The sequence below is a fragment of the Equus caballus genome, chromosome 14 (assembly GCF_041296265.1).
Source record: "Equus caballus isolate H_3958 breed thoroughbred chromosome 14, TB-T2T, whole genome shotgun sequence".
NCBI lineage: Eukaryota > Metazoa > Chordata > Mammalia > Perissodactyla > Equidae > Equus > Equus caballus.
The window spans coordinates 43,538,379-43,591,036 of record NC_091697.1 but is presented as its reverse complement, the minus strand read 5'-3'; the positions used below and the strand labels follow the sequence as shown (position 1 = coordinate 43,591,036).

Here is a 52,658-nt window from a genome sequence, read left to right as displayed (position 1 = left end):
GATATCCTTTGTCCGTTTTTCTATTTGGTTTGGTCTTTTATTGATTTGTTGGGACTATTTATATCCTGTATTATGCTGTTAACCCTATTATCATATATGTTGAAAATGTTTTCCACCCAGCCGACCACTTCTCTTTTCACTTTCTGTTTTGATGTCTTTATTTACACATAGTTTTAGTTTGTATGTAGTCAGATTTGTTGGTCTTTTCATTTCTGGCTTCTGGGTTTCATGTCTTGCTCAGGGAGGATGAGCCGTTACTGTTTACAAGGCACTTTCATTTCCATTTTCTCATACTGGCCTGGACCACAGGGATTCTGTGAAGTACATATTATCTCTACTGTATAGATAAGAAAAGGGAAGGTCGGAGAGGGTAAGTCACTTATCTCAGGTCACACAGCTGCTTTGGGGAAGGCTCAGAGCCAAAAGTGGGATTTCTCAGGGTCTCAGACCCAGGTCACCACTCACTGCTACCCAGGTCATCAGGCCAATATCATTCCCACACCTCTCTAGCATTCCTGGCAGGTCACCTACATGCCTCACGACATTGGAAAGTTGTAGCCTGTGCTTCCCTCCTCTGGGACAGACCTGTCTCCCTGGGGCACCCACTGTTGCTCCTGGTGCTGCATTCTGGACCCCCGTGCAACTTTGTTCCCTGTCCCTCGACAGGCCTCCAGTCTGTGGCGGCAGCCTCGGGCTCCCTAGAGGCACGGCTTCTCCAGGTTGAGCACTCTGGTCCCTTAGTGGTCCTCCTGGGACCTGGTCTCCATCTTCACCCTCATCAGATCTTCATCAACATGCGGGGTCATCAACGTGACACTAACTTTTTCAAGTCCAAAACATCTGGAGGAAGCCCCTTCATCTGGGGACAGGGGCACAATCAGCTGCCTTGGGGAACAGAAGATGGGGAGCCTGCAAGGGCTTCCAGAGCAGTGGCTTTCGAGCTGGGCCTTGGAGGAATCCTCCAGGTGGAAAGGAAATTCAGGAGAGGGACCAGCGTGGGGGTAGAGAGGGTGAAAAAGCAGGGCCCCTGGGGCCAGCCAGAGGAATGGGGTGGAGGTGGAAGTTGGAAGGGGTGAGGTCCAGGTGCAAAGGGTCCCTGACCACTCGGCCTGGAGCTTGGACTATCCGTAGGCCGGGGGTTCTTACTGGGAGCCTCTGGAGAGGGCACCTCCAAGCACAGCCCGGGGGCCCAGCCTCAGAATCCCAGTGGTGCCTGTCAAAACGCAGATTCCAGGGCCATCCTGGGCCTGCGGAATCAGGGGTGGGAGATGGGAGCCTGCACAGGAGACGGTCTCTAGGGGACTCTCATGTTTGCTCATGGCTGAGGTCGCTGCCCTCGAATGCCCACGGATGGCCTCGAGGGAACCGGAGGACCCCTAACATGCAGGCAAAGTTTGCGTCTGGCGTCGGCATAGGACTACTTTCATGCAATTGTCACACAGTCCCTGACCCGGCTGGCAGGGGTCCGTCTCTGATGGAGGGTGTTGAAGTGGAGAAGGGATGTGGCTGGAAAGGGGTTAGAGGCCACAATGGCCCTGAGGGGTGGCCTAGGCCACCTCTGTCCCCGAGATCAGAGGAAGCTGCTCGTCCTGTTATTTCTGTCCACCCAGCTAACGCCTATGGCCCCTCAGACTCCTTACCTCCAGGAGGCCTTCCCATCACTGCCAGACAGGCAGGGGTCCTTCCTATGCATCCTGGGGCTCCTGGGCTCGCCTCCATTCTGGTACTTTCCTCACTCAGCAGGCCTCAAAGGTTTATCAGGTGCTCACTATGTGTCAGGCAGCCTGCCAAGCACTCTTGGGAGTTTTCTCATTGAATCCTCCACCCTAGAGGTAGGTGTGGTTATTATCCCAAAGCTCAGAGAAGTTAAGTCACTTTCTCAAGATCACACAGCTGGCGAGGGATTTCTGCCTCCTGAGCCCGTGGTATACATGACCGTTCTGATCCACTGACTTTACACATTTGAAGAATGAATGAGTCAATGTCTGAATAAATGCTGTGTCCCAAAGCTCTGCAAGAAGGATAGTGTCTGCCCTCCTGGGAACATGGCATCTGGAGGCCTAACGTTTTCTGCGTGCTGTTTACGGGCTGGGCACAATGCCAAGCTCTTTGCATATTTATCTCATTTAACCCTCTTAACCCTGAGGCTGGTTCTATTCATCATCCCCATTTTGCAGATGAGGAAACGAAGGCTCAGAGAGGTTAGGCCACTTGCCCAGGGTCCCAGAGCCAACAGACGGCAGAGGCGGGATTGGAACAGGCAGCTTGGCTGCAGAGCCTGTGCTGATGGCCACCTGGCTGCACAGGGTGGTCCTGGGTCTTCTCTGGCAGCGACCATACTGACTGCCAGTGGACGTGGGGTGAAGTGCCCTGGGGCTCGGGGGGTGGCCCCCAGCTGAGGAAGCTGTAGCTGTGCCGCCAGGAGGGTGACCACCAGGGATCCTGGATTGACATCACTCCTTCCTGTGGCAGAGGAACTTGGAGAAGGGTTTGCATGTCAGTCCAAGGATTAGGAAATCCTGAAGCGACTGTGCAGGCCGCGCCGCTCTTCTGCACATACTGAGGGCCTGATCCTCATCTCCCTGCCTGTTCCTGGCTCCTGGCACCTCCAGATGCCACGGCAGGGGCAGCTTAGCCCCCACCCTCCTGACCACTCAACCCCCACCCCAGCCTATGCCCTGGGATCCAGGCGGTTTTCCCTAGGGAGTGGAGAGGTGCAAGCAGGAGCCAAGGACCCGGCATCAGGACACTTGGCTACTGGTCCTTCTTCGACCCAAGGCCAGAGAAGTTCCACCACACCGACCTCTAGGGTTGAAGACTCAGTGAGTTCTAGCATCTGGTTTAGGCTGCTCTGGGGTGTTAGTTCCCCTCGACGGTTCCAGCCCAGGAGAACAGGTCAAGCCCACAGGGCTTACAGGACTTTGCCACCTGTGCGCATCTCTGCTCCTCCGTCTCCACCCCTCCCTGCTGTGCCGAACACTGTGCTCTCAGCTCCTGATCTCACCCCGCTCTTTCTCACTGTTCCCTGCTCCTGCCTCTGTCTGGACCGTGCCTGCCTCTCCTCTGTTCGCCTGTCTTCTCCTCTTTCTGGCCCCGCGTTCACAGCACTTCTCGCTGTCAGCACAAGCACCATTACGAGGGAGGTGTCGACGTAACGGCATCCTGACCGTCCCCCACCGCCCCCGACACAAGCTGCCTGGCAGGGCCTGCACCTCTCCCTGTCCTCTTTACACCCTGCGCTTGCCACGCCTGGCAGATGGCGGGAGCTCAGTCCGTGCTGGGCCCGTGAACAGATGAGTAAACGGGTAGACGAATGAAGGGAGCGTAGGAGTCCTCCCCTCGCAGAAACCATTTCTTTAGGGGACAGCTTGGTGTGTGGGGCCCTGATCTGGGCCCAGGAGGGAGAGGGCTGAGGGCTCTTCCCTGCCTGCGAGGCCCTCCCATCCTGGTGGGAGGTAAGACACACTCTTAAGTGGTGGTACTGCAATGCAGGTGATAACACTGACATTGATTTATGACCCAAATGGGGACCATTGAGACCAAGGGGGCTGCTGTTCATAACTGTACTAACACAGGGGCAGAGAGGGACCGTTTGGAGTCACCCTGTCCACCGGGCACTCTCTTTGTGTCAGTTTCTAGACTAAACTCTGCACAGATCATCTCATTTGATCCTCACAACCCACGTCAGGGGATGGCTATAATTATCTCATGTTATAGATGAGGAAGGACAGGCTCAGAGACGGTAAGCAACCTGCCAGGGATCACACAGCTCGTAAGCAGCACTGGCATTTGAACCCAGGAACTCAGCCCCAGAGCCCATATGTGTGACCACCTGCCTTTAGCAATGGCTGGGCTCTCAGAAAACTCAAGGGTAGAAGCGAATGACCGAGTCTCTGGAACAAGACAGACCACAATTCACATTCCCCACTCCTAGCTGTGGGATCACAGTCAGGAGCCTAGCCTCTCTAGGCCTCAGTTTCTTCATCTGTAAAATGGGGGAGGGGTTATTGCCTCGGATCCAGTGAGACAACAACACGGGCAAAGTGCACTCAACAAATGCTTACGGAGTGTTTCCTCTGGGCTTGGCCCCAGCAACACAGTGGTGAGTGTGGCAGGCACGGTTGCTCCCTCTGGAGCTCACAGCCTAGTGGCAGAGCCAGGAGAAGAAGCAGGACATCCTGGGAGCACTGCAGAGAGGAGTCCAGGAAGAGTCTGCCTAGGCTGAGGAGGAGCCCGTGCAGGGAGGAGTAGGGGATATTCCAGGAAGGAGAGACAGCACTGTAAAGGCCTGGAGGTGAGAGATCCATAGGACACCCGGACACTGAGGGTGTCGAACAAACATGAGGGCCCATCAGAGGCACAAAGGACGAGGAAGAGAGAGTGCTTCCAGCTGAGTGGTCAGGAAGGCTTCTTGGAGGAGGTGGCTTTGTGCCGGGCTGGAAGTTAGCACCAGACTTTGCCCTTCAGGCTTAGAGGGCTGGGCATTCTAGGTGTGAGGACAGCACCAACAAAGGGGCCAACTTCAGGCTTCTGCACGGCAAAAGAAACAGGCAACACGGTGAAAAGGCAATGTATGGAATGGGGGAAAATATTTGCAAATCATCTATCTGATAAAGAGTTAACATCCAAAATATATAAGGAACTCATACAACTCAATAGCAAAAAACCAAACATTTCAATTAGAAAACCGACAGAGGAACTGAATAGATATTTTTCCAAAGAAGACACATGAACGGCCAGTAGGTACCTGAAATGACGTTCAACATCACTAATCATCAGAGAAATGCAAATCAAACCACAATGAGACACCACCTCACAGCTGTTAGAATGGCCATCATCAAAAAGATAAGAGATATCACGTGTTGGCAGGGACGTGGAGGAAAGGGAGCCGTGGTGCACTGTTGGAAGGTCGGGAAGCTTGTGGCCCACACAGGGCTAGAAGGGCCTCGAAGGGCAGATGTGGAAGATTCCCCAGCCGAGGTCGGAAGCAGGTCAAGGAGGGCCTCGAAGACCACGCTAGGGTGTCTGGACTCTGTTGGGCCATGGGGAGCCATCGAAGGTGCTTGAGCAAAGGAGAGTCAAGATCATGGTATGCTTCCGGAAAGTCAGTAATAAAGAAGAGAAGCTTTTAGGGGTGGAAGTTTCCATCTTGTTCCTTCAGAAGGGGAACAAGCGCCCTGAGAATTCTGTGATTTTCCAGAAGCTTTGTTACTTCCCTGTGTTTGTGACTTTTCTAGTTCCTCGCAGTGATTACCCATGAAACCCCAAACCAGAAAGAGACTGTGGAACTGCCCCAGGCCTGTTTGGAGGAGAGGAGCCCATAGGGAGCTGTTGGAGAGCAGGTGTGGGCACCAAAGGGGGCCCAGAGAGAAGGGCAGGGGGCTAAGCCAGTGGGAGGGGGGTCACAGGGAGACAGCGTGGCTTCCGTGGTGTCCCTGAGTCCCTGCTGGGTCCTGAGGAGAGCTGACCCCCTACCCTAGGCCAGGGCCCCCTCATCAAGCCGCTAAGGCAGCCGTGGCAGATTTTATTCTGAGCTGTGGGAATCTGTCACAGCCCAGAGAAGCCCCAAGACCCCCGTCCAAGGAGCAGCCCACACAGGGAATTCCGGGAGCCATGCCCTGACCCCAGGGCCCTGCCTGCTGCCCCCTCTGAGTCCAGGAACAGGACCTAGAGACTCGCTGAGGAAGGCGGTAGCAAGGACCGCAGACTGGCAGGCAGGAGGCCTCCCTGTGTGTGACCTTGGGCCGGCGCTTAATGCCTCTGAACCTCACCTTCCCCCTCTCATAGGTTTATTGTGAGCATCACATGGGACTGCCGATAGGAGCACACTTTCTACACGATGAGAGACCGGAGCAGAGCCAGGGTAGCGAGGGGATGCTGGGTTTCCCCACAGGTGGGGTGCCCTCTGGATGGGGGACTGGGAGCTGAATGACATCGCAGGCCAGCTCCTGCTCGGCCCTTCTGGCGACTCCGGAGAGAAGGCTCGCCTGGTGCACTGTGCCTGTCACTCTTTCCACCACTTGTCTGTGGTTCCCTTCAACAAACAGAAGAGGCTCCAGACTTCTTCCAGGAGGCCAGGCACCCAGCTGGAATCAAATAAGGTTGATTTCATCATTTTTATGTCTGATTTTCTTAGTCTCCCAGAAACTCTGTAATTTTGTGTATTTTAAAGGGTACTTTTAGACTCCAGTAATGTTTTAAATGTTTATTCTCTTTCCTCAGCAACTGTGTCTAGGAACTTATTCTATGGAAATAGACACTAACAGAAATGTACAAATATAAACATCCTTTACCAACAATGGTCATCCCAGCATGATTTATAACTCTGAAACACCAACGTCCATCTGTAGGGGATTGGTTAAATAATTTATGACTCAGGCATGCTTTTAAATTATGTGCAACTCTAAAAATGAGTGAATTAATAGCTGTCTGTACCACTGACCCGCAAGTGTGCCCATGAAGCATTGTTAAGTGAAAACAAAAAGTTGCAAAATGATGATGGTAGTTTCATTTAAAATTATAATTATATATTTATATAGATAGGTACAGAGACAAAATACAAATACTAGTACAGAAGTAAGGGAAAAAATTCTAGAAGAACATAACTAAAGTATTAACGGTGATAGGCAGAATTTCCCTGGGATAAATTCCTACACACAGAGCCGCTGAAGAAAGAAGATAAGCATTTAAAATGTTACTTGAGTCTAAAACACAAAATACACAAAGAGAAGACTTTCTCTTTCTATATTATATATCATGGTAATGGATTTTTTTAATACAGGCATATGTTACCCAAATACTTTTATAAAAGTAATGTTTAATTATTATGAAGCTGAACTATAAACTGAAGTAAGAGAGGCCTTGTAGAGACAGTGCCCGAGTCACAGAAGGGACACTGATGGGGAGTTGTGAGGCACCTCGTCAGCTGGAGGCTGGGCCCCAGGAGCAATAGGTCCTTCCAGTCTTGCCCTGTTTTTCCAGGAACAAGGACCCTGGCTATGAACAGGGTGACGGAAGAATTGTGTATTCCCAGTGGCTCATCTGTCTGGGAGGAAAATTCCAGCTCACTCATTCCCCTGGGCTGGCCTGAGTGGCGAGTCTGGGAGTCAGGAGCCCGCAGAGGCCGACCTACGGTTCTCCCTTCCCGGGCTCCGCACCCCCTCTGCACAGGGTCCTCTGCACCAAACTCTTTGTTATTATTTTTATCTAGCCCTCAGATTTGCTTAGCTCTTCCCTCTCACCCAGCACTTTCCTGTCCTTTCTGTTGGGGATACACAGCACCAGAAAAGCCCGGAGTCAGGAGACAAGAGTTGGGACCCAAGCTCCCCTTCTCCCCAGCTCTGCAACCCTGGCTGGGTGGTCAAGTTCCCTGAGCACTGACTTGGGAGCCAGCCAGGCCCAGCCTCCTACCCCATTCCTGCCATACCGACCAGATAACTTTGAAACCTCCCTGAACTGGTTTCACCTTTGCAATCCGGGGACAGGAGTAGTGCCTGGTTGATAGGGTTGATGTGAGGGTAAAATGAGACAATGTGTGTGAAGCAACAGCTCCGCCCTGGCACGTAGTTGCTGTTCAAGAAGTGGTCGCCAGTGTTTACCATCCGTTACCTCTTTGTGGCATCATTAGCTCCATCTACCGCTGGGGAAATTGAGGGCTGATGTGGTGTCATCCACCCAAGGTCCCATAGGGAGCAGGCCTGAGGGAGGGAGCTGAGGTCTCCTGACGTCCTAACGGGGGCTTTTCACATGAGCAAGGATAATCCCCATCTGGAATGTGGGTTGTTTGTTCTCTTTACAGGGCAGATCCGACTATTGCTTATTTGTGTTCTACCATAGCCAGGACAGAAGGGTTCCTGGGCTCTGGGCGTGCTCTGAAGCCGGGACCCCCGGGGAGGGTGGGCTGTGCGGCCAGGCCCTGCAGCGGGCGGAGTTCCCCCTGGCGTGGCTCAGCTGCCCCTGAGCTGGCGGCTGGCCTGTGAGTCAGAGCTGCCCCATGTCTCCGTTCCTCCAACTGGTGGCCACAGCCCCAGACTGCTGTAGTTGTTCCAGCATGGCCTGGGGCTCCAAAAGAAGGTGCCCGTCCCCCAGAAACAGACTGAGATGCCCTTCCCCAGATGAGAGAGAGTGAGGGAAGGCCAAGTCACACAGTCAGGTATGAGAGATCGCAGGCTGAAACCTGGTTCTTCCTCAGGTGACCCTCCCAAAGGGCCCAGGTGGGAGGGCAGGAAGCCCCCACCTGGGTCCAGGACCCTTGCACTCCGCCCCTGCCCCTGGCAGCTCTATCGCCCCTGGCTCCATGCTGCTGCCAGGGTCTCCCAGACCTGGGCTGGGCAGTGGAGCCTATGTTCAGGAACGAGCTGGCCAGCAGGCACCAGGATGCCCGGTTCATGCCAGCCTCACACCACAGAGCTGCTGCAGCCGTGAGGGGCCTGGGGCCTGCCGGGTCTGCACCCCTCCACACAGACTCTGCCCTCAGAGCCACAGCTGGCCCCCACTGCCTCCCCTGGCCTCACCCTTGCCTCACTCCCCCCCACCATCCTCCATTCCTCTTCCTCTATCTCTTCACTTCTTCCTGCTCTCCAGCCCCGATGGGTGCTCTGTCTGTCCTGCCCCTACCTGGGACCCAACTCCTACTCACCAGGACCTGGAACCTGGGCTCTAGAAGATGCCTCTCACCGGCCACACCAGCCTCAACCTGGGCCCGCGGGTGGAATGGAGGGCAGAGCCGGGGCGGGGCGGGGAGGTGGTGGAGGGGGGCAGTGTCCCAGCTTAATAGCCAAAGCCAAAGCACATGGTGGGGCTGGGTGGGGGCCGCAGGAAGGGCTCAGGCCAGCCCAACCCAGGGCCAGGCACCGCAGAGCCAGAACAACCTTCTCATTTCACAACTTAGAAAACTGAAGCCCATGGTCCAGGTCACCAAGCTCCTAGCAAGGGGTTGGGGGGAGTGTGAAAATCCTCATTTTACAGATGGAAACAAGGCTCAGAGCTGAAGGGACCTGTGTGGGGACCCCGAGGCTGGGCCGAGCCCTGTCTGCCCCACTCCACTCCTGTCACCTCCCAGGAACAGGGACCCAAGCCCGCAAAAGACCACAAAGTCTATGAGTGAGAAGCACCAGGTTTAATATTAAAATCTTTCCCTTAAAAAAAAGTACACAGATAGGAAAATTTGTTGGCATACAAAATAGCACTTCTGTTGTATAAATGTGAGTTAATGTGAGTCCTAAAAATACTTGTAAACCTAGGTGATTACATCTTTGGTACCGTAGTGAGAACCCACTCCCTCTGCTCCACCAGGGGCCCCGGGGCATGGAGGTGCCAACCAGCATAGATGGCTGGTGCCCAGAGGGCTGCTCTTCCCTCACTCCCATCCCCTCCCTCTGCTGGTGGCCTTGGCCACAGCCCTCACTCCTCTGGCACCTCCAGTGCCCACTGGGCTGGGGTGTGGCTGGCAGAGACAGTGAGGTGAGCAGGCCTGGGCAGTGACAAAGCCATATCCCGTGGGTACTGCCTCCACAGGGCAGCCGGCAGGAGAGAAGGCAGCCCCTAAAGTACCCACCTCTTTCATCTGTTTCTCAGGTTCCCTATCCAAGGCTTCTTGTCCTTCCCGGGGCCCCCGGGGGCCCTCACTGTCTCTTATGTCTGTGGCACAGACCTGGACAGCAGGTGCTGGAGTGGGGGGCTGCCTGAGGTGCTCTGATTCGCCCTCTCTGCCCCCTTTGCTCAGGATAGCTCCAGAGGTCATCGTGGGTGCTGAGAGGGGTTCCGTGATCTTCCCACGTCCCTGGGGCAGCTGCTGGGGGCTTCCCAGACACTGGCTGTCACTCCGAGTCAAGGCCTGGGCAGCTGGCCTTTCGGGACTTGCCAGGGGCCTGGGGAAGGGTCATGGTCTCTGAACGCCTGCAGTGTGATGTGTGGTCTGGAATCCCCCCAGACCCCAGCTGACCCCCAGGATGGAGGTTTGGGGTGTCTGGCTTTGCTTCATCTGGGCAAGTGCGCAACCCCCGGAAATATTCTAAGAATGTTACTGTTGGCAAGGCACCAGAAGTCAGCGAGTCCAACCTGCTCATTTTCCAACGGGAAAACAGGCCCAGAGAGGGCGAGGGATTCCTCCAAAGTCTCATGGCAGGTCCAATACACATATCGGTCCACATATTGGTCCACACGTGTGGATACTTCTCGCAGGCACATCAACACCCTCATCACAGATGTGGGGCCCGTCGGGCCCAGGAGACTCTGATGGGTGGAGTAAGACTGAGGGTGATGAGGAAAAATGACCCCAGGACTTATGGGCCAGGAAGACATGGACACCGGCACTTTTTATGGCAAGGTGTGCCCCAAGTGCCTGGGGCAGGAGCTACAGGCCAGGGTGTCCCGTACTCGGCTCAGCCCCCAGCACCGATTAAGCATGGAAGGCCCCAGACCAGCTCGGGCCTGGGAAAGTGGAAACTGGCATGGAGGGGAGGTGGCTTCTGGATGAGGCAGCCCTGTCCAAGGCCAGGCCCCTGCTCAGCCAGAGGGCAGGGAGGCCAGGGGCCCTTCCCCGGCTCTTGGGTGGCTCAAAGTGTAAGGAGAGAGCTGCAGCCCCTTGAGGGGTAGCTGGCTGCATAGAAAAAGGTTAATTTACCACCTCCTGAACCTCGAGACTCTCCCCTGGGGTTCCACTCTCCCCAACTGTCAGCCAGGGAGAGAGTCCCAGATTGTGGGTCACCAAGCCCAACTTTCCCATCTTACAGATGGGGAAACTGAGTCCCCTGGGAGAACCCTGGCTCAGAGTCACATGGGCTCCCCAGAGGCAGAGGGCTGCTCATGGCCTCTGCAGTTCTCTTGCCTCCTAAGCCAGCGCCAGGGGTTGGCGTGCGACATGCCAGAAGCAAAAGCTTTCCAGAAGGGGACAGCTGATAGGAGCAGCCCGGCTGGTAGGAGGCCAGGCCAGGCCAGGAGGCGCTGGGTGCTGGGAGGTAGAGGGGGAGCTTCAGGCAGGGCAGGGTGGGGGCCAGCCCCCTACAGGAAGCTGTCCTCCGCCTCGGCCCGAGGCCCGGGGCAGCTTGAATCCAGCGGCCACTCTGGCTCCAGCTCCGGCTGCACCTGGGGCTCGGGCTGGGCCTCTGGCTCTGGTTCCTCTTGTGGTTCCAGGGGGCTGTCACAGGAGATGGTAGAGGAGGTGTTGACTTCATTCAGGGTGGAGCTAGAAGGAGAGGGCAAGTGAGTGAGGGGCTGGGAGGGAACCACAGTCAAATAGTAACAGCATTAGTCAAGAGCTTTCTGTGCCCAGCCTTGTACCAGGCACCTCACACACTTTAGTTTATTTAATCTTTGTAAAGACTATGCAGGGCAGGCACCGTGAGGAAACTGCAGCTCAGAGAGGTTGTGGCCCCGCCCTGCATCACACAGTAGGTAAGTATAGGAACCGGGATTTTAGAGCAGATCCAGTTGACTCCAAAGATCATTGCTCACCCATCAGTGTCTCCATCTCCTGCACTCCTGAAGATATACATTATTTCATTTAATCCCCACAATAATGTCCAAATAGAAGTCCTCATATTGTCTTCATTTTATAGAATAGGAAACTGACGTTCAGAGAGGGGAAGCAGCTTGTCTGAGAGCACAGAACAGGGTCAGTATGCACACCCCAAGCTGTTTGAACTCTGGATTTAACTGCTCTGCACACCAGCTATCTGGAGCCTTGGAATACCTTCTCAAGCAGGGTCGGGGGAGGCCCACGTCCTGCACGTGCTCCTCGTGCACATGGAGCTGAGGCTCGCAGGGAAGGTGTCTGCCTGCGTCTCACAGCAGCCAGTGGTGGAGCTGGAACTGGAACCCCAGCCTGGGGCTCCTGCCACTTCACCATGGGGTGAGTCTTGTTTTGGGGGTGGGTCTGGCATCATGGGGAACCTTCACTCCAGCTGAGGGGAGATCCTGTCTGAACATCAAGTCCAGGTGACAGCTGGCCTTCCTCCAAAGCCCTCCCCACACTGTGATGTCACCCCATCCCAAGGCAAAGGAGAAGCACCAATCTCCTTCCCAGTCTGAAGTCTGGCCGGACCTCCTGTAGGCTCCTCTGCCTCCTACAACCATCCCAGGCCCCCTGGGCCCTCAGAGCACGGTGCCGGAGGACAGACCACAGGCCTAGGGCTGGTGATGACTCCAGAGCAATACGCTGGGGGCTGGGGATGCTAACAGGTTTTCTTAGGGCTAGGACAGGCCTACACAGGGGAGAGAGTAGATGGCCTATGGGGCTCCTTTAAAGGAAACAGCTGCCTTGCAAATAAGTCCCAGCCCATTCTTTCTCTTAACAGCCTGCCCTTTCCACCTAAGGTCATCCAAGGTCACATGAGTTCACTTCTCTCTTCTATTTACTGGCAGGAATAAAGTATACACCCTAGGTAACTTACTTCTAAGGAAAGCCTGATGGGATGAAGACACAGACAGACACACACACACACACACACACACACACACACACACACACTATTCACACCATTGCCTTGGGCCCTGGGACCAGAGTGGCTACCTGGCAAGGCTGGGGGAACCCTCCACTGGGCCCTCATCAGCAACCTCGGGTTTGGGGTCGGGCAGGGGGATGATATAGTCGTTGTCACCCTCATTGGGCTGCACAGCAGTGTAGAGGACGGAGCTGGCGTCCAGGGGTGATCGGAGACCATGGAAGCCGGGCAAGCGGGCTTGGGACCGAAGGATGGCTGGGTGGTCGCTCCTCAGAAACTCCTCATCCACCTGCTGGTACTTCTGCTCCCGGACACAGAGAGGACCAAGAAACAGGGGTGGTCAGACCAGAAAGGGATTAGGGACCATCCAACAGTAAGATTCTGACCCAGGTCCTCCCACCTCGTGTGAATAAGGCAACTGGCACTCAAAGAGGAAGGAGAATTGCCCAAAGCCAGACAGCTGAGCTGCCCGCCCAATTGCATATCACCAGACAAAGTGAGCTCAGGAACGCCCAGGGAGGAGCAGTTAGCAGAGCAGCACCCGGGACCCTAAGACTTCCCCACTTCAGCCTAGAGGGGTGCGGTCTCTCCTCCTGCCTTGGCCTCCTTCAGTGGGGCTTCAGTTTCCGTTGCCACTGAGTGGTGCCAACTCCACTCCATCTCACTGGTCCCAGAGCACAGGGTGGCAGTGGGGTGGACCTCAGGAAAGGGCCATGTCTGTGCCACCTGAGACGTGCGCCCCTCACTCTAGCTCCTGCTGTTGGACAGGGAGGGCTTTAAGGCCTGCCGGCTCCATCTGCCTTGTGTGAGCCCGTGGCCAGGCCCTTAGCAGCCATCCAGCCTGGGGGCATTCAGACTTCTGAAGGAGACCCAAGATGTGGCATGGGTGCAAAGGCAGGAGGAAGGCTGCAGCAGGAAGGTGGCTATAGGCTCCCTTTAAGTCAATCAGTTTCTTTGTGCTGCTAAAATAAATTAGACTCATAGCTCCAGCCCATCCCTTACTAGTACTTGCAGGGAAACTGAGACCCAGAGCCGGTAAAGGGTGGTCCCCCAAATACCAGCATGTCACATACAGCCTTGTACCTAGTGTCAGACTTCTGGAGCAGAATGCTCTGTTCCCCACCCCCTCCCTGCCTCAACATACCTTTTTGTAACCCTCACCCAGCAGTCTCTCGAGAAGCAGCACCAGCTGGGAGAAGGGAGGCCGAATCTCAAACTTCTCTTCCCAGCACTTCTGCATGATCTCGTAGCTGGGGAGAGGGGCAGGGGGGTCAGGGTCTCCGGCTGAGGGTCTGCCGCCTCCCAGAACAAGGTGAGCAATGAAAGGAGTAGGGAAAGGTAGGTGGACAGGTGTTGTCTTCCCATCATTGCACCTCCATGTCCCCTTGGGAAGCCCTCCCTCCACCAGTGGTCCCATGGGTTGGCCACGCCTTGGTGAGGACATGACCCAGGTCTGGCGGGTAAGAGTTTTCATCCCCTCAGCTCAGGGGCTGGTTCTGGATGGCCATGGGACCCCCGCTGAGCCCTCAACAGTCAGCTCTGGGCCTTTCGCTGGAATGATGGTGAAAGCAGCCAGGATATAGCCATTTGGCTAGTGCCAGCCTGAAAATGAGGGCAGCCCAGAGGAAAGCAGGGCCCCAGGGGAGAGCAAGAGATTTCTGATGACATCATCTGAACCCCTAGCTCCAGCTGTTCCTAGATTTGTCTAGGTCTCTGAGTAATAAATCTATCTTTGGCTTAAGCCGGTAAAGTTGGATATCTATCATTTGTACCCAAAAAACCCTCCCAAATGCAGAGTGCTCCACTTACATCTCGTCGGAGGCGTGGGCAGGCTGGGCCATGCGGTAGCCCCGCTTGATGGCATTGTAGAACTGCTCGTTCATGGGCAGCTCTGGGTAAGGGGTGCCACCTGTCGGGGGCAGAGACAGTAGATACGCAGGCTCAGGGATGGTGGAAAAGTGGCAGGTATCTTTTTCTATGGGACGGGGAGAGGCACACCAGCCTGGTGTGGGTGAGGGTGCAGTGGCCTCAGCAGTGGGAAATGTGGGCTTTTTCATGGGCTCTGGACGGAGACTGCAAGCCTCTCCAGAATCAGAGAACCAGAGAGCACGAGAGCCAAGCAGGCTTTTTGATGTCACTGTCTAAACCCCCTAATACTCAGATGGGGAGGTAAAGAGACAGAGAGGGCAAGGGACTTGCGACGGAAACACAGCAGCAAGAAAGCAGCAGAGCTGGGACTTGAACCAGAGCCCTGGACTCCTGTCCTGGAGCCTGTCCCACAGCCCTACCAGTTGGGCAGCGTGAGTGGTCAGGGTGGAGGCTGTGCCATGCTGCTGAGGGCTGGGGGAAGAAGGGAGCATACCCAGGGTGAAGATCTCCCAGAGTAAGATCCCGAAGGACCACACGTCGCTCAGGGTGGTGTAGAGGCTGTTGAAGATGCTCTCGGGGGCCATCCACTTCAAAGGCAGGAAGGTCTGTGGGAGGGCAGGACAGCCTGAGTGCAAGAAGGGGCTAGCCCCACTCAGTACCTGGGAGGGGAGGAGGCCTGGTGGTTCCCACTCCCAACTCCTCACTCCTGGTCCCTGATGCCCACCCACCCCAGTGCTGGCCAGAAGATCAGGAGGCTGAGTTCCTTTTCCATGTGCTGGGGACCTGGCAGCCCCTGTCCCTGGGCGAGAGCCCCAGGGTCTGAGGCTCCTCACAGGAGAGGCCCCCCCCAGCCCCCAAGACTCCAGTAGAGGCCCTTGACCAGGTTGGTAGAGTGGACGGGGAGCCAGGGACATGCCAAGGTGCCACCAGCTCTCACCCTAGCTGCCTTAGATCTCTGGGGCCCAGCATCACCTCGGGGTTCACTGTCCCCACGTGGAAAGAAGGGACATGAGTGGGAGGCAAGATAGTCAGCTTTGAACCAAATACTGTCTGTCACCTCCCCGTCTCCCTTAGCCTTGTGCCAGGGCATCTTCCTTTGCCAGCACCACTGCTGGTGGAACACATTTTGCCTGCTTCCCCTCCACCCTCCCCTGGATCCATTACAGCTGGTCCCTTGCCCCTTGCTGTCAAGTCTGAGCCCCGAAAAGCCTCAGCGTCTCTGCCCCCTCCGCCCCATGCACAGATGGCGGCTCCCATTCCTGTCCCTGCACACATGGCTAGGCAGGCTGAGCCTGTTGCCACTGGGCAGGTTGGGCTGCGAGGAGCCCCGTCCTGACCTCCTATGAGCCACAGCCACGTTAGTCGGGAAAGGTGCTCACACTGCCTTTGGAGATGTAGTTCGAGTCCCGCATGATGTCACGAGCCAAGCCAAAGTCACAGATCTTGACCAGCTTGCCCTCACAGATGAGCACGTTCCTGGCTGCCAGGTCTCGGTGGACGCACTGGGTAAGGGGAGACGGGAGCTGAGGCCATGGGGGCAATTGCGGGGAAAGACCCTCCGTGTCAAGGGCTTTGGGAAAAATGCCTTACTGCCCAGGTATGGGGGGCCACACGGGGAGACGGCATTCGCTGTCTGCACCCACCACAGGGAGCTGCCCTATGGGCTGTGTACTTGGGGGACCCCGGCTGGCTGGGTGACCCACCTCCCCATGACCCACTCTGCCCACTGTGACCACACGTACATTCTTGGAGGCCAGGAACTCCATGCCATTGGCCACCTGATAGCTGAAGCCCACAAGGTCGGTGTAGCTGAGCACTGGGGAGTCGTTGATCAAAGTCGCCCGGCAGGTCCTCTCGGGGGCTAGGGGAGAGCAGAAGGTCACCCACCGTCTTGTGTCTCCCCACGGCTCTTAGCACCCCTGCCCTTTGGCTCATGGAGCCTGAATGCCCAAGATAGGTGGCTACTGACGGTCTGTGGAATACTGACCGTGATGTGTAATAGGTCGGTCGCGTGTGGAAGCACGTAGAAGGTTGAGTAGTGCTATGATGGCTATTGATGTGGGTAGGAGTCTCCCCCAAAATGAAAATGATTTCCAAATATCTAACTAAACCTCTCTTACTTTCTCAGTGTCCTCATTCGACAGAAAATCATTCAAACAGAAAATTGTTTGGCATTAGCCCTGGGCCAGTTTTGCTCAGCCTGGCCTGCCTGCTTCTCAGGGACCCTGGATCAACCTGGGGCCTACTCTGTGCAGACCACTCTTCCCCAAGGCCCCAGGAGGCCAGGTACCACCCCGCCGACCTTCTTTCCTCCCCTCCCTGTGGGCTGTGTGCACACCACTGGACCCAGAAACAGGGGTTCACATTGGAGCTCCACCACACAGCAGCTTTAGGCAGGCGGCTAGCCTCAGTTTCTGCATCTATGAAATGGACACGAGGCCGCCTTCCTCGCAGGGTTGCTGCCAGGCTGGGCATGTGAAAGGCTTTGAGAAGAATACATCACTGCACAGGTGTAAGAGCCGCACAGGGGTGAGGACACCGTGCGCACCCACCAGAGGGGACGTAGTTATCGTAAGGGGCCATGTAGTTGGAGGACTCGATGTCTGCATATTTGACGTCTCCTTTCATGTCCAGCATGGGCACGTAGTCCACCGACTCGTCCTTGCTCATGTCCATGTAGCCACCGTCACTCTCCCCAGGCAGGGACATGTGGCTGGGGGTGAGAGAGCATCACAGGAGACGCCAAGCCTTTCCCTTCTCTTCCCCCTCCTGCCCCTCTACTTGCCCTGGGGCGTGCAAGGCCCTGTCACTCATGTATTCCTGCTATCACTCACTCACTCACCCTCCTCCAGTCTGCCACGGTGTGGATGACCACACAGTGAGCCCATTCAACCAGGCTTTCAACCTGAGCTGGGTGCTGGGGCTGCCAAGATGACATAAGACCCAGTGTGTGTCCTCAGAGAGCTCATGCCCAGGGGCACCTGTGGCAGCCCAGGACAAGGGTCACAAGAAGGACCAGTACCAAGGCACCTTTCTGTGGCCTCTGCAGCACCGTCCAGCCATGATGCCCCATGAGTGCCCAGTCACAACCCAGAGTGGGCAATGAATTGCCTTCGTGCGCTACCCACAGCATCAGCTCCCAGAGAGCTGTGGGTCAACATACACATGTGTCTCCAGGAGGAGAAAAAAGACTGGAAGGAAATCGATCAACATATTGGGGAGACAGGAGTGAGTTTTAATGGCTTTCAATGCTTTTCTGAAGTTACTCTTGCCTCTGCAGTAAACCTGTATTGCATTTGTAATCAGCAAAAGAACCAAGAAATGTTATTTTTGGAAAAGAAGAAGAGAGGGCCTGCCTTGCCCACAGGACACCAGAGAGACTGGTGTGCAGAGGGAGTAGGGAAGCCGCAGCGAGGAGCTGAGCCTGGAGTGCAGCTGTGGGAGGGGGGCCTGGGACAGGAGAGCCCGGTGCTCACTGAGGAAGGCCTCAGACACAGGAACAGAGTGAGGGCTCAGAGGCCACATCTGCAGGGCGCTCAGCAAAAGGGCTGGCATGCTGCGGATAGTCGGTAGGCAGCAGGCGAGCCCACCATCACCACCACATTATTGTTATGCCTCGTGACCCGTGAAACAGCCCAGTGACTTGTGAGGCCAGGAGTGACCCTGTCCTGGACAGGGTGGGAGTGAGCAGGCTCCTGGGGCTCCCCCAGGATGCAGGCCCTGGCCTCCCTCCCCGGGCAGTACCTGAGCAGGGGGAGGCCGACGGGCAGGGCATTGCTGTAGAGCTCGGTGCTGGGCGGCCGGCGCTTCTCGGAGCAGTGCTGCAGGAACGTGTGCTTGTTGCGGTGCAGGTAGTCCACCAGGTCGCCGTAGCGGCAGTATTCGGTGATGATGTAGATGGGTCCTGCGGAGGGACAGGCTCAGGGACAGTTCCCTGCGAGGCCTCGGGGTTCCCACCAGGGCCAGGAGGCTAGTGACGGGCTACACGTTGGGGAGGCAGTTGGGTAAGACCATGAAGGGGCTGTAGCAACAGACAAACTTGGCTTCTTTTCCTGTCTCTGTGACTGCAAGCGAGATTCTTAGTCTCCCTGAGCTTTAGTTTTCCTATCTGTTAAATGGGGCCAATCAGACGCCCCAGGGGCTGTCACAGGTGTCATGAGATGCTACCCTTGTCGGCTCAGCTCTGTGCTGGGCCCACAGCAAGCACACAGTGTTAGCTACTACTGAAAGCCTTTCAAACTAAAGATTATTTTGGAGCCCAGTACATAAAGTAAATAAAGACACTGTTTATTATCAAGTTACTGTTTAAATTGAAATACATCTACTGAAAGTCAATCAGTGGGAGATTGAAGATATTGATGAAAACAAACATTTTGAAACGGGCGATCATCGCAGACACAAACTGGCCTCTGTACGCAACGTACTTCTGTATTTTGTTTTGGTTGCACAATCCTGAGGAAAAATCCGAAATCTCCCAATAAGCAGCTGCAAATGGTGATAATATTTTTTTGCGGCCTAACGTGCAATCAGAGCTTCAAATAAATACACTTGGCTAGAGAGACTCTCTCCTATGATCTGAAGGAAAGCGGCTCCCAGCGAGCACGCTGGTGGTCTCCCATGGTGGGCATATAACTCATCTCAGTGTCGCAGGAGCTGTTATGTATTACAGTTTCTAAAACGCATTTTGAAAATTAAAAAATCTCATGGGACACCTTGATTTGGAAACCACTGGGACTGGAACCTGAAAGAGTCCTTTGGCCTTGACAGTGCTGTGATTTTGTGGATTTGTAAACCCCACACCCATCCGGGTCTGTGAAGGGAGGGCAATGAGCAGGATGGGTGCAGACCCTCCAGCTGGAGTGTCCTGCTGTCCGTGGAGTGAGGAGGGGGTGGGAAGGGGCCAGGCCTCGGCTGCTGGCATTTCCAGAGTCCTCTGGGAGAGTAAGTACGGTACCTCCTTTGGTGCAGGCCCCCAGCAGGTTGACCACATTCAGATGGGGCCCGAGGTGACTCATGATCTTCAGCTCCGACATGAGGGCTTGCTTCTCACTGCTGCGGGCTGTGGCTGAGGGAGAGGGGGCCTCAGGCCTGGCCCAGCCACTGAGGCCCCATGGAGGCCCCACGGGAGCCTATTCTGGCTCTTCCGCCCCACCCTGTGCTGGAGGACCCAGGTGGCCTAGGATAGTATGGACCCACACGCAGGGTGAGGGGAAAGAGGATGGAAGGAAGGTGGGGGAAAGAGGATGGAAGGAAGGGAGGGGAGGGGAGGAGGCCCCTGGAGGAGGGGGAGGGGGAGAAAGGCTCTCCCAAAGCAGAATCAGGAGTGGTGCTGGCTGGGGTGTGACTGCACGCCTGAATGTGTGGGGAGGGGGCAGGGAGAGGTGGGGTCCCAAATGTGAGGGAGTGGCAGGCTCCCAGGACTCACATTTCAGCATCTTGACGGCCACTTTCATCGTGGCTTGTGAATGGCTCAGGCCATGAGCCGTGGCCTCCACCACCTGCCCAAAGGCCCCGGAGCCAAGCGTGCGTCCTAGGGTAGAGATGACCCCTCAGCTCCCGGCCCACCAGGAAGCTGCATCCCCCACCTGCTCTGAGACCAACCCCTCAAGCCACCCCGGACTTAAGGTCTTCCCCCAAGGAGGTTCCTAAAAACATAGTGTTTCAAGGTCCTTGCTCGCGTCTCATCTAAGTCCTGCATGCTTTCTGGCCCATCTTTGGTCCCTGGAAGACTTCCTCCCTCCCCAGAGGGGAGCACAGCTCCTCTGCACCCCTCAGCCGCCCCAGCTAGACTAAACACAGGTCTGGCGTTCAGCCTGTCCTTGACTAATACTTCCCCTCGTGCCGCGAAGGGGCCCTTTCTCACAGTCACAGGACCATAGGATGCCAATGGAAGGGGGGGCACTGAGGGCCAGAGACAGCAAAACATCAGCCCTAGGTCTCAAAGCTGGTCCTGACAAGGCCTTCCCACCCGCCTCAAGTCCTCAGCCTGCCACAGGAGGCCTCCCTGGACTGACCAAGCACAAGCTGGTCCCGAGGCAGCTCCCAGGTGGAGTCGTAGGGCAGCTGCATCGGGTCCACGTAGATGTACTCATGGCCATCAGAGCTCACAGATTCAATCACCTTCCATCGGATCTCATAACGTGGCTTCTGTAGGACCGAGACCAAACGGGTCATCAAAGGGAGTCTGAGCCTCGAGGCCTCTTATGGAACAGATGGGGCAGGAGACTCTGAGACTCAGAGAGGGGCAGAGGCATATCTGAAGTCACACAGCAAGTTATTGATGGAGCCAAGGTCTTCATGGGCTCAGTGGGAACAGCTGCCAAGGGGCCCCAGCTCAGGGGTGGCTGAAGGGAAGCTGACAGGCAAGGGTCCAGCTCATCAGAACCTCCCTATCAGCTTCTCCCAGAGCTTCAGCTGCTCCTCAGATGGGAGTAGAGGAGCAGGCAGCCCCTGAAAGTGATGCGAGGCCGGAGCACTCGGCCGGATGTGGACAGCCCCTCCCTGTGCTGGGTCTCAGAAAGATGTAACCCTAGAATGTTGGAATCACAGGATGTTGGAATCACAGGACTGGAATCTTAGAATGACAGAGTGATGGGTTGCTGCAATCCTAACTCAGGAATCTTAAAATGTTGGAATCACAGAATGGTGAACTCTCAGAACTGAACACTGACATCACAGATTAATAGGCTTAGAATGCATGTTGGTAGAATCCTGGGAGTCTCTGTGGGTGAGAGTTGGAAGAACCCTGGAGCCCACAGAGTCCACCCCGCAGGTCCGTGCCCTATGGCTAGGCTAGCAGGGTGATGTCTGAGCAGGCTCCGGGGGGCAGAGCAGAGGCAGGGAACCCCGGATGGTCTGGATCAGGCCCAGGTCGGCCCAGGTGCTGGGGGTGGAGGCAGCTCAGACACTCAGTGTCACTCTGTATCATTTTACACCTGAGCTCCGTGCTGGCCTAGGCACGGCCAGATCCTGCAGGATTCAAGGACAGCGGGGGCTGGGGGAGGGGGGGGTGGTCCATGCAAAAAAAATGGTGTGCCAGTCTGCACCCATTAGGTGAGGGTGGGGGGCTTACCTTCTGCCAGAGCATGATGAGGATGATGAGGGAGATGATCGTGAGGACCACCAAGGCCAGGATGGCCGAGATCACCACCACCTTGAAGGGCAGAGCTGGAGGCAGACAAAAGCCAGCCATAAGCAAACAGGGCGCTTGGCAGCTGTCCTCCCCTCACCCCATCTTTGGCACCACAAATCCCTCTTTGCCCATCCTGCCCAGAAGAGAAGCCCTCCTCCACCAACCGTGGCCTGTGATGTCTGATTCTCAGCCTGTCCCTCTAGGCCACACCTTCAGCCTCTCCCATAAACACCCCGTGCCCCTCAGTAACCACCCACAGCTCAGATCACTACCGGCCCCCACATCCCTTTAGCCTGGGGGGTCAGTCTGGCCTGTCTGCTGTAGCTCCAGATTGGGGGCAAGCTCCTGACGGCTGGGCTGCGGCTCACCTCTCCTCTGAATCTCTGCCCTCGTCAGGGCTGTCACAGCTCAGACAGAGCCTGACCGAGTGGCCAGCCAGTGGACTGAATGATGGAGCCCCCACAGCCTGATGAACCCAGACTGCAGAGAGGAGCCTGTTTCCTCTTGTGTTTCACCCCAAGTGTCCAGCGGGGTTGGAGTAGTGAGGGTGGTTACAAAGTGCGTCCCCCAGGGAATGCGAGTAACCAAGTAGGGCCCCCCCCAAGTCCTGAGTCTCTTCCATCCCCAAGGCCTCAGCCTCTTTGCCGCACAGCTTCCCATTCCTTCCTACTCCCTCCACATTGGCCCTGGCCAGACCCTCGTCTCCCCTGCCCTGCCCCACTGGCCACCCATGGGGTCCCTGGGGAACTCCTTCCCTCCTCCTTGGCCCCCCACCTGCCCCTATCTGCTCCCCAGGGGGTCCTGTCCCTCCTCCTCAGGGTTCCAGACCGACATGACTCCTCTCCTCCCTCTCCCCACCAGGTCACACATTCAGCTCTGGGAAGGAGATCCGAATCTTCTAAGGAGCCATCAGAGTAAGCAGAGGAGGCTTCATCCAGCCACGGCAGTTCTCCGTGGGCTGGGGCATGGCTTCCCCCTCAGGGGGCACCCAAAAGCTTTACTTCTGCCTTGCTCAAAGCTGGTCTGCAGGTGCCCACTTGCTCGGGGATAAGTATGCACGTGTGGGAGTGTGGGTGAGATAAGGTATTAAAACCCCCACCCATCCCACCACAGGGTAGGAAGCAGGAGGCAGGAGGCAGGTCTGTGTAGAGAGACATGTACGTGTGCAAGCCCATGGACCTGCCTGAGCCTCAGTGTGCAAAAGGCCTCCCACAGCCTTCTCAGTCTTGCATCACTGGCTTCTGCCTCCCCCTGCAACCCCTCGCTTATACTCCCCTCCCCTTTGTCTCCTCCCGTCAGCTCCTAAATACACATAGACTCTGTGCTCCAGCTGCATTGAATTCATTTAATTCCTCTGAACTCTTTTTGCCTCTGGGCTTCTGCACAGGCCATTCCCTCTGACTGGAACACCATTCCTCACCAGGATAACTCCCAGTTACCTTTCAGGTTTTGACCTAGAGCTTCCCTTTTGCAGGACACTTTCCTGAATTCCACAGCTGAGCGTGGAGCCCCTCCTCCCTCTAGGCTTTCCCCCGCAGACTGCTGACCCCCGCGGTGGGACTGCCTAGTTCCCCGTCTGCCTCCTCTCTGGAGTGCGGACACCTGAAGGGCAGGCAGGACTGGGCCTTCTCCGGTGAGAAGTTGGGACCTCGTCACTATTTACCGAATGAAGAAACAAGTACACATGTGAAGTACAAGCAGACAGGTACACGTATGCACAGGGCCTGTAGAGACTGTCCACATGGATGAGAATCAGCACGTATGGGTACCTGCTAACAGACATGCATTGGACAGCAGGCACACATGTGGCGATTGTCCTTGCACACTTTCACAGAAAGGTGTGCTGCAGCTCCATGCTCACAGCCATTCACTATGCCAGTTTGCACACATGCACAGGAACTGTACATGCATGGTTTGCACTCTCATCTGGGGGCTGTGCACCGCATGGACATGCATACAGACATACATTCGTGGGTTTATATACACATCTGGGGATTGGGCACGCTCATGTCCATGATTTACAAACACTCAGGGGGTTTATGCACAGAGACAGGCATCATGCGTGCTTGTGTACATGCTCACAGACATACACTCTAGCTTCATGCATGGATCTGGGGATGGGGCCTTCTTCATTACATGGTTTACAAAGCTACATTTGGAGGGTTTGCACGCGTGTCCAAGGATCAGGCATGCTCACAGTGTACATACACTAGCATAACGAGAGAGTGCTATTCATAGGCACGGCTTATAGACCTGTATTCTTGGAATGTACACATGTGCCAATATCGTGTTGTCGTGTAACTGCAGAGAAACATACTCTGGCAGGTTTCACAATGCTCCTGAGCGCCCAAGGACACGCTGACTCTGGCCCGCTGTGGGCGCACAAGCGCAATCCCAAGTACGGCAGGGTTAAGGTGGGGGTGAGGGGTCATCAAGGGCCGCCGAGGCTGGAAGACTCACAATGTGGCACCACAGTGACCTCTTGCACATCATGGCCCAGCAAGTTGCGCAGCGTGCAGCGCACCGACAGTGGCCGATCCACGCGGCGCAGGCGCAGCGTGCTCACCACCTCGAACTCCTGCTCCTCCGCCCAATACGTCACGTTGGTCTCCAGCTGGCTCTCCTCCTCAGAACTGTTCCCCAGCGGCGTGGGCGGCAGCTCGCGCGGACACCTGCCAGGAGAGCCAGCCGAGTATGCTTGCAGTCCCTTCCCTCCGCAGGCGGAGAAACTGAGACCAACAGGCAGCGACAGGGGACGGTGGTGGAAAGAGACCAGGCGCATCCATTCCGTGCTGCTTCCCGCTGCCTGGTCCTGAGCTCGTTCCTCCTGTGGTCCGTAGACGGACCAGCAGGGGGCGCTCCTACCCCAGAACTGAGAACCCTGGATTGCAAAATCCACTCCCTTCACTTGACCCTCAGAAGAAAGGTAAAGAAAGGCACAATTTAGCTCATGGAGAGCATCTCCAAGAAGCCATACCTTCTAGGATGTGGCCTTAGCCTGGAACAGTGTGCCTAGAGGAAGGGGCTGAACGAGGTGACCTTCACTAGGTCCTTCCAGCCAGCTGTGAGTACTCCGGAAGACTGAGGCCCCGGGGTCCGCTCACCTTTTGAGGTCGCTGCAAGTGGACCAGGTGAGGTGCGGCTGTGGCATGCCCCGGCCGCGACAGCGGACTGTCTGCTCCCCGCTGGCGGGATGGCTCTCGCTCAGCTCCAGCACGCGGACAGGGACTGCACGGAGAGGGCACGGGGCGGGAAGGGGGGAGGTCAGAAGAAGCAGTCTGTGGGAAAGGCCCTCAGGGAGGACCTGGCCCCCAGCCTCCCCTGGGGTGGGGGGGAGCTCAGGCGGCAGGTGGACATTAAGTAGCAGGAATCCCCGTGTGAAAGCTGACAGAGTCCCCTTCTGGGTACTTCAAAGGGAAAGCCTCCGTAGGGTGCTAGTCTGTCTTTAACACTTCTCTGAGACTTGCTAATCGTCGGTTTTAACAAAGAGAGAGCAGGCCGAGGATCAGAGAGTCCTGGGAAGGCCAGAGCACGGAGCTAGAATTTAATAGCACTGTTTTGTTTTCTCAGAGTTTATTTTAGCGGTTGCTTTATATTTATGACATGTGATGCTGATTTTCCATCTGCGATTGAGAGGTTAAATTCTCTTTCAAAATACATTTATTTTTAGAAAGTTAATTGACAGAACATTGTCATCCCTCTGTTCAAAACCCTGCACTGGCTCTTCATTTCAGTCATAGTGAGAGCCAGGGTCCAGACAAGGGCCCACGAGGCCCTACATGATCTGACCTGCCCCACCCCACAGCTACCCCGTCTCAGCTCTGACCTCATCTCCCCCTACTGCCCCGACTCTGTTCCAGCCACCGGGTCTTTCTGCTGTTGCTCCTCCCTTTGCGGGCCTGGTGTGTCCTTTCCCAAATAGCCACTTGGCTCATGCCTTCAACTTCTTGAAGTCTTCATGCAAATGTCATCTCAATGAGGCCAACCCTGATCACGCTGTTTCGAACTGCAGCCCTCCCCGCCCTACCCCCAGAACTCTCCATCCTCCCTACCCAGCTTTTCTTCTTCCACAGCGCTTGTTACCTTTTAACTTTCTATGTAATTTGCTGGGGGTTTTCCCCACTGTCGAATGTTTGTCTCCCTCTGCTAGGATGCAAGCTGCACAAAGACAGGGCCTCAAGCACCTGGAATGGACCGGCACGTTGTAGTTGCTCCATAACTCGCTATCTAATTGGTAGTATAGTATCAGTGATATGTGAGAAGGAAGAATCATGGCATTGGTACATGAATGCCTGAAATGCCAGTTCTAGCCCAATGGCCTCCTTGGATAGGGAAACTGAGCCGCAGAGAGGGGATATGGCAAGTTCACAGGGCAGTGAGCCCGTGTCAGAGCTCAGCCTAGCACCCAGCCTCCCGAGTCCCCAGCTCCCTCTCCTGCCCCTCCTATGGGTGGGTGGGCAGTGTAGGGAAGGAGACGGAATGGGGTGGGAGGGGCAGGAGAAGGAAGGCAGAGTGGAGGGCTCCTCACCGTTGACCTGCAGCTGGAAGGAGAGCTGGGCCTCAGCGTCCTCATGGAAGGCCCGCATGGTGTAGTGGCCAGCCTCAGCCACCTTCACCCGCACCAGTGTCAGTTCTGACACGTACCTGGGGAGCAGGACAGGCCCAGCCGTCAGAGCTGGAAGATTACAGCCCTCCCCACCCTCCTTGGACAGACAGAAAAACAAGACCCAGGGAGGGGAAGGGGCTTGCAGGGTCATATAGGCGTCAGTCGAAGAGCCAGGACTCACACCCAGTCTCCTGAATCCCCACCCATAGGCAGCTCCACCGAGCCAAGGCGGGGGTTGGGAAGGATGGGGTGGGGGGAGCATCATTTCCCTCCCCCTCATCTTATCCCCCTCAGAAAGGCCTGAGGCTGCTTTTCTTAACATGCTGCACCTCCTGTCAGCCTGTTAATCTCCAGCCTCAGGGCTGCCTTCCATGCATAGGTGGTCTGCCTGGCACCCACTCTCCCAATCATCTGGCTTTTTTCTCCTTGGCTGCCCGCTCCTGTCTCCACCCATCACAAGGACAACACCATCTGGGTGATCATCTGACCAGTGTCTGCTTTCCCCACTAGACAGGAAACCCTAGAGGGATGGAATTGTCCTGATCTCTGCAGCAGCCCCAGTGCCTGGCACATAGTAGGCTTTCAGGAAAGATGGGCCTAGGTTTGTCCAGTGGCTGAAGGCTGTGGGCTGCCTGGCGGCGGCAGAGAATAATAACTTCAAGCATGCAGCGGGCCGGTGGCTGCTCACCGGGTCTCGGACACATTGCGCGTGGACAGGGCGATCTCGCCGGCGCTGGAGTCGCCCAGCGTGCGGTTGTCCTTGAACCACACGACAGTGGGTGGCGGGTAGGCCTCGAACACCACCTGCAGTGTCCGGCTGCGGTGCAGCTCCGCGAATTGTACAGGGTCCAGCTCTCCCAGCAGCCGCAGGTAGCCGCTCTCTGCAAATGGTGGCCGTCAGGGCGGGGCCATAGGGGCGGGGTTATGCCCGGCCACCAATGGGGCAGCGCCTCACGGGGGCGGGGCTCCTGGAGGCGGGGCATCAACTGAATGTCAAAGGTGCCCATCTTCTGGGGGCGGGGCTTCAGGCTTTACCCTAGCTGGGGTTGACCTTGGGACTGGGACTGGAGCAGGAGCTGAACTGGGGGTTGATATTGGTTGGGGGGCCGGGTTTGAGGTTGGCACTCGAGTTGTAGTTCTCACCGGGCTGGGAATTGTGACTGAGGTGAGTTGCAGCGTGGTTGAATTTGGAATGGGCAGCCTGGGCCTGGAATGGCAGTTGGGTTTAGAAAGAGAGTTGGGGCTGGAGTTCTGGCTAGGTGGAAAGTCTAGGTTGGGATTAGGGGTGGATTTGGGGCAGACACTGCACTTTGGTTTGGGTTTATCCTGGAAATAGGGCTTTGGGCAGCACTGAGGCTAGAGCTGGACTGGACCCCAGGGCTGTGACAAGGTCTGGGTCCAGCTCAGAATGAGGGTTGGGGATCAGCCCAAGGCACACACCAACCACAGTGACATTGATGGCTTTTTCATCACGATGGTCATTCACACTCTCTGATACATTGCAGATATAGGTCCCTGAGTCACCCAGCTCGGCACTGGGGATGTGCAGGATGGAGCGTATGTGGGAGGGCATATCGAAGAGGAAGTCAGTCACTGGCTCCACCAACCGCCCACTCTGTAGGGAGAGGTGAGGCATAGCCATCTCAGGAAGGGTCCAAGAAGTCAGGATGCAAGTCGAGATATGCATCCCTGCCTGGCCCTTCCTCCAGCCCCTGGCCCAGCATTACCTCCATGCGTGGGTATGTCCACTCAAAGTTGACCACCTCGTTCCCAGTCACAATGCACATGATGGTGATGTTCTCACCCTGGCGTACCACAGTCTGCACTGCATTCACTGAGACATTGATGGATGACACTGGTGGGGAGAGATTGTCTTAGGGCTGAGGAAGTCACCATCAGCCACTCCTACTTCAGCTTCAGGATTGGGGGGGCAGTGAGGGAGGAGATAACTGGTGTGGAAGATTCATTGATTCAACAAATATTTATTGAATACCTACAACATGCTAAGGACTATTCTAGACACCGGGGCTTTAGCAGTAAACACAACAGGCAATGTCCTCAAGGAGCTGACATTCTAGAAGGGATGACAGTCTTGAAATCAAAGTACCCTCTGGGCATCTAAGTACCAGGGAAATCTACTGAGCACAACCGTGTCCCAGGTACCCTTGGTCTTGGGTTTTCTCTAATCTTCACAATGATCCCACTAGGCAGGCAGTCATTATTATCAACATTTTACAGAGGAAGACGCAGGCTCAGAGAGATTCTGTGCCTTGTGCAAAGTCACTCAGATGGAAAGTGGCAGAGCTGGCATTCAAACCCAACTGGCTCCAGTCTGTGGTTTGCCCACCATGGTATACAGCCCAGCTCTGCCATAATGCTTCCTGTGGCCTTTAGCATACTCCGTCCTCTTTCTGAGCCTCAGTTTCCTCATCTGTATAGGGAAACACTACCTGCCTTCCAAGACTGCAGTGAGAATCCAGTGAAACATGGAATTGCACACTTTGTAAACTGGAAAGGGCTCTGCGAAGGGTCATACTGGCCTCTGCTGAGCAGCAGGCCAGAAAGGGAGCTCACCCTGGAGGCTGTAGATGTAGTAAGCTTCCGAATCCACCTCCCTGTCCCCGATGGTGGTTTTGCAGACATAGGTCTTGTCCTCAAAGGTACCAGAGAAGCCACGTTGGTGGTCATAGGGGATGGGCAGCGGGACATCCACTTTCTTCTCATGCAGTGTCACCACCAGTTGTGGATCCGTCACTCGGCATGGAATTGTGGTCTCAGTTATTTCCGTGAGAAAGATGAATAGTTCCTCGGGGTCGACGGGGAGGAAGCCCACAGTGGGATCTGTCAGGGGTGGGGCCAAGAATGAGCATCAGGGGAGCTGGGTTTCTGGCTATCCCCTGAATTGCTGTGTGACCTTGAGCAGATGTCTTCCCCTCTCTGGCCCCATTACAGAATAAGGTACTCTTCTCTAAGGTCCCTTCCAGCTTTAACATCTGATATGGACAGTACCAGGGTGAGAAAGAAGATGAGCCACAAGTTGAAGGGCAGGTGGTACCTGGAGCTTGGAGAATGGGGAAGATGGGATGTGGAGGCCAAGAGGGAGCATACTGGAATCAGCTAAGAATGCAGAGTTCTGGGAGCCAGGAATGGGGTGGGCTGGCAGGGAGCAGGCAGATATCCAGACCGAGGGGTGGGAGTGAACACACTGCTGGACTGGATTCCATGATTCATCTGCACTTCTACACTGGCTGTATTTCACAGTGTCACTCAAGCACCCTCTGAGCTTCCCCCAGATGCCTCAGTTGAGGAGAGGAGTAAGGGAGTGAGCCCACAGGCTGGGGGCCTTACCTGGCACAAAGATGTAGATCCGTTTTCGCTCACCAGGCTCCAGCCCATGGGAGCCTTTGTAGGCACAGAAATATTCTCCTGTGTCTAGCCCAGTGACATTGGTCAGCGTCAGCATGCTGGAGAAGGTGCCGTCCTGGGTCTTGGCCGTTTCCTGCAGGGGCTCTTGGGATAACCGTTCCCATACCACTGGAGCTGGACCCGAGCAGGTGAGCACGAAGGTACTGGAGATATTGAGGACAAGCTCTGGCCCCGGGGGCGTGATGACCAGGCCCCGGGAGGCCCGTGGTCCCAGCAGCAACAGCAGGGGCAGCAGCAGCACCTGGCCTTTGGGGAGGAGGCATCGGACTTCAGGGCACAGGAGCCTCAGCACCTCCCCTCACAGCTGACCCTGGGGAGGCTGCATATGCATGGCCCTTGAAGAACACGCCTCCTTCATCCAAACACAGGCTGGAACCCCTGGCTCTGAGGTCCACTTGCCCAGTGCTTGGCCCCCAGGGACTCCTCCCAGCCTCCTGATCTCGTGCCTTCTGACCCCTGGCCTCGGAGTCCTGCAGCACAGCTGCGTTCAGGCTGTGGGCACGTTCTCCCGAGGCATCAGGAAATCCTCGGGAAGCAATTCCCAGGCCTCCAGTTCCTGCATGACTTCCCAGGTCACTTTCTGAGCTCTTCCCTGCAGCTTCCCGAGCTGCCCAGGTTCCACCCAAAGCCCAGAGGCGGCCCTGCTTGGAGAGGTGGGGCCAGGTAGCTCAGAGGGGGCAGACGGGGTCAGCAGAGATGCTGAGACCCCTGGGGGCTGGAGGGCACTGGGTTTGGGGTTGACACTGGAGTGTCAAGTGACTGATTCCCTCCTCCTGCTGACATCCCAGAGGGAAGGATTCTCTAAGCCATGCCGCCCAGACCAGTGGGTGCTCAGCCAGCCAGTCAGCCATTCTCGAGCAGGCCGTCTGCTGCTCATTGATTGCCAATGACCGCTGGTTGCCTGGTCAGCCACCCAGCCCCTGGAAGGCCAACTGCATGTCACAGGCAGGAGTGAGAGAAGGGTGTGCTGAGAGAGGCCCGGCCAGGACTTGGGAGCTCACAGCCAATGAGGGGTCCAGGCTGGGGAGGGGAGCCCCAGGCCAGAACCAGACTGGCCAGACTGATACCAACAAGTGCTGAGAAGAGATAGGAGACAGGGGTGACTATTAGCCAGTGGGGTGAGGACAGTTGGTGAGGGGTATGGGGTGTGGAGGGCCAAGCCAAGGATTTGAACTGATGCTCTGGACAAGCAGGGGTCCACTGAGGTTTCCGAGCTGAGGGGTGGGGAGGAGAAGGAGGCCACCACCAAGACCCCCTGGAAAGGTGGGAAGTGAGGCTCAAGAGATGGCAGTGCCCCTGGGCTCCCAGGCCCTGGTGCTGACATGCACCACCCCTGCACCCCTGCCAGCTGTAGGGTCCTGCTTAGTGGGGCTCCCTCCCCTTGCCCCCAGCTGACCTACCTTTGAGGACCGGAGCTGTCGTGGTACTCAGAAGCCACATGGTTTCCTGCAGAGTTAAACAGGGGTCAGGGCCCATCTTCATACCTGGGTCCTGCAGAGTAAGCCCCAGTTTGGGCCATTCAGCCTCCATATCCACGGGGCTGAAGTCAAAGGCCACCTGTGTCCCATGGCCCAGAGGGCACTCATGCCCACAGCTCTCCCCTTCACTGGGCTCAGCCTCAGGGTGCCTGGACCCTGCTGGGGCTCTGCTCTCCCTTTCCTGTGGCCTTGGCTGAGCCCCCACCTCTCTCTGGGCCTTAGTTTCTCTGTATGTACAGTGGGGGTGGGGGACTCGGGCTGGATGGTGTCCAGAGACCCGCCAGCTCTAACAGCCTGTCCTCCGGGTGACAGTTCCAATACCAGGCTCTTATCTGCCAGGACAAATATTTGGGAAAGTGTGATGAAAGGCCTGGGGGAGAAGGAGGGGTGAGCCAGAACCCAGAGAACTCCCACAGCTCCACAAGCACAACAGGAAATGGAGGCGGCTGTGGGAAGGGAAGCGGGGGAGTCAGGGCTGTGGAATGTGGGGGGGCACCCCCATGCCTGGCCCCCTTTACTCAGCCCCGAGTCCAGAGGGAGGCCCAGGGGAGAGGGGCCAGAGGCTGAGCCCAAGGGAGGCCCCATCGCACGGCAAGGCTTCAAAGGTCCTTGGAGATACTGAATCCAAGCCCCACTCCTCCCTGACCAGGGTCCACATGGGGAAACTGAGGCCCTGAGAAAGAAAGAAGTTTGCCCTGGGTTACACTGCAGACCTTATCTGAGAAGACAAAGAGACCTGGGATGATAGAGGTAGAGAGAGACAAAGACACACAGAGACAGAGAGTGAGGAAACACACAGTGATGGAGCAGAATGACAGAAGCAGGCCACCGGGGGAAAGGCAGAGCCAATCGGTGAGTCTTTGTACTATCCCTGCCCTTGGCAGCCCCACCCGAGGACCCCAGGTATAGCCACCAACAGCCAGGTTTGCAGGGGCTGCCTGCAGCATCGACAGGAAGGAGGCCAGAGTGGACAGGGTCGCAGAGCAAGAAACGTGGGGAGTGACCATGTGACAAAGCAACAAGGAGCCTCCGGGTGCCCTGGGTCTGCTGACTTCCCTGAGCGGCTGCCCAGCCTGGCTTGGCTCCGAAGGCCACAACCAGCTCACCCCTACTCCACCCCCCATCTCACCCCTTGAGTTTCCAATCCAGGACTGGGGTCCACATTTGAGCCCCAGCAGGGCTGCCTCCGGTGCCATATCTATCTTGCTGGCCTCAATCTCCAGCTCTCAAAATGGGATGGACGATGATGATTACAGAGCTGCATTACACATGAGTAATGGGACAGGGGCAAGGCCCCCAGCCTGTGGACCCCTAGTCTCACCCTGCCCAGCACCCCAAGAAGCTCTCCGAGCGAATCTGCTCCTCTCCTCCTTGGTCTCCCCATCCCTTCAGACCAGGCTGCCTGAGGGTCCCCTCATTGCTCCCCTCTCCCAATGGCTCCAGTCCCAAAGCCCAGCCCTTCTGATGCCCCTTCCACTGCCCCTCACTCCCATCCTCCTGCCCCAGCCCCTCCAGCTGGATGCCAGGCCTCCTCCAGCAGGAGGGAGCAGCGTTATGGCAGAACCAGCAGCCCCCACAGAGGCCCATCTGCCCCTCAGTGGGTGCCCCTCTGGCTCCCTCCTTCCTGCCAGAGATCTCAGCCAAAGAAAATCATTAGCAGCCGAGGCTGGGGGAGGGGGTCATTTCAGCCTCCTGCCCCTCCCCTCCCAGCCTCCCTGGCTGGCCACAGTGTTTATTATTCTAAAGGAGGAATTTGGTCCGCCAGCCCGAGAGGGGAGGTCACTGCAACTGGGGCTGGCCTGGCTCTGGAAGGCTGGGCTGTGTGGGCTGGGCCCCAGGGCGAGCAGCCCCCGACTCTGGCTCCTCTCCTGCTGGGCTTGGGTCTGGGCACCGACTTACAAGTCTCTGAGACTGAGCTGGGAGGGGCCTTTTTAAACAGGCAGCAGAGGCCCAGAGACAGCAGACTCATGGCCCAGTCACACAGCAAAAGGCAGAATTAGACTGGAGGGTCAGGATAGGCTGGACAAAAGAGCTCAGGGAGAGTGTAGACACCTTAGGGCGAGTGTAGACACCCAGGGATCTTGGACTGGCTTCTCTCTTTGTGAAATGAGCGTTTTGGCTCCAGTCAAAAGGGGCCTCAGACTCACTGTGAGACTGAGCCAGTCTCCAGGCCTCTCTGGGATTCTGTGTCCCCATCCATCCAGGGAGAGGTTTGGACCGGTCATCTCTTTCAAAGAGCCATCTCTGTTCTAAAGTCACCTTTCTGCCTGACCAGAGGGAAGGTTCTAGTCAGTATTTTCCTACTGGAGTGGTTTGAGGAGGTGGGGGCTGATGAGAAGGAGGGGGCTACATTCCTGAGGCTCATCTCATTCCATGGATTGAATTTCCCTGACCCTTGGGTCACAGACTTGCTGTGTGGACTTTGACAAGCTGTTTCCCTCTCTGGGCCTCAGTCTTTCAGGTGACTTCCAGACCAAAAAACTGTTGATATGGAAACGCAGGAGGTGGCAGGGGGAAGGGTGGCAAGGACAACAGGCCGGAGGACTGGGAAGGACAAGAGTGGGGTTTGGGGCACCCAGACGTGACCATCTGGTCTATCTTGGATGACTCCTTGACATCCTCAGTTGTGCACCCAATGCCTACGGACCTCTCTGTGCTTCCCAGAGGCTGCTGGGTTCCAGCCAACCCCAGAAAAGCCCAGGCAGCAGACTGCAGGTAGTGGGCTTGCCTGGGACAACTGCCCTCCTTCATGGAGAGGGCTGCGCTCCAGGGAGGAGCCACCTGGAGCAAAATGGGTGGCACAGGCAGGGAGCAGGCACCTCCCTACCCTGGGCATACTCTCCTGCCCAGGGAGGTCCCTGGAACAGAGGAGTGGGGGACCCTCGGGGATCCCCCTTTGTCCATGAGGAGGGTGCTATGTGCCAGGAAACCCTCATGATTCCTCCTGTTTGGCCAGGTTGGGGGGACAGAGGTCCAAAGATAGGCTAATTGCCCAGCTCCGCACAGTGAATCAGAGGGACCCTCTTGGGGGAGCAGAGCGAGGGGCCCAAGCCCAGGGGAGCAAGCGTGCTTGGGGAGTCATTCTCAGAGCCCCAGCCTTCCCTCCTTCCAGCACACACAAGCCTCCACTCCTTTCCCACCGCCTTAATCTAAATAAATCCAGTCCATCTTGGCCACATCCGCCAGCAGCAGCTTCCCTCCCTCGGGGTCCTGAGGCTCCCACGACACAGGCAGGCCAGCGAGGGGGGCCTGCAGCCAGTGGGGGAGGCCTGCACACGGTGAGCACGTGCACACACAGCACAGACTCCTGCCTACGCGCTCACTCACACACTGCTCTGAAACATCCATGTGCAACGGGGCCATGTGTGTGCCCAGCCCTCCCTCACACAGGCACTCAGCATGTGCACGCCCACACAAAACACGCATGCACGCAGCTCCCACTGTGCCTGGGACACGTGCACAGCACAGACTGCCACCAGCACGCTTACCCACATGCCCATGTGAGGTGCACATGCACGCCACAAATCACATGTGTACGCAGCACAAGCAAAACCGTGCACATACAACACGCACAGAGCATGGACACACGGACCCCAAACTCCCCTGAACACACATTTGTATGCACGCACAGATAAGCCACAAAGCCACCACCGTGTGTTATGCATTTACTGCCCCAGGTGTTCTTCTGAGCACTTGACTCGTGTCTACTCATTTGCTCCTCAGCCAACTCTTTGAGGTAGATACAGGGATCATTCTCATTTTAGATGGGGAAACTGAGGCAGAGAGTGCTTAAGGAACTTGCCTAGGAAGGCGGAGCAGAGACTGGGCTGAGGCTAGTGCTCTGTGCCACCCGTGCTCCCACTTCTCTGTTTGCTGGGTTTGGGCTGGGGAGAGGGCCGTGGGGACCTGATAGAAACAGAGATTTATCTAGCTGAGGATCGACAGGGCTTGGTGATTAGAAGTTGGCGGACTAAAGAGAGAGGTATCATAAACAAGCCCCCACCACTGTTTCTGGCTCGGAATCCAGGGGGGCAGGAGTGTGTGTGTGCTGGGGGCATGATGGCGTTTTCTGAGATGAGAAGGAGGCGGAGGAGCACCACTGGGAGCTGCCCCTGAGCTAGTTTCGGACGTGGAGAGGGCTGTGGCACCTGAGTGGACAGAGGCACTCAGTCTGGAGGCGGGGAAGAGGCTGGGCAGAACTAGCAGTGAGATGGGGATGGGAGGAAGGGCTGCTGGGAGGAGGGGCTGCTCCAGACAGGCAGTCTGGGCCAGGGATGCTCTGCATAAACAAGATGCCAAAGGGAGGAGGAGGCCTGGCCGTGGGGTCACGGGGTTAGAGGCTTGGAATGTCAGAGCTCCATGGCCCTCAGGCATCAGCTATCTGATCCAACCCCCTTCCTGTGCCCCATTGTACAGATGGGGAAACTGAGGCTTAGAGAAGGACAGGGACAGGTCCCAGTGTTTTGACCTAGGTAAGCAGGGCTCAGGTGGCCAATGGGGCACTGAAGCTCACCTGATGGGGCAGCCCCTGCCTCCAGTCCCGGCTCAAATGTGAAGCTGGTGGCTCAAAGCCCAGGGTTCAGACTACAGCTGCTGCCCTCTCTGTCCCCACAGGACCGCCCCCTGCCCTGCCATCCACAGACCTTTATATCAAAGTCCCTTTCCCTGTGCCTCCCTGGCCAGGTGGGGATTGGAGACTGAGACTTGCTAAGTTGCTGGCAAAAGTGGCACACAGACTCCAGCCTCCTGACTGGCAGTCTTGTCCTCTCTCCATACCAGGGGTACTTCACAGCCCCTGGGACAACCTTCAGGGGCAGATCACTGGCTGAGAGTAAGGGGACATGGGTTCTAGCCCCAGCTCTGTCACCTAGTTGTATAGTCCTGCCCCTCTCTGAGCCTCAGTTTCCTCATCTGTACATGGGGTGGGCAGGGCTGTCCTGGGAGCACTTCCAGGGCTGACACGTTGAGGCTCTCAGGACCCCGCTCCGAAGGCAGCTGTGCTGAGTTGGAACGCTGGGGTGGGGGTGGGGTGCTGGGGAGGGGCCCTAGGCGGGATGTCATGACTCAGCTCAGAGGAGGCAGCCAGCTCCAGGCCTGGGAGTGTGTGGGGGCACGAGGCATCTGGAGCCACGGACTGAATCCTCCCTCCAGCGGCTGTGAGAGTATGAGAGTGACGGTGGCACAGGCTGGATCCGGCAGAGCGTGGCCTATGTGGCCTTACCCCAAGTGGGCTGAGATGTAGGTGCAATCTTGCAGCATGGACAGGGGACCCCCATCCTGGCAGCCAGGCAGGAGAGCAGAGTCCATTGGGTGGGGAGAAGGTTACTGGTGGAGAAACCTGGGAAGGGGCTGAGGCTGTGGGGCTCCCACCTTCCCCTCGCAATCCTATGCCCCACTTCTACCTGTTGGTGAAGGTTCAGCACTGTACCACTACCCAGTGAATCTCCCACAAGCCTCAGGATCACATCGAGGCCAGAGAGGGTGAACAACCAGGCTCAAATCACACAGTGATACAGCTTGATCGCCCAGGCCCAACTCTCTGCCATGCTGCTTCTAGACACAGAGGACCTTCCTGTTTTCCAGGTACCTATGAGGTCCCCCAAACAAAGCAGCAGAAATCGGCTAAGCTGGGGCCTGGCATGGGCTCTTGCTGCTCTGGAAGTCCCAGTCTGAAGGAACAGGGCCGGTTCCATGGACCATCGTGCTGACCCCCTGCCCCTGCCCCTGCCCCCTCCAGCACAGGCTTGACCGCCTCCACTGCCCCACTGCGCGGCCCCCTCCTGTCTCCTCTCCTCCAGTCTGTCCCCTCCCTCCGTTCTCACAAAACCAGAGGAAGCTTTCTAAATACCTAGGGGACCTGGTGCTTTCCCAGCACCTTGGGGCTCTCCATCACCCCTGGGGAAAGGCCAGCTTCTTAGCCCAGCCTTTAGGAGCCTTCACACCCGGCCCTGCCGACAGCTCATCACGACTGAGGGAAGGAGGTGGCTGCCCTCCCAGCTCCCCAGGGCCCATGTGAGGCCCCACACTCGTCATTCACTCTCTGCTCCTCTCCCCAGGAGGCCTCCCCAGGGACACAATGGAAAGAAATGACCTATTTTCTGGAAGTTCAAAATAAAACGAAACATCTGTCTGGATCGGAGCCAGGCTGATAAAGAACGGACTGATTCCCCCAGCCCGAGCCCCCCTCCTGCCGCACACCCCCTCACCCGCCAGAGCGTGTGTGCTGGGGGCAGGGGGAGCGAGGCAGGCCCAGCCACTTGGAACAGTTCGTGGGAAAGCGCTCAGTGTGTGCCTCAGGCTGACGGGGCCCAGGGGAGGGGGCTCGGGTCCTCACACAGGCTGGGAACAGGCCTGAGAAGGAGGTCAGTGAGGGAGGGAGGCCCATTGCACGCTCCTGTCCGCCCGCCTCCCCAGCAAACACTTCCTGTCTCCTCCGGCGCCTCGCTGGCCTCCCTGCCGGTCCCTGCGGCCACCCTCGGGGATGTACGGCCTGGCTCTGCCCAGACCCAGTGGCTCCATAGACCAGAGACCTCTGGCTCCCATCTGGGCCCCCCAACAGCCACTTCAAAAAGGAACAAGGCTTAGAAGGCCTTGAGAATAACAGCAGGAATAATAACGGCTGCCTCTGATTCAGTCCGCAACACCCAGCGCCTGGGCTCTGCCCTTTGTCCGCATGATCTCGGAACAATCCATGATGACACTGTTGCTTCTCCATTTTACAGATGAGGAAAGCGAGGCACAGAGAGGTTAAACCATTTGCCCAAGGTCACAGAGCTTGCCAGTGGTGGAGCCAGTGCTCAATCCTGGGCAGACCGACCCCAACACACAGCCTCAGTGGCCACATGACGGCCTCTCTGAGGCAGGAGGCAAAGATGACCACCCAGTGCCTGGCATGTAGTGTGACCTCCACACACCAGTCACCAGCCTGGTTCTCTGACCTCTCCTTCCAGTCCCAGCTCTCCTTTCAGCTGGGCGAACCTGAAGCTGGCAGAACCAGGGGCGAGAGTCACACTATCCTTCATGGAGCCCTACAACCTTGGGGTTGGGAGCGGCCCTTCAGTACTCCCTATTCACATCTCCCCCACCCTCTCTGCAGACAAAGGGCTTGTCCAGCCTACAGTTGCACACCTCCCATGATAGGGTTCTCACCACCTCACCTGCGGCCCATTCCATTCTTGGACAGTTCAGCATCCTCAGAGGTCAGGCAACTTGGAAATTTTTATTGCATTGAGCACAATCTGTCTCATTGTGTCCTCTACCCGTTAGTCCTACCAATGCCCCCCACAAGCCGGGACATCTTTCTTCCCGTTTTATTGTCCTGGTGCCCCCCAATCTGAAAACAAAGCTTCTACTAATTTGGAGTCAGCTACTCTGCTAAATGAGATGACCTGGGGATTTTGTTTTAACCTCATCACAATCCTGGGATGCAGGTGCAAATCATTATTCCCATTTCACAAGGAGGACACTGAGTCTCAGAGAGATCTGGTAACTTGCACAAGGTCACACAGCCAATAAGCAATGGAGCTGGGATGCCAATTCAGGCCTGCGTTGAAACCTGTATTCTGAACCACCATGCTAGACTGCCTGTCTCCTGCCCAGGGACAGGTCTGTCCACAGAGAAACACTCCCGCATGGGTTCACCATAGTGGGGTCCATACAGAATCCAGGCTCTCAGGGATGGAAGGCTCCTCAGAGGTCAGAGTCCCGTCCCTCCCCTCACTGAGCTGCGGAATGAGCAAGGGGCCTGCCCCAGTTCAGCCAGTAATTTGATGCTCAGAACCTTCTTGCAACTTCACTGCAGAGCCTGAGGCTCAGCACACAGGTTGGGAAGAGGAGTCCTTGCGGAGGACAGCCTGGGTCTGGCGGGGGCAGTGCCCAAGCAGGGGCTCTGGCCTGCCTTGAGACCTGTCCTAAGGGCCTCTGAGATGGAGTACCCAGGCAGTCCGTCTAGGTGTGTGGCCAGCTCTGCCACGGGCCTGCTGTGTTTGGGGTCCAGGCCTGCCCCTGCTCGGGCCCCAGCAGCCCCTTCCACTGTTCACGGAGGGTCGGGGCCTCTGCAGCTGCAGAGCTCCAGGCCTCCGCCATCCCTCGGCTGCCCTCCCTGCCTACCCCCAACCCCCCAGAGCCTCATCTCCGGTTGGTGCCATGGCAACAGAGAGCGCCAGGCCTTGGCAGCCAGAGGAGCCCCTGAGAGGGGTCCCAGGCTGAGGCTGGGGAGGGGGGCACGGCAGGCGCAGACAAGCAAACCTTCTGTTCCCCGGGCTGCTGCCAGCCCAGCATCAGCCACGGGCCGGGGTGGGGGCCGCGCAGAGAATGTGTTCTCAGAGCCAAGTGGGCAGGGGGCAGGCGGGCCTTGGGCCGTGCACACTGACCCACCAGCACGCGGCCTTCCCCCACCAGCCCAGAGCCCGCACATGGGACAGGGAAGCCAGCTAGCGAGGGAACCTGCCATTAACTGGTGCCAGTGGCAGAGCATTGAGATTCCCCTCAGAGCCCTCCTGGGCGGCAGAGCTGGAGGGGAAGAAACTCCCACATTGCATCTCCCTCTTGCTTTCTCCCCATCTGTGCTCTCACTGTTTCTTCAGTCCTTCACCCTGATTCTCCCATGGCCAGTCACTCAGCTTCTCTGTGCCTCAGCTTCCCCATCTGTAAGTCGGGCCTCTTCGCTGAGTCTTTGAGGCCATCAAATGAGTTAATGCAAGTAAGATGCATAGAGCAGGGCCTGGCAGGCAGCCCCCTGCAGGGTTAGTGGCCGTGCTCTTCTTCATTCACCCTCAGAGGGTCACTCACTCACTCACACGGCCCTGAGTGCACAGCAAAACCGGCGAGGCTGGGCTGGTCAGCAAAGGGATGCATGTGGTAAATGAGGCAGGGAAAGCCCTCTGCGGAAGGACTCCTTAGGAAGTTATTGGTATTGTCAGCAGGCTCAGCCAGGGGTGGGGTGGAGGTCCTGTCCTGGTGTATTCAGGGATTTAGAGGCCAACCAGGACCAGAACCCAAGTCTAATGACTCCCATCCACTGTCAGCCAACGAGTTCTTTCCTATACCTTTGTCTTAGCCCCTTAATTTGATTCCCCGCAAATGAAGAAACCCACCTAACAATGTTTTGGGATGCCTCCAAGGTCCTAATATGAGATTGAGTTTATGGTAGATGCTCACTAGATGCTTACACAGCATAAGAGATCAAATGTCTGTGTAGGGCCAGCTTTTCTGGTCTTCAGGCCTGGGGGTCAGCTGTCCCCTAATAACTCAGGATCACTATGCGGGGGAGTTGGGATGGGCAGGCGGTGGGGACTCCTTCCCTCCGGGGATGCGACGAGACGGGCTGCTCAGGGGGCAAAACAGACTTTGGGGCCCTGATGCCAGTGGGCTGTGCCTGATGCCACCAAGGACACTGAAACTGGATGGGAGCCCAGCCAGCCAGGTGTAGCAGTCCCAGCCTGAGGCCACTTAATCCAGGTCCAAGTGCCAGTCCCACACCCTCAGAACTATGTGCCCTCTCTGAGTTTAACCTCCCTGAGTCCCAATTTCCTGGAAAGTGACATAAGTAACCTCCTTTTCCATCGCTGTGAGGGTTAGAGATGACGGCAAAAAGCACCTGACACACAGTAGGTGCTCGGTAAATGGCAGCTATTATGATTATGCGATTATGCCAGTGGGGAGGGGGCGGCCTTGCGCTGGGCCTCCGGGGTTGAGTGGGGTTCTCAGCAAAGGGCATTCCCCAGGGGCTCCGTATGAGCGTCAGGAAGTGGGGCTCTCAAGGCATCTGGGGAGATGGCAGGGAGAGAACTGTTAGGTAGAAATTGGGGCTCTTCGCAAAGAGGTAGGTGATGGCAAGGAAGGAGGGCAGAGGCCACCTTGGGGAAGGTTTGGGGAGCTGGGTAAGGATTTTGGCACCAGGAAGCCAGGTTTTCAGGGCATTGACTGAGGGTGGGGGGTAGCTGCTGGCTGGGCAGTGATAACGGTGCAAGTCTAGCGCCATGGGGTCAGGGACCTCCACAAACGAGAGTGACAGGAGCAGACTGGCATTTGGCGGGAGGCCGTGGATTAGAACGGAGGCAGCAAGGCCAGTTTTGGGGATGAAGCCGTCTCAAATCCTGCCTAAACTCCCTGGCAGGACCAACTATACGATCTGCGGGGCCGAGTGCAAAATGAAAATGGGGGGCCCCTTGTTAAAAAAATTATTAAGAGTTTCAAGCAGAGGCCCTCCTCTAAGCATGGAGCCTCGGTGACGGCACAGGTTGAGTGTTAATGAAGTCATTCCTGCTCTCTGGACTAAGAGGAGGTCATCCACCCATCAGTCTGTCTATCCATGTCTCCAGGCATTTCTCTATCACAATTTCACTGTCCGTCCTACAGACAGGCCCAGCCCGGGAGCTGAAAAGGACACTGGTGCAGGGGAAATGGCAGCAGCCCACAGTCTGCTGGGTCAAACATGAGCCTTTCCCTTCAAGCCCAATGCTCTGGGCTAGGAGGGGCTGGGGCTTCTGTGACAGGTTTATAAAGCTGAGCCCTGTCCCTCGGGGGTTGACCCTGAAATCGCCCACGCCCCCTGAGCCTCAGCCTCAGGAATGGAGAAGCTGGTGGGGTCACAGCCCTCACAGTTCCACTTCCCAGGAAGGAAGGTAACCAGGTCAACAACAGGGATGTGAAACAGCGACAAGAAACCCAACAGGGGCTCTTAGGGGCTAAGGACAGAGCTGGATGGGACCTCTGGGGGCACTGGGCTGCCCCTTGGCCTCCCCACCCCACTTCATATAAAAGGAAATGATGGCCAAAATGGAGAAGTGACCCGACCAAAAGCTCCATGGTCCAGAAAACTCCCTGGGGGGTTCCCACCCCTCATTGGGATGGCATCGCTCCTCTTCAGCCTCTCTCTGCCCTGTGGCCTCACCCCAGGGAGAGCTGGAGGCTGAGCTTGGACGACAGAGGTGGATGGGGAAGACACAGCACACAGGATGGCACAGAGGAAAGCCCAGGCCTGGAGGCTGGGTCCCAGCTCAGTGCTATAGCTAATGATCTGTGCGACCCAGGGTACATCCCTCCCCACTCTGGGCCTCAGTTTCCCACCCATACAATAAGGAAGGTGAACCAGGTGACTCCAAAAGTGCTTTCATCTTTGATGTTCAGGAACTGTCTGGCCCCCTGGCCCTCTACCCCCACCTCCCAAGGGACAACTCTTTCCATCACAGGCCAGAGAAGCTGGTACCTCTGGTAGATGAAAGGTTTCGGGCACCGAGACATCAAATAGCCCTGATCTGAAGCGAGGAGAAGAGAGGGAATTAATGCAGCCTAGGCAATACACTTTGATCTCCAAACTCCTGCACTAGGCTGGGAGTGGGGTCCCCACAAAGCGTTTGGGAAGGGGGACTCCTGGGGCCAGGGCCTGGGGTTCAGGAAACCCTTTTGCCTGAGGGCTCTGGGCCTGAAGTCTTGGGAGGGTCTTAAGGGGGGCTTCTAGTGTGTAACAAGTGTGTAAATTCCAGACCCCTCCCACCAGAGGTGGGCCTCTGCATCCATTGCCTTGGCTCTGGACCCCATTATTCGTCACCCACCATTGGGCCAGAGCCTTTCTTCTTCTTGAAATCAGAGCAGACGAGGTTTGAAAAATTAGCATTGGAAGGAACGTAAAGGGTCACGGCATCCACACACGCCCCTCAACAGGCACAGCTCCCGACCCCCCTTCCTCAGTTTCCCAGGATGATGGCCGTGGGCTCTGCGGGTACATGCTCTGAGAAACCGAGTGCATTAACGGGCCACTCTAATCGTCAGAAAGTTCCTCCTCATTATTGCAGGTTACAGTTTTCCATTAGTGGTCATTGATCCTGACCTCTTTCTGTAGTGTGTAGAAAAAGGGTAAGAAAAACCCTTTCATTGTGAAGTTAAATATGCATGATCCCTGAGCACACATCAGGGCTTGTACAGCTGCCAGTCGGGGCTGGTGTGGCTTGGAGTCCTGGAATTGTTTTAGGGCTGGAAGGAGCTCAGAGATCATCTCATTCAACCTCCTGGTTTTCCTGATGGGAAAACAGGCCCAGAGAGGGACTGACTCACCCACAGTCACACAGGATGGGTTCCAGGGTCTGATGACCACCTCTGGAACTCTGAGAGGCCCCCACAGCTGAGCTGAGGCACATTCTCAGCGATTATGCTGGATCCCCAGGGGTGGCCCAGACCCCATCCAGGGCTCTGGAGTCAGAGACACTGGAGTGCAAATCCCAGATCCTAGCTGTGCGACTTTGGACAACTAACTTAACCTCTCTGGGCACTTCCTCATCTGTAAAACGGAGAGAGTTTATGTCTACTCCTCGAGGTTGCTGCGATGATTAAATTAGTTTAGCAAATATTTATTAAGCACTTACTGAATGCCAGGTCCGTTCCACTGCTGAGGAATACAGCACGAACTTTGTGGTAATGGACGTAAAGCGGAGTGAAAGTGCTCAGACAGGCTTGGTCCCTGTTATACCATCCTGCACATGCTGCTTCCCAGCTGAGGCACTGCAAGCTTGGACCCTGGGGAGTACCCCAGGGGGGACTGTGGGAAACAGTGGAGGAAGATCTCCCCCCTTCCACGGGTCCACTGCCCACAGTGTTCGGAACCATGTGCAAGAAAGAGGGTGGGCAGGAGGGTGCCTTTCAGGGATGTCTGGGGCCCCTCTCACCCTTTCTCCCTCCCCACCACACTCAGCAGCCTGTCCTGAGAAAAACGCTGAGTCCCCGGCTTCAACCCAGAAGGCAGCTGGCCTCAGAGTCAGACTTGCCTGGAGGACAGAAGTGGGCCTTGAGAATACCCATGCTGTCCAGGTCCCTTCCGTGGGCATAGCCCTTTGTGGGTTGTAGAGCAATTTCACAGCCAGGTTGTCCTGTGCAGGAGGCGGGGAGAGCAGCGGCCCTCTCTTAGCCAATGGCATTAGGTCCAGCCCTGCGAAGTGCAGGAACTGTGTGCCTTACCTATGCCGTTCCCTCATGGAGCCTCCACACCGCCCGGCCACTCACTGAGGAGGGGCCTGACGCCCAGAGTCACAGCCAGAAACTGAATGGGGGTTACTGCACGGTCACCCAATGCCCAAACCTGATATTGTTTACCCGTGGTGCCCACTGCCTTCCAGATGCGGACGCAGCCCGGAAAGACGACGTGGGGGCCTGAGGTTGGCCATACATGGATTCGAGTCGAGCCAGGGCGAGCACCGGGTCTCCTGACTCTGAATCCACGGTGCTTTCCACTGCCCCACATCTGTGGGCAATTACAAGTCTCAGCTCTTCTTCCCACAGAGGCGGGAGGGCTGCCTGATCGCCACTGAGGGGACGATGCTGACCAGATGCTCTCCTTCCTCACTCAGGACCAAACCAGGGCCCAGGTGGGCCTGGGAGCAGGTCAGGCCCGAAGCTGAACGTTCCACCTCAGAAGCAGCTGGTGCCAGGAGCAGGCTCTGAAGGAGGGTGGAGACTCTCTCCCCTCTGACCAGGGGCTCCCTGGGTAGCCAGGGGCGTAAGTCTTTGGATTCAGGCTGACCGCAGCCTAAATACTAACTCTACTAACTGTGAGACCCTGGGAAAGTCACTTAGCTTCTCTGAGCCTCGGTTTCCTTGTCTGCAAAACAGTGGTAGTAATACCCATTCTGCAGATCTGCTGTGGGGACTGTGAGGCGTGTGAGGTCCCAGGCTCTGTGCCTGGCATGGGGTAAGCGCTCAGTGACAGCGACCAAGATGGTCCTCATGTCCCCGAGTGAGTGCTGTGGACTCAGGGTGCTCCTGCCTTGAGGCAGGGGAGGCCTGTGTGACCTCAGAAGATCTCACTAGACGTCTCTGTGCACTTCGGAATCACAGAGGCAGGCAGGGACACTCCTCCCTGTTTGACATAGAAAAATGCAGCCTAGAGGAACTGCGTGATGTTCTGGAAGGGCATCTGAGGGAAGACGAGAGGCCTGGGTCCTGGTCTCATATTTGGGAACAGAAGGTCTTCAATGAGTCCCTCCTCCCTTTCACTAGCACATTTTCTCAGCCCCACTGCCCGCCCGGGACACTGGGGACAGAACATGAGGTGGGGAAGCCCAGGTCCTGAATGATCTCTGATGTGCAAAACAGAATGCAAACAGGAAGAGAGGGCCAGGCAACAAGGCTCCAGTGCAAAGGGCATGGAAGCACTTGGAAGACTGGAAGAACCCCGGAAGGCTGCCTGGAGGAGGTAGAGGAGGGAGGGTCCTTGAAGGAAAAGCAGAGGTGATGAGGAAGGGCATCTAGCAAATTCCTTCTGGGAATCCTGGGATCGGACTGGCAGGAACACAGGGCCCACGTTTGGAGTGATGGGACAGGGAGCTTACTGTCTCCCTGAGCTCTGCCACTTACTACTGTATGGTTCAGTTTGGTGGCTGCTGTGAGCCTCAGTTTCCTCGTGCGGAAAACCAGTCTCTGCCCCTGGGGCCGCTGGTGAGCCTTACATGAGATCATGCTTACAAAGCACGCCGCACAGCCCTGGCAGGCAGTGAGTTTCAATCAGCGGCAGCCGCTGTTAGGAGTCTGGGCTTTCTACAGGGGAGAATCACGGAAGGAATCGCGGTCAGATACATGTTTTAGGATGGAGTGGAGAAGGGGAAGTGTCTGGAAGGAGGGAGAGAGCGAGGAGGCCCGAGCAGCTGCCTGGGACCAGAGGAAAGGACCCAGGAGCTACCCCCTTTCTCCACAGAGGGACCCTCAGATCTGACAGACCCCCAGCCCCCGCTGCGTGACCGTAACCTCGAGGATGGGCCTGCCACAGCCCGGGCCCCCTCTCCTTCGCACGTTCCCAGCCCCTGGGGGTTTGAAGGACATCTTAGGAATCTGGAAAATTTGCAAATCCATTTAAATCCCCAGAGGTTGCCTGGCGGCGGACTGGCCCACAGCCAGACGGATTCTTAGGGACAAGGCTTGGGCCCAGGGACAGGGGCTTTGGTTCCGAGGTCCTGTCCCTTGCTAGGTCCCCTTTCCATATACCCTGCTTGCCATCTCCCACTTCCCTTCTCACACCCCTCGCCGCTCTCCCCACCTCCCACAGGCGGTGCTGTGCTTGGGAGGCCCCCCGCGGGGCACCCCGGAAACCTCTAGGGTTTGCTTGATGAGGGCAGGGCGCAGCAGGCTTGAGAAGGCCGGGGTCGCCAGCCAGCCGAGAAGCAGCCTGAGCAGGAGAGAGGAGATAACTGTCTCCTCGAGCCCTGATGTCACCCTCAGCCTCCAGGCCTCCTCCCATCTGGTTTCGTTAAAAATATTTTCCATTTTTTGACCTATTCAAAAAGGCGCAGGCTGGGGCAAGGGGACAGGACAAGCGGTGGGAGTTCCCCCCTCTCCCAGCACTTACCTTGGTGCTGCTGCCTTCTGGGGTAGGCACTGTCCCAGGCTCTGGGCTGTCACCCCCTCCAGGAAGTCCTCCTCACGGCCCTCTCGCTGTATCAGAAAGGCTTTGCTGGACCCGAAATGGGGCAGTAGCTGGGGAGGAGGGCAGGGGGGACTGTTGCAGTCTCCCAGAGCCTCAGGAGAACGGAGGGAGTGGGGGGCTGCAGGGGTAAGGAGTGGCCTCACTCCCAAAGCATCCTTTGGGAGGAGCAGGGCTGCCAGGAGAGGCCGCCCTGGGTCTGGCTGGCTGTGTCGCAGGGCGCAGGCCGCTGCCGGGCGCTGGTCAGAGGCGCCTGGCTCTCTCCTTGTCCTCGTCCTCCTCCTCTCTGGCTCCAAGTTGCTCACAGAGCGATCCTGGGTCCCAGATGGGATGGGCAGGGACTGCGGCCGCTGGCAGCCCCAGGAGCTCACACCACTGTGGGCTTCCCTGCCCCCCCACCACTTTGGGGGAAAGGCTGTAGGGCGGCCTCTGATTGGCTCAGCTGGGAGAAGGGGGGTGGTGGGGCGGGGAGGGTGGACGCGTGCGTCTGTTTTCAATTTCAATTTTTTCCCCCTCTCTTTCTTTTCCCCCAAGTTTCTTGTTTTTCTTCCTCTTTTCCCTCTGCTTGCTCCCTCCCGTCGCCTGCTCCTTCAGGATGTGAGGGGATGTTTAGAAATTCCGCAGCCCACGCCAGCCGCTGAGTCACTTTTATTAAAGAGTGGCCCGGCCCCACTCGCCTGATGCCTGTCTCGGGTGGCGGCCTCCCCTTGCCATGGCACATAGGAGCAGGTCCCTTCTCTGTGCCTCAGTTTCCCCATCTATAAAGGGAGCTCTGATAACCTACATGGTTGATTCAGTCCACATTCATTCATTGAACAAGCGTGTTCAGCACTACAAAGTGCTAGACACTGTGCTGGGTGTTGGGGACACAGGAGTGTGTAAGACACAGTCCCTCACCTCAGGGGCGCCCAGGCTAGTGGGAGAGACAGACAATGCACAGGTGGGTACTCCGAGGGAGGGCAGGGGGCTCAGAGAGCATTTAGAGGGGCACCTAACTGAGGCTTGAGGGAATCAAAAAGGGCTTCTGAGAAGAGGTGACTTGGAAGAGATGGAAAGACCTTCCAAGATTATCAGTTGCTTCTCAGAAGAAGAAAGCAAAGCCGAGGAGTGATGGCGCAAAGAGGGAAAGAGCCTTGCTCAAGGCCACTCACATACCTCAGATTCCATACATATTCCCTTCTATCATCTCAAGCCCCCGGAGTACCAGCAAAGGGTTATTTCCCCATTCTATAGATGAGGAAACCGAAGCCCAGCAGAGTGAAATGAGCTGCCCAAGCTCACACAGCAGTGGCAGAACTTAAGCAGAATCAGGTCTCATGGGTTACATGCTGGAACAGACGCAGGGATCTGACCCAAGGGATGACCCACGTTGCAGTGTAGACTGGCCCTCCTGTCCTGCCTTCTTCCTAAGTTAACCCTTTCCGTGGCTGTCATTCAGTCACTCAACAGATATTTTTGAGTACCTGTTATGTTCCACCTCTAGCCTCCAGCCCTCGTCCCCACTAGGGTCTGCAGGGCTCCTCCAGGACCCGGCTGGGCCTCTCATCCCCCTCACTTCTTCCATCCTCATTTCCTCAGATCAGGAGATGTCTCTAGTCACAGACTCCTGGCCCTTTGATGCCAAGGATATCATTTTAAAAGAGCTTAGGAAGTTGAGTTGAGTCACTCCCTGCCCCCACTACTGTACGCATGGGGAAACTGAGTCCTGGAGAGGGGAAGAAAGGGGTCCCAGGTCATGCAGAGAGAGCCCGACTCTGTCCAGGGCTCCTTCTGTCCTGCCCTCTGCACCTCTGTCCACCCCTTCTTCTCCAGGCCTCCCCTGGGCCCCTGGTCATGGGGTGGGGGGCTGGCTTGAGCTGGGATTTCATGCCAACTAGAGGAACCTCTCGTGTGGTCGTTTCTTCTCTTGTCCCAGTGGAGCTTGCCCAGCAGGGCATCTGGCCTGGGCCACACAGAGGGAGAAGGTTCTCAGACTGGCCCCAGGCCATGGGGGTGTGGGGAGAGCCTCCCAAGAGAGGGGGCCTGGCCCAGGTTGGTGGCAGTGGGGTCATAGGGTATACGGGTGGACTCCAGAGACCCCAGGGCCAGGCCCTCACAGGGATTTCTTGTGCCCAGAGACCCCATCACTCTTCACAGCTCCCCTCCTAGATTGGCCTTGGCCATTCCCTCCAAAGCTCTGGCCCTACTGCTGGGACCAGGATGGCTCAGGGGAGGCAAGGAGGTGCTACAACCCCTAATCCCCAAAAAGCTAGTCTGGGAGTCAGGAACCCCAACTGTGGACTTGTTGTGTAGCCTTGGATAGGTTCCTTGTCCTCCCGGAGCCTCAGTTTCCCCATCTGCGCTGGAAGGCGCTCAGGATGCTCTGTCTACAAGCTCCTTAGAGTTGGACTCTGGCTAGGGACTCAGGCTGGTGGGCCCCAGGGCAAGGGGACAGCTGGGGGCCAGAGATGCAGCACAGAGGGGAGGGGGCGGCTGGTGCTGGCTCCCCGGGGAAGCCGGCGGCCGCCAGTTTCCGGCCAGCCCAGCCGTCCGGCTGGCCCATCTGGAATCACTTAGCCCCTACCACCGTTAACCCTTGGCAGGCACCAGAGCTGTGAAGCCTCCTCTCAGCTGAGATGGGGCTAGGGGACACAGAGCCACGTGAGACACCACAGGGTACTCGCCGACGGCTGGGCAGTTGAGGCAGATGGGGCGTGATTGACAGGGCTGCCAGAGACAGAGCTGGGTTCAAGTCCCAGCGTCTGCAGTTCCAGGCTGCATGATCTTGGGCAAGTCACTTCAAGTCCTGAGCCTCAGTTTCCTCTCTGGAAAATGGAGGTAATTTGAGGAATGACTCGAAAGACTGTTGCAATTTGTAACGCACTTAAATGGCTTAGTACAGTGTCTGGAAGCGTTATTACTGAAATAGCGAGTTTCCCTCCTTCCAGCTGCAGCCCATCACTGCGTGGACCTCAGCTTCCGCTGTGCACTCTGAATGGGTGGGCAGTGGGCAGGGCATGTGGACCGTGCAGCACCGTCACGCTGGGGTGGTCAGCGTGGCCCCCAGCCCCACTGTGGACAAGATGAGCCACGGGCAGTCTCCCACCCGACCAGATGCAGGGAGCGGGGCCAGCCTCAGCCAGTCCTGTCTTGGGGGAGGCCAGGCTGAGAGTGGGTGGGCCGAGCGTGGAGTACGGGGAGCCCTGCGTGAGATGGGGTGGGGTGGGTTAGAGAGGGACAGACGAGCTCTGGGCTGTGGGGGTCAGCTCTCCCCCTCCCCACTGCATGGTGGCACGCTCAAGGATTAAGGGCCTGAGGTTTGATGTGGGCAGTTCCAACCCAGCTCTGCCACTTCCCAGCTGTGTGACCCTGGACAGGTTATGTTATCTGAGCCCCAAGAGCCTCAATGTTTTCAGCTGTAAAATGGGGATGCAGGGGCCTCCTTCACCGAGTTGTTTTGAGAGGTCTGAATAAGTGATACACGTAAAGTGTTTTGTACAAGGACTAGAGCAGAGTGGAAAAGCTTCACCAAAGGTGACTGATTCTCACCTTTGTGTCGCTGGGAGCTGCCGTCACAGAAGTCCACCGTCAGGGCTGGAGGGAAGCTTGTCCAACAGCTCATTTTTTAGCAGGGATGACAGAGGCCCTGTGATGCAAAGTGACTGTGCCAGGCTGTGTGACATTTAAGACCAGGCCTGGAACTGAGTCTTATTGTAGACTCTCAAGCCCGTGCTCTTCCCTGAAGGAAGGAACCAGGCTGAATGACCCCCCTCCTCAGACCCCCACCCACACTCCTCAGAGCTGAGCCGGAAGCCACAGCTCTCAGTGGGGCGGGGGAGGGGTCCGGAAAGGGCGCCTGAGTAGGAGAATTCCCAGTGGGCTGGCTCAGCACTCACTCAGGCAGGGCCAGCGGCCACCACATCTGGCTCTCCCACGCTCCCAGCGCTGCCCTCCCCCCCAGGCCTGGGGCGAGAAAGCAGCACACACGTCCCAGGCATCAGCACCGTCATCTTGGATGTCAGGGCCCAAAAAGTCCTAAGAGCATCCATTGTACAGGCACAGAAACTGAGGCCAGAGAGTGGAGAGGGCTTGCCCGAGTGTAGCAGAGAGAGAAAGGGCCTGGAATGCAGGACGCCTGACCCCCAGCGCAGCGTCCTTCCACTCTGCTCACCCCGAGCAGGGAGGCCTTCATGCTGTAGCTGGGGAGCCAGCAGGGGCACATGGTGGGAACTGCCCCTCCCCGGCCTGGGTGCTCAGCATGGCGGCTATCTGGCTGGGCAGAGGGATCGGTGGGGGCTTCGGGCCACATTCCCACTCTAGATTCCAGGACTGCTTTTACAGGGCCAGACTGTAGCCACCAAGGCCCCACAAGGTTGCAGGAGATAAGGGCTTCAAGACCCTGCCTGTCTTGGCCTCGCCCCAGCCTCCAGCTGGCCTGGGTCTTGGTGCCCCAGGGAATGAGGGTGTGTCTTTCTGGTACACACAGATGGCTCAAGGGTCATCAGAATAGCAGGGCCCCCATAGGCCACATATCTCCTCCTCACTGGGTCCCAGAGAAGGCCAAAATCTGCTTGAGGGCACACAGCAGGTCTGAAAAGAGGCCTCTGATTCTGATCCTGGGCTGCCCTGCCCCTCCCACCATGTATCCATCCAACAGAAGTTAATTGAGCACCTACTATGTGCCCTGCCTCAGATAGCTCATGAGCAAACACCAAGGAAACCACAGAGTAATAACATAAAATTGTGATAAATCTGATGAAAGAGAGAGAATAACAGACTGGGTAGGTGGGGTTCTTGTTTAGGTAGATTAAGGCTTCTCTGGGGAAGAAATATTTCAGCTGAGACCCGAGGTTAAGAGCCTACACACAATGCAAGGGCAGGAACAGTGTTCTAGGCAGAGGGAACAGCATGTGCCAAAGCTTGGTGTGTTTGAACAGAAAGAAAAAAATGGTTGAGGCACAGAGAGGGGACATGGTGGGATATAGGCTGGAGAGGTAGTCAAGGGCCAGGCGTCAGAGGCTCATGGGCCCAAGGGGACTCTGGCTTTTATCCTGAGGGGTAGGGGGCGGGGGACACTGAAGGATTTTAAACAGGAGACTGACGAGGTGGGTGCACTGTGATGTACTGTGGATGACATACTAATGGGGGCATGAGGAGAGGTGGGGGCGAGGATGGAGCCTGTTGTAATAGTCCGTGGCTGACTACCTCCCCCACCCCCCGTCCATCCGAGAGGCTGCAGAACGCACCAGACAGGGAGCTGGGACCTCTGGGCCCCAGTCTGTGCTTGACCACTGACTCGCAGTGTGACCTTCTTCTCCTTCCCTGGCCTCTGTGACTCCTCTGAACGATGGGTCAGACACAGTGCTCCTTCCGATGAGGACATTCTGCCCCAAGCCTCCGAGTCTAGGTCACCTCTGCTCCCTATGTGGTTGTGTACTCAGGGACTGCCTCCCTCCGGGACGCCTGTTTCTCCACTGGAGGGGAAGGACAATCAGCACATCCGGGGTCATGATCGAGACCCGACAAGCTTAAGCCTTCCAGTAGTACCCTGCAGTGTCAGCAGGTGGCGCCGCCAGCCTCTGGAGGGGGCAGGAGCAGCCACGGAAAGGGGACGGGAAGGGAGAGGGGTCTGGAAGGCAGACACCTCCCAGGAGCCCCAGCACCCACCCATGAGCCTCACATCTGCCCCCTGGAGGTGGGCAGGGCCACTTCCACCTCATGAACAGCTCAGAGAGGGAGAGTCCCCTGCCCAAGGTCACAGAGTGAGGGTGCAGCTTGGCTGGGACTGGCCCCCAGTCAAGGCCCTTGGGCTGCAGTCTAGCTGGTCCTAAGGCTGGCCCTGGTGCCCACCAGCTTCTATTAAGCAAACAACTTCCAACAGAAAGCTGAACCCAGCTGAGCCCTTTTCTCTTGCAGGACCATAAACCTGATTTAAAAACCAAGTTATCACCAGGATCTTTATGAGGCCTGTCTCTGGGCCCCACCCCAGGAGGCCCTGGTTGGGTGTGTGAGAGCAGCCCGGAGGGAGGACTTCCAGAGGGAAGAGAGGCCACCAGAGGAGCCAGAGGGAAGGAGGGGTCCAATAAACAGCCGCTCCCAGAGATAAGGGGCTGTCAGAGAGGAAGAGGCTGCGACTTGGTGGCTGGGGGCTTCTGCATCCACCATTGTGCACAAGGTCACAGCACCGTGCTGGACCATGTCTGAGGCAACCAGTGGGCACATGGAGACACTGAGGCCCAGGGAGGCGAGGGCTCAGGGCCACATGGTGAGTCAGAGGCCAAGGTGGCACAGGACGTACCACTTCAGACACTCAGCCTGG

General features: G+C 56.9%; 1 protein-coding gene across 3 annotated transcripts; it reads right to left on the bottom strand.

Moving 5' to 3' along the window:
• Positions 1-9,099: 9,099 nt before the first annotated feature.
• PDGFRB (platelet derived growth factor receptor beta) lies at positions 9,100-47,013 on the bottom strand. Of its 3 annotated transcripts, none has more exons than XM_014730580.3 (23): positions 46,286-47,013; positions 30,877-30,922; positions 29,399-29,722; positions 28,625-28,891; positions 27,778-27,905; positions 27,491-27,665; positions 26,739-26,931; positions 25,973-26,088; positions 24,549-24,672; positions 23,905-24,116; positions 21,385-21,479; positions 20,327-20,459; positions 19,738-19,842; positions 19,267-19,377; positions 18,057-18,216; positions 16,865-17,025; positions 16,055-16,173; positions 15,692-15,814; positions 14,806-14,917; positions 14,253-14,352; positions 13,588-13,693; positions 12,512-12,744; positions 9,100-11,185 (listed from the first exon to the last, which is right to left on the bottom strand). In XM_014730580.3, exons 2-23 carry the CDS (start codon positions 30,914-30,916, stop codon positions 11,002-11,004), a joined length of 3,321 nt encoding a protein of 1,106 aa, XP_014586066.3. In that variant the 5' UTR covers positions 30,917-30,922; positions 46,286-47,013; the 3' UTR covers positions 9,100-11,001. The 3 variants fall into 3 exon arrangements, with proteins under 3 accessions (XP_014586066.3, XP_023473209.2, XP_023473210.2); XM_023617441.2 differs by having other exon boundaries at positions 30,877-30,967; positions 46,286-46,739; XM_023617442.2 differs by lacking the exons at positions 29,399-29,722; positions 30,877-30,922; positions 46,286-47,013 and having other exon boundaries at positions 28,591-28,738.
• Between the last annotated feature and the right edge of the window lie 5,645 nt (positions 47,014-52,658).

What these genes read in the sequence shown, in the direction of transcription:
- PDGFRB (XM_023617441.2), bottom strand. Translation starts at nt 30,958, where the DNA reads ATGAAGATGGGCCCTGACCCCTGTTTAACTCTGCAGGAAACCATGTGG. An exon ending in TCATCATGCTCTGGCAGAAG is followed by an intron (nt 20,460 to 21,384) that starts GTAAGCCCCCCA and finishes TCGGTCCTACAG; the next exon opens with AAGCCACGTTATGAGATCCG. An exon ending in AGTTCCTGGCCTCCAAGAAT is followed by an intron (nt 15,815 to 16,054) that starts GTACGTGTGGTC and finishes CCCCTTACCCAG; the next exon opens with TGCGTCCACCGAGACCTGGC.